The sequence below is a fragment of the Lolium perenne genome, chromosome 1 (genome assembly GCF_019359855.2).
Source record: "Lolium perenne isolate Kyuss_39 chromosome 1, Kyuss_2.0, whole genome shotgun sequence".
NCBI classification, from domain to species: domain Eukaryota; kingdom Viridiplantae; phylum Streptophyta; class Magnoliopsida; order Poales; family Poaceae; genus Lolium; species Lolium perenne.
The window spans coordinates 249,223,266-249,294,987 of record NC_067244.2 but is presented as its reverse complement, the minus strand read 5'-3'; the positions used below and the strand labels follow the sequence as shown (position 1 = coordinate 249,294,987).

At 45.7% G+C, this 71,722-nt stretch overlaps 4 protein-coding genes and 1 pseudogene across 4 annotated transcripts; 2 read left to right on the top strand and 3 right to left on the bottom strand.

Moving 5' to 3' along the window:
* Positions 1-3,829: 3,829 nt before the first annotated feature.
* Positions 3,830-4,967, bottom strand: LOC127327568 (fasciclin-like arabinogalactan protein 6). The gene has a single exon (XM_051354343.2). It carries the CDS (start codon positions 4,898-4,900, stop codon positions 4,067-4,069), a length of 834 nt encoding a protein of 277 aa, XP_051210303.1. The 5' UTR covers positions 4,901-4,967; the 3' UTR covers positions 3,830-4,066.
* A 16,940-nt stretch (positions 4,968-21,907) lies between these two features.
* Positions 21,908-23,021, bottom strand: LOC127327567 (fasciclin-like arabinogalactan protein 9). The gene has a single exon (XM_051354342.2). The coding sequence runs from the start codon at positions 22,837-22,839 to the stop codon at positions 22,096-22,098; it is 744 nt and encodes a 247-aa protein (XP_051210302.1). The 5' UTR covers positions 22,840-23,021; the 3' UTR covers positions 21,908-22,095.
* Positions 23,022-28,147: 5,126 nt separating this feature from the next.
* LOC127327569 (E3 SUMO-protein ligase MMS21) lies at positions 28,148-30,365 on the top strand. The gene is made up of 7 exons (XM_051354344.2): positions 28,148-28,309; positions 28,410-28,481; positions 28,562-28,672; positions 28,760-28,870; positions 29,053-29,192; positions 29,796-29,878; positions 29,955-30,365. The coding sequence occupies exons 1-7, from the start codon at positions 28,238-28,240 to the stop codon at positions 30,125-30,127; spliced, it is 762 nt and encodes a 253-aa protein (XP_051210304.1). The 5' UTR covers positions 28,148-28,237; the 3' UTR covers positions 30,128-30,365.
* A 791-nt stretch (positions 30,366-31,156) lies between these two features.
* Positions 31,157-35,816, top strand: LOC127327566 (uncharacterized; annotated as a pseudogene).
* A 612-nt stretch (positions 35,817-36,428) lies between these two features.
* On the bottom strand, positions 36,429-42,393 carry LOC127327565 (auxin response factor 15). The gene is given in 11 exon segments (XM_051354341.2): positions 36,429-36,733; positions 36,736-36,775; positions 36,853-37,694; positions 37,784-37,937; positions 39,181-39,253; positions 39,342-39,461; positions 40,016-40,180; positions 40,258-40,348; positions 41,254-41,338; positions 41,439-41,687; positions 41,790-42,393. Coding segments are annotated over 11 exon segments (2,205 nt in total). The 5' UTR covers positions 42,147-42,393; the 3' UTR covers positions 36,429-36,704.
* Positions 42,394-71,722: the final 29,329 nt, after the last annotated feature.

Genomic DNA, 71,722 nt, shown 5'->3' with positions numbered 1-71,722 from the left:
AGTAGTGTTCGGCCACATCCGGGACCTGGTTTGTTTGTTTTTTCTTTTCCACGAAAATGGGGTGCCTACCTTCTTTTTTTAGTGCTGGTGAACGGGAGTGATGTTGTACACCGACCAGTGCGGTGCTCGCACAGCACCGCACACCGCGTGAGGTGGCTTGCTGGGCCGCGGCCCAACAGCATCAGGTAACTGATTTTTCTTTTTCTTTTTTTTCTTTTTCTTTTTTCCTTTTCTGTTTTTTGTAGAATGTGAATACTTTTGGAAAATAAAAAATTCTAAATTCTGAACATTTTTAACATGGAACAATTTTTAAAACTGAACGTTTTTTTAAATTTGAACAATTTTTTAAAATAGTTTTTTAATTAATTTCAAAAATTCTTCGAAATTTTAGTTTTGTTCAAAGTTCAAAATTTGTTCAAGATTAAAAATTTGTTCAAATTTTAAAAATTGTGTAAGATTAAAAATTTGTTCTAAGCTACGCGCGACCGTGGCGTGTAGTACCCTCGCCGGCGGCAGTGTCGGCCTCGTCGAGGTCTCTCTTCGCCACCGGGCGACGATGGATGAAGCGTTGTGTGTGACCGTGTTCGGCTTCGGCCAGCACAAGGTACGACAACAACAATGGCAAGCTTGATGCGCCTCTTCGGCCTTTGTTGCCTCGAGGTACGGGATGTGCTATGCACCGAGCTAGTCGGTGCCAGTTGACTCACCGCACACCCCAGGTGGGAGTACTGGGCCAGCCTAGTAACTTTTCTCTCCTTTTGTTCTTTTTTCTTCTGCTGTTTCATTTATGTTTTGCTGAATATGAACAAATTTTGAATCTAAATTTTCTAAAAACTTAAACAAATTTTGAATCTGATTTTTTTTCGAATTTCAATATTTTCGCATTTGAAATATTTTAAAACGATTTCAAATTTGAATGGTCTTCAAATTTAAACAGTTTTCAAATTTGAACAATTTCAGATTTGAACGGTTTTCAAATTTTGAACATTTTTGAGTTTAAAAATTTTGTTTATATTTTCGCATTTGAAAATATTTTGAACAGATTTCAAATTTGAACGGTTTTCAGATTTGAATGGTTTTCAAATTTGAACATTTTTGAATTTAAACATTTTCTCAATTTAAATAATTTTTAAAAATTAAATTTTTGAATCTAAAAAAAAATACAAAACAGAAAACAAAAATAGAAAAATAGAAAAAAGAACGAGAAAAGAGAAAAGAAAAGGAAACCCGAACTAGTACAGGCTAAACAGAAACAAATGGGCCTGGCCCAAAACCGACTTGGTCGGTGTATAGGTTTTGCCCGAGGTACGGCGCCATTTTTTTTCCAAGTTCGTGTATTTTGGAGTGAAACCGTACTTGAGCCGAGTTTCAGTGGTGGCAGCCCGTATATAGTTAGGCCTCTTCTATTTCTCTTTTCTCTGGCCTGCATGTGCAGCCCAGGGTACCTCTAGAAAAAATTTACTGGTCAACGGGCCCAATAACGTTTCAGGCGTCTATTGATTCACGGTTGACATGATTCTTCTTCTTTTTTGCGTAGAACCAGTAATCTGTTTTAGTGAAGTGTCTCTTAGCACATACTGTTAGATACTTCAGTGGATTTTCCTCATATGGATTACAATTCATATGATCTGTTCCGAATACATATTATTTTCTTTCAGAAAACTCTATGGTTCATGTTTTAAGAGCTACATTCTATGAAACATGTGATAAGAGCCCTCAATTTCCTTCACAATGCATTCACATGTTGATGAACATGGGCTAAGCCCTTATCTTGTTTTTTTGTTTCCTTTGAGCAGTCCAATACAATCTCTCTATCCCTGCAATAACTGGTCTCCTCTGAAGTTTCGGTGTTATTTCCTCTAAACTACCCAATTCAACAATTTAAGTAATCGTTTTGTTGTTTCTAGTTAAGGTGACTGAGAACAACGATTCTTAGGTCGAGCAACGAGTGAGATATAAGTATTTTTAAGTAAAGAGACAAATACCTTTTTCAAATATCTACATTTTGAAATCGTTATCTATTATGCTTCTAGCATTTTCATAAAAGGTTTTAGAGGGAAGGCGAAAGCCGTCCAAAAAAGGAACTTAGGGAACAATTGGTATGAATTTTTTTCCCCAGATTGCCATTAACTCGTTTTGTGACTTCGGTACTGAAGTGCCTCTCAGCACATACTTGAGATGATTCAATGGATTTTTCTTCTTATGGATTATAATGCATATGATATATATTCCTAATTCCTGTGATGTATTCTTACATATACATTATGGTTTCATGTGATAAGAGCTGCATTCAAGAAATTATGTGATAAGAGCTATCAACTTCATTCAAAGTGCATTCACACTCTCTTGAGTCGATAAACATGGGCTAGATACTCAAGTCAAATAGGTTCTCTCTATCTCTCCAGTAGATGTTTTTTTTCTTAAGTTTTTCTGTTACTTCCCTTGAATTATCCACATAAATTACTTAAAGAATCGGTTTTTGTTGATTGTAAGGTGACATAGAACAACGATTCATAACCCGAGCTTGAGAACCATTGATGGGCCAACCTAAGGCCCCTCCACCCGGGATTACCGACGGCGCCGCAGCTTGCGTTACGAGCGACACCAAGTTTCTCTATATAAAAAAGGGCATCTTAGTAATGTTTGCCGAGGCTTCAAAACGTTTATAGTCAGACACCAAAAGCATCCTATGGAATAAACTTTAGATGCGTGCAAATACAAATGAGACGAAAAAGATCTACATCAGACAACAAAGAACGGCAATTTAGACATAATTATTTCTAGGTCAACCGAGAGATATGATTTTCATCTATCTACATTTTGAAATCCTTACCTATTTGTGCTTCCCGCATTCTCCCAAATGGCCTTGCCGCAATTAGAATACCGTTACTGCAATTTCCAGGGCGTCAGCGCCGCCGAACGAATTACTATTTCAGAGAACACTGGACATGCATGCAGCTTGCATATTCCAATCTGCCAAAAACTTGATTCGGTCCATGACTAGGATCACATGCTTGGACCAAGGAGGCCGAAGAGGCCACAGAGTTTTATGTCCAGGACACGACACGAGCAACGACGCGCCAGATCCAGAGAGAGAGCTGGTAGGTAGCTTCCATGTGAGGCAAGCCAGAGCGAAAAAGGATCAAGATGCCATGCCCCCTTTCAAATTTCCAGCGGATGTGCTGTACCTATTGGTTTTCTTTTGTAAACAAGACGGTTCCGGTGTACCTTACAGCTACAATAATGCATCATCGCTGGACCTGAATGGCTGATCGAAGAGGTTTTTGCTGAAACTGATGCCCTGTATTTCAGATTTTCAGAAGACAATCACTGAATGACTGAAGCTCCTGGTTGCTTTGTTTGATTTTCTGCTTCTATGTAAACCAAACTGGCGATGACTACAATCTATGGACTCGCGAAACAGCAGAGGTGTTGGTGCTTGGTATTTATCTATTTATCACTGGTACGGTGGAGATGCCGATCTATGGTACGAGTACAACGGTACAATGTCGTTTTGAACTGAAATGGACACTGCATCGCGAGCTGCAGAAAAAAGAAAGAAGATGCTAGCAGCAAATGCGTGGCCAACGACAACGGGACAGACATCGCTGGCATCCAAGATCTACCGTGCGTCCTCTCTGCTCTGCCAGACACCGACCCACGCTCGATGTTTCAGATCTGCCAGCGCCACCCTGCTTTCCGTATTCCATCAGGGGATGTGGGAAACAACCCGCATTGTCCCTTGTTCTTGCAAGAACGCATCAGATCTTAAAGTGCAGCCAGATCCAGATCGTAGGAAAAGTGGAAATGTGATGCTAGAATCCGATAGTAAATGAATTCAAGAAGCACTAGTATAACACATAAATTACAGGATACAAATCGACAAGAATTCATCAGAGCAAGAAGATTTTCAAGAAAAAAGAAAAGAAGAAGAAAGAATAAAGCCGATGGACATACACATCACAGTGTTGTTGGTACAAGCATCAATGTTCTTGGTATACACCACACTAACTCAATGCAAGAATGACACCACCACCTTCCCATTCCCACCGATGCGATCTTCTTCTCAGAAGGCGCCGCCGAGAACCGCGGCGGCGAGGACGCCGAGCGCGGCGACCCACCTGCCGGTGAGTGAGGAGGCGGCGTTCTTGGTGTCGTCGGCGGTGGAGTCGGCATCCTCGGCTTCGGGCGCCTCGGCGATCCCGGCGGACTTCTTCTTCTTCTTGGGCTTGGACTTGGTTGGCGCGGGGGCGGGCGCCGGCGCCGGGGTGGGCGGCTGGGGCCCGAAGAGCTCGTAGGGCAGCGGCACCTTGTCGACGGAGTAGATGGAGAGCGGGAAGTCCTTGCTGACCACGCTGTTGAGCAGCATGTTGTTGCCCTTGACGCCGGTGGAGACGTTGACGTTGTTGCCGGAGGGCTTGATGGCGTACTTGTAGGGGCCGGTGTGGCCGGAGGCCTGGGTGTTCACCTTGTCCTTGATGTTGCCGAGCATGGAGAGGGAGTAGAACCGGGGCAGCACGCAGTAGAGCATCATCTGGATCTGGTCCTGGCTGGAGAGCCCGTTGAGGGTGCCGGCCTTGAGCGAGTCGAAGGCGTCGTCGGTGGGCGCGAAGATGGTGAGACCGTTGTAGCTGTCCGTCAGCTGGGCCTTGAGCTGCGTGTCCACGCGGGTCTGCTCCAGGAGGTCGCAGAACTTGGTGAACCCGCCGGCCTTCTTCAGGATCGCGATAGGGTCTGTCGGCGGCTTCCCGTCGGCGGTTGCCGCGCCGGGAGCGTCGGCAGCCGGTGCGGCAGGCGCCGGCTTCGCCTTGGCAGGAGCGACCGCCTTCTGCGCCGCGGCCATTGCCGACACTGTTGCCAGGAGGAAGGCCACGAGCAGGATCCGCGACGCCGACGCCATTGCGGTGGGTGGTGGTGAGGAGGAGCTAGCTGGGATCTGAGAGTGAGCGCGCCCTCGTGGTCTGTGTTTAATAGACTTATAGTAGCGGTGGGTGGCGACGAGATTAGTGAGTGTTTCAGTTTGTGTATCAGAGCTGAGCTGTAGCGGGGCTCGAGCACCGTGGAAATTCCTGTGTGCTACTTAATCTGACAGCAACTTTCTCTCGTATTTACGCGTGCGCGATGTGATTTACCAACTACCTGAACATGAATTACTAAGATTTTTCTAAAATAGTACATTAGAAGAAATTTAGAACAGCAATATCATGCTGCTCACTCAAAATTTACAGATTTTTATATAACCAAAATTTATTTGGTTCCATCATAGGAAAACAAAGGATTATGAAAAGGAGGTTTGAGTTGATTTAAGGTTTCTATGAATTTGCACAAACGATTTTTTAGGAATTTTCTTTATAAGAATCAAATCTACAGGTGAAATAAACACCATAGTATTTTTTTTAAGAACAAGACACAACATAGGTAAAATTATATGGATCTTAGTCCTCCAAAATTCATGTACAAATCCTTTAAATCAAAGAGGCCCTTAATGGAACCAACTGCAATCTTGTAAAACTTGAGTTGGTTTACGATGAGAAACCAACTATACTACAAAATTATAAAATGAGGGTTAGTTTTCGTTAAAAAAGTGTGGGATACACATTTTATATTTGCTTCTGTAATCCACCAACCGTGCAAATTTATAGCAATTTCACATCACTAGCTCATCACATAATGTTAGCAATAAGACATACACATTAAAAGTTTTATAAGTCAAGATTAAATGCAACAATGTTGTAAACAATCACAACTAAAGATGATAACCGACTTGACAACCTTGTGGACATATCATCGCCAATATATGTCCCTCGTGTAACTGGATTGATCAATATCTCTTTTATTGCCTTCGTTTGGCACAAAACGGATCTCTCCATCTGGATAGACCACCGATGCTCATATACCCCTTGTGCACCTTCCATGCTCAGAGGCAGAGACTCTTAAGAACTCGTCTACCTCATCTCTTTTGATGTCCTCGTCATTTTGGAAAGAAGCCCTATTTTTTGACATTATCCACACTCCTATACACTTCATGTGGCCAGACTTTTCATTGGTAAAGATTTCCAAGAAGTTGTCTACCATGTATGTTTTGATGCCGAGCACCTTACGCTTGACTTTGAATCTGAGATTGTTTCCTGCACGATTTTGAGGTTACCTTTTCTTCTATCCATAGGTAGTTACTACTAATATTCTTAAGAAAAAAATTATGTAATGAAAGTTTTAAAATTCATCTAAACAGTTGTAACCAATTCATATAAACAATTTAAACAATTCATCTAGCCAATAATCTAAAAAACATCAGAACTACTTTTACTTAGATAAACCAGTCATCTAAACTATTGTTAAGTGATGGACTAACTTAATATTATAGTTAAAAGATTCTAAGTAGTCATAAATAAACAAATGAAAGAAACAAATATCAACTTTCCTTTCATACTTCGGATGGTGTGATGCTGCATAGAAATAGTTTATATGCAATGTTTTTCGAAGTTGAAAGAGAATGGAGCCCTCGTGTGTGGTTTTGGTAAATAATTATAATCTCTATGGACTAATTTTGCATTGAGCTATATTTGAAAGATTCGTCCATAGAAAATGCTCGAACCTTATGTTGGCTTGAAGGTTGAAAGAAGAAGATTGAGTGAGCTCTCACGTATACCTTAAAGACATCAGTATAATGGAGAAAAGGAAGTATTTGTCAAGGGAGCCTCTCTAGTATGTAACTGGATCATATCGTTCATACAGAGCTCAAATCTTTGCATCTTTGGTGTCATATTTCTTCGTTCTCATTTGGCTTTTTCCACGTCAGATTTTAGAGCTTGAGATTATTTTCTTGAAAATATAAATTTCATAAAAATGATTTTGTATGAACACTTGTTACTTTTTTATATTTGGGGTTTTGTCTGTTCTTCTTTTATAGAGAGGCCAAACATTTCCTCTTGTGGTTTTATCCTCCTTATTTTGGCTATAACTTTCTTTCATATTATTGTGGAGATCAATATTATCTTCAGTAGAGCCAAAGTTCATCGAAATCGGAATCTGGATGATATTGTACTTTTGATTTCAGTTAAATCTGCCTTTTACAATCTGAATTTTTTGAGGACTTTAGTCAGGAAATTCTGGTGTGCTTAGGGTGGCAATTACAATGTGAACATTTTTTTTTGGCATGAAGATTCTAGTGTTTTTACTCAGTTGCGCCCGGGTGGTGCGACTCACAGTTGTCAATCAAGAAATTTGGCTATGGAGCAAAAAAAATTGGGATAAAATGGTTGTGACTCACCTTGAAGCTCAATCTTGATGGTGTAAAGCATCATGGTGGTTCTTGTGAGCCTCCAATTAAGTCCTGAAGATTAGCACAAGCTTGTTGTGACCACCCTCAAGGACCCCGTTGTTGATCGTAGCATCTTCGTGCGAGAGGACTGATACGTCTCCGACGTATCGATAATTTCTTATGTTCCATGCCACATTATTGATGTTATCTACATGTTTTATGCACACTTTATGTCATATTCGTGCATTTTCTGGAACTAACCTATTAACAAGATGCCGAAGTGCCAGTTCCTGTTTTCTGCTGTTTTTGGTTTCAGAAATCCTAGTAAAGAAATATTCTCGGAATTGGACGAAATCAACGCCCAGGTTCCTATTTTGCCCGGAAGCATCCAGAACACACGAGAACCGCCAGAGAGGGGGCACAGGCCCACCAAACCCTAGGCCGGCGCGGCCAGGGGGGGCCCGCACCCCCCTATGGTGTGGCCACCCTGTCAGCCCTCCTGCGTCGCCTCTTCGCCTATTTAAAGCCTCCGTCACGAAAACCCTGATACGATCGACGAAACCCACAGAAACCTTCCAGAGCCGCCGCCATCGCGAAGCCAAGATCTGGGGGACAGGAGTCTCTGTTCCGGCACGCCGCCGGAACGGGGAAGTGCCCCCGGAAGGCTTCTCCATCGACACCGCTGCCATCTCCACCGCCATCTTCATCACCGCTGCTGCTCCCATGAGGAGGGAGTAGTTCTCCATCGAGGCTCGGGGCTGTACCGGTAGCTATGTGGTTCATCTCTCTCCTATGTACTTCAATACAATAATCTCATGAGCTGCCTTACATGATTGAGATTCATATGATGATGCTTGTAATCTAGATGTCGTTATGCTAGTCAAGTGAATTTTACTTATGTGATCTCCGGAGACTCCTTGTCCCACGTGTGTAAAGGTGACAGTGTGTGCACCGTGTGGGTCTCTTAGGCTATATTTCACAGAATACTTATTCACTGTTATGAATGGCATAGTGAAGTGCTTATTTATATCCCTTTATGATTGCAATGTATTTTGTATCACAATTTATCTATGTGCTAATCTAGCAATGTTATTAAAGTAGTTTTATTCCTCCTGCACGGTGTAATGGTGACAGTGTGTGCATCCGTGTTAGTACTTGGTTTATGCTATGATTATGATCTCTTGTAGATTATGAAGTTAACTATTGCTATGATAGTATTGATGTGTATTATTCCTCCTACATAGCATGAAGGTGACAGTGTGCATGCTATGCTAGTACTTGGTTTAGTCGAATTGATCTTTCATGCACTCTAAGGTTATTTAAATATGAACATTGAATTGTGGAGCTTGTTAACTCCGGCATTGAGGGTTCATGTAATCCTACGCAATGTGTTCATCATCCAACAAGAGTGTAGAGTATGCATTTATCTATTCTGTTATGTGATCAATGTTGAGAGTGTCCACTAGCGAAAGTCTAATCCCTAGGCCTTGTTCCTAAATACTGCTATCGCTGCTTGTTTACTATTTTACTGCGTTACTACTGCTGCAATACTACCACCATCAACTACACGCCAGCAAGCTATTTTCTGGCACCGTTGCTATTGCTCATACTTATTCATACCACCTGTATTTCACTATCTCTTCGCCGAACTAGTACACCTATTAGGTGTGTTGGGGACACAAGAGACTTCTTGCTTTGTGGTTGCATGGTTGCATGAGAGGGATATCTTTGACCTCTTCCTCCCTGAGTTCGATAAACCTTGGGTGATCCACTTAAGGGAAAACTTGCTGCTGTTCTACAAACCTCTGCTCTTGGAGGCCCAACACTGTCTACAGGAAAAGGAGGGGGCGTAGACATCAAGCTATTTTCTGGCGCCGTTGCCGAGGAGGAAAGGTAAAAGGTACTCACACTCCGGATCTCGGCTACTAAGCTATTTTCGCTGTTGTAAGTACTCGAAGCTATTTCCTTTAGATCCTGCAATTGCATCTTTTTGTTTCTTGTTTACACTAGTTTGGCATAATGGACAAGAATGATCTTCTTATTCTATTTCCTGATTTAAAACATGGATTGTTTGATGCGAAAATTAAAAAACCTATGGAATCTTATTTGCATGCTGGTAGTAATATTAGTATGAACGCTTTGAACACCATTGTTGATAATAATATAGAAAGTTCTAAGCTTGGGGAAGCTGGTTTTCATGATCTTTTTATTCCCCCAAGCATTGAGGAGAAAATTTACTTTGATGATACTTTGCCTCCTATTTATGATAATGATATTGGTCTTTTAGTACCGCTTGTTATGGAGGATAAATTTGATTATGATTACAATATGCCTCCTATATTTGATAATGAGAATAATAATGATAGCTACTTTGTTGAATTTGCTCCCACTACAATTAATAAGAATGATTATGCTTATGTGGAGAGTAATAATTTTATGCATGAGACTCATGATAAGAATGCTTTATGTGATAGTTATATTGTTGAGTTTGTTCATGATGCCTCTGAAAATTATTATGAGAGAGGAAAATATGGTTGTAGAAATTTTCATGTTACTAAAACACCTCTCTATATGCTGAAATTTTTGAAGCTACACTTGTTTTATCTTCCTATGCTTGTTACTTTGCTCTTCATGAACTTGTTTATTTACAAGATTCCTATGCATAGGAAGCATGTTAGGCTTAAAATGTGTTATGGATTTGCCTCTTGATGCTCTCTTTTGCTTCAAATACTATTTCTTGCAAGTGCATCATTAAAACTGCTGAGCCCATCTTAATGGCTATAAAGAAAGAACTTCTTGGGAGATAACCCATGTGTTTATTTTGCTACAGTACTTTGTTTTTATTTTGTGTCTTGGAAGTTGTTTACTACTGTAGCAACCTCTCCTTATCTTAGTTTTGTGTTTTGTTGTGCCAAGTAAAGTCTTTGATAGTAAAGTGAATACTAGATTTGGATTACTGCACAGAAACAGATTTCTTGCTGTCACGAATCTGGGCCTAATTCTTTGTAGGTAACTCATAAAATTATGCCAATTTACGTGAGTGATCCTCAGATATGTACGCAACTTTCATTCAATTTGGGCATTTTCATCTGAGCAAGTCTGGTGCCATTTTAAAATTCGTCTTTACGGACTGTTCTATTTTGACAGATTCTGCCTTTTATTTCGCATTGCCTCTTTTGCTGTGTTGGATGGATTTCTTTGTTCCATTACCTTCCAGTAGCTTTGAGCAATGTCCAGAAGTGTTAAGAATGATTGTGTCACCTCTGAACATGTGAATTTTTACTATGCACTAACCCTCTAATGAGTTTGTTTCGAGTTTGGTGTGAAGGAAGTTTTCAAGGGTCAAGAGAGGAGGATGATATACTATGATCAAGAAGAGTGAAAGCTCTAAGCTTGGAGATGCCCCGGTGGTTCACCCCTGCATATATCAAGAAGACTCAAGCGTCTAAGCTTGGGGATGCCCAAGGCATCCCCTTCTTCATCGACAAATTATCAGGTTCCTTCTCTTGAAACTATATTTTTATTCGGTCACATCTTATGTACTTTACTTGGAGCGTCTGTATGTTTCTTATTTTTGTTTTTGTTTGAATAAATGCTTGTGTGGGAGAGAGACACGCTTCGCTGTAGCATATGGACAAGTATGTCCTTAGTTTCTACTCATAGTATTCATGGCGAAGTTTCTTCTTCGTTAAATTGTTATATGGTTGGAATTGGAAAATGATACATGTAGTAATTGGTATGATGTCTTGAATAACTTGATATTTGACAATTGTGGTGCTCATTTTTAAGCTCTTGCATCATATACTTTGTACCTATTAATGAAGAAATACATAGAGCTTGCTAAAATTTGGTTTACATAATTGGTCTCTCTAAGGTCTAGATAATTTCTAGTAAAGAGTTTGAACAACAAGGAAGACGGTGTAGAGTCTTATAATGTTTACAATATGTCTTTTATGTGAGTTTTGCTGCACCGGTTCATCCTTGTGTTTGTTTCAAACAACCTTGCTAGCCTAAACCTTGTATCGAGAGGGAATACTTCTCATGCATCCAAATCCTTAAGCCAAACAACACTATGCCATTTGTGTCCACCATACCTACCTACTACATGGTATTTCCTGCCATTTCAAAGTAAATTGCTTGAGTGCTACCTTTAAACAATTCAAAATTTATCACCTCTGATTTGTGTCAATGTTTTATAGCTCATGAGGAAGTATGTGATGTTTATCTTTCAATCTTGTTGGGCAACTTTCACCAATGGACTAGTGGCTTCATCCGCTTATCCAATAATTTTGCAAAAAGAGCTGGCAATGGGATTCCCAGTCCCAAATTAATTAACAAAAATAGACACTCCTCCATGGTATGTGATTGTTGGACGGCACCCGAAGGATTCGGTTAGCCATGGCTTGTGTAAACAAAGGTTGGGAGGAGTGTCATCATAATAAAACTAAAATAAAAAGGCACTCCTTCATGGTATGAGATTGTTGGCAGGCACCCGAGTATTCGGTTAGCCATGGTTTGTGAAAGAAAGGTTGGAAGGAGTGCCACCCAAAAATAAAATAAAATGGGAGCCGATGTTTGAAGGTTTGTCTGGCAAGGGGGTTAGAGTACCCGCTACCATTCGTTGACAACAACATACACCTCTCAAAACTTTATTTTTATGCTCTCTTTATGTTTTCAAAATCAAAGCTCTAGCACAAATATAGCAATCGATGCTTTCCTCTTCGAAGGACCATTCTTTTACTTTTATTGTTGAGTCAGTTCACCTATTTCTCTCCACCTCAAGAAGCAAACACTTGTGTGAACTTTGCATTGATTCTTACATATTTGCATATTGCATTTGTTATATTGCTTTGCATTGACAATATCCATGAGATATACATGTTATAAGTTGAAAGCAACCGCTGAAACTTCATCTTCCTTTGTGTTGCTTCAATGCTTTTACTATGAATTATTGCTTTATGAGTTAACTCTTATGCAAGACTTATTGATGCTTGTCTTGAAATTACTATTCATGAAAAGTCTTTGCTTTATGATTCAGTTGTTTACTCATGTCATTACCATTGTTTTGATCGCTGCATTCATTACATATGTTTACAATATGATCAAGTTTATGATAGCATGTCACTTCAGAAATTATCTTTGTTATCGTTTTACCTGCTCGGGACGAGCAGAACTAAGCTTGGGGATGCTGATACGTCTCCGGTGTATCGATAATTTCTTATGTTCCATGCCACATTATTGATGTTATCTACATGTTTTATGCACACTTTATGTCATATTCGTGCATTTTCTGGAACTAACCTATTAACAAGATGCCGAAGTGTCAGTTCCTGTTTTCTGCTGTTTTTGGTTTCAGAAATCCTAGTAAAGAAATATTCTCGGAATTGGACGAAATCAACGCTCACGTTCCTATTTTGCCCGGAAGCATCCAGAACACACGAGAACCGCCAGAGAGGGGGCACAGGCCCACCAAACCCTAGGCCGGCGCGGCCAGGGGGGGCCCGCGCCCCCCTATGGTGTGGCCACCCTGTCAGCCCTCCTGCGCCGCCTCTTCGCCTATTTAAAGCCTCCGTCACGAAAACCCTGATACGATCGACGAAACCCACAGAAACCTTCCAGAGCCGCCGCCATCGCGAAGCCAAGATCTGGGGGACAGGAGTCTCTGTTCCGGCACGCCGCCGGAACGGGGAAGTGCCCCCGGAAGGCTTCTCCATCGACACCGCTGCCATCTCCACCGCCATCTTCATCACCGCTGCTGCTCCCATGAGGAGGGAGTAGTTCTCCATCGAGGCTCGGGGCTGTACCGGTAGCTATGTGGTTCATCTCTCTCCTATGTACTTCAATACAATAATCTCATGAGCTGCCTTACATGATTGAGATTCATATGACGATGCTTGTAATCTAGATGTCGTTATGCTAGTCAAGTGAATTTTACTTATGTGATCTCCGGAGACTCCTTGTCCCACGTGTGTAAAGGTGACAGTGTGTGCACCGTGTGGGTCTCTTAGGCTATATTTCACAGAATACTTATTCACTGTTATGAATGGCATAGTGAAGTGCTTATTTATATCCCTTTATGATTGCAATGTATTTTGTATCACAATTTATCTATGTGCTACTCTAGCAATGTTATTAAAGTAGTTTTATTCTTCCTGCACGGTGTAATGGTGACAGTGTGTGCATCCGTGTTAGTACTTGGTTTATGCTATGATTATGATCTCTTGTAGATTATGAAGTTAACTATTGCTATGATAGTATTGATGTGTATTATTCCTCCTACATAGCATGAAGGTGACAGTGTGCATGCTATGCTAGTACTTGGTTTAGTCGAATTGATCTTTCATGCACTCTAAGGTTATTTAAATATGAATATTGAATTGTGGAGCTTGTTAACTCCGGCATTGAGGGTTCGTGTAATCCTACGCAATGTGTTCATCATCCAACAAGAGTGTAGAGTATGCATTTATCTATTCTGTTATGTGATCAATGTTGAGAGTGTCCACTAGCGAAAGTCTAATCCCTAGGCCTTGTTCCTAAATACTGCTATCGCTGCTTGTTTCTTGTTTCTTTGCGTTACTCTTTTTGCAATACTACCACCATCAACTACACGCCAGCAAGCTATTTTCTGGCACCGTTGCTATTGCTCATACTTATTCATACCACCTGTATTTCACTATCTCTTCGCGGAACTAGTACACCTATTAGGTGTGTTGGGGACACAAGAGACTTCTTGCTTTGTGGTTGCAGGGTTGCATGAGAGGAATATCTTTGACCTCTTCCTCCCTGAGTTCGATAAACCTTGGGTGATCCACTTAAGGAAAAACTTGCTGCTGTTCTACAAACCTCTGCTCTTGGAGGCCCAACACTGTCTACAGGAAAAGGAGGGGGCGTAGACATCAAGGACAAGGAGAATATGGTTAGCCATAGTGGCATTTCGGGAGCATTGTGCATGTGCACCGCTCCAATAAAGATTTAGCTTCCCCTAGGAAGTGAACCTCATGATACATCATCGTCTCTATGTGCGTTGGTTATTTCTATACATGAGCCACTTTACTTATGTATTTACGTTAGTTATACGCTTCGTGCTTGAAGTTATATAGTATCTTGCTATCACCTTGTTGCCAATCTTGTTTAGCATAAGTTGCTGATATACATAGTTGATAGTATTTTTTAAGTTTTGTGCTTGATAAATGAAAACTTAGTTTTGTTTTCGTATTTGTTTAAATTGCATATTCACCCCCTCCCCCCATCTCCTCTCGGTGGCATCTTGTAATGTCGTGCTCTGTCCTAGGAGTTCGTTTGGGTATGTTGGACATGCAACACTCTTGGTATAATCCTTGAGTCCACGGGGGTTATACCTTTTTCGAAATGGAGGATGAGACCACTAGGCTCTACATCAAAAAGATGCATGCTATTGTTTTTATAAATTATTATTGAACAAAGGTCTGATAAAGAAGCAAACGTAAAAATGGCCAAACCACCCCACAACATTTACAAACCCGACAATAGGTGAAAATCATGCTATCAGGGCCTTATGATTTGAAAACACGAAAATCCCCCATCAAATAGGAACCGGGGACATCGCATACCCGAGACATCCTCTAGATGAAACGGGAGCGCTCATTTGGTGTAGCAAACTCAACACCTCATGCACACACTACAGAAGCCGTCCACACCGTGAAACCACTGAACCATCTTCAGAGCATGGATCCGCATAAACCCTCAGCAGTCCTGCGGCACCAGACAGCGCATCCGCCCTGCGCATTCATCATCTCGCGTCCACCGCCAAGACCAGCCAACGAGGGGATCATACCTGATGGCATCTTGTGGGGTTCCTTCATTCCCCTCCTTTGAGCCGTCGTCCTTGCTGCTGGTCTAGACGGATCTTCCCCGATCGAGGCTTTGTGACATTTTTGTTTCGAGGGTTTCTAGCCGAGGGTTCACGACCTACCTGAACCTGAAGCGGATGCGAATCTGAACTGTGTTTTTGCATTACTCCAGGTAAACTTCACTGGGTTCTCATGCGTCTATCTCATCTCGGCCTACCTTTTGTTTGTTTTACCTGGTGGCTGCATGCGATGCATGTGGCGGTGAATCCAGGCAGCATCCTGCAGGTTCCGACGACGTTGATGCTTCACCTCCCCAAGCACAAACAGGATTGCTGAATACGTTATAACAATCCTGCATGGTTCCTAATGTATTTTATCACGCCATTTTCGTCGGTCGGCCGGGCGTGACCTGTATGTCCGACCCGAAAAAGTGCGTGCATGACAGTTGGTCATGTACATATAATACAGCCATATGTAAGCTGGTGGCACAGATGATTGCGGTAGAAGAAGGAATATTTGGGCAGAGTTTGTTGTGAAGAGAAAACAATCAACGGTAGCCAGCGTCGGTTGATTCTCGGAGTGCATGTAGTATTTGCTAGCTGGTCGCACCGACAGTATGTGTAGAGTCGTGGTTGGCTCTACTGCGATCCGGCTGTCCACGTCGAAGTCGAACCGTCGGCCCGGCGACAGCGCCCGCCCAACGTCCGCCGCGACGACGTGAAGGAAACTCGATGGCTTGCGAGCTCCGTCCGTCCGTGGCTGCCTAGCTCGTCCCATTTTTTATCGGTCGCGCGTACCTGTGTGTGAAATTGGAGTGAGCCGTGATTGGGATCCGCTAGCTGTAGTATATTTGGAGAAAATGTATAAAGAAAAAACGTAGTTGGATGACACGCCTGCCGACGCAAGTATACGCGGCAGCAGTCGCCGACCGACGAACAGAAGGGAGGGAGGAAAGAGAGGAGGTATCGCGGCGACGGCGACGGCGTACCTGACCCGGGAACGACGTCCGATCCTCCGTGCACGCGGACCAAATGTCCAACGCGATATCTTCACGGGCACGTACACACAGCACGACAGCACGGCACCAAAACCCGGTATTACTTAGGGCATCTATTTCAGACATAAATTGTGTCCGTTTTGCTCCGCTTTGATCGGACCATGTACGTTGAAATGGCTAGTTTTCAGCGCGCCTGCATTTGGATCAGGGTTTGAAAATTAAATAAAAAAGACTAGAAATTAAAACCTAGCTAACTAGGACACCAACCATGCATGCCCGCCGCCTCCTCCTCCTCGTCTACGAGATCGATGAAGACCGGAGGGGGCGGCCAGTATAGAGTCGGCTGTTGCACCGGCGGCGGTGGTGTTGGTGCGGGATGAGGTGGTGGCGGCCGTGTAGGTGCGGGAGGAGATGGCGGCGTGCGCCTCGGTGCGCCCAGGAGTCACCGGCCTCCCTTGAGCCATCACGAACTCCCGTAGCTGGACGGCAAGGCCATTCCACTGGACTATCTGGACGTGATCTCTCTAGGCGATGGCCATTTAATGGCCTCCTCCTCCGTGAGGTCCACCGGCTGGAGGTCTGATGGATGGACATCCTCGTTCACACCGCCGCCTAGAGCAGTTGCGTTGTCAAAGAGGGTGTCATCGTCCTCCTCGTCGTCTTGGCCTTCGTCTTTGTCCTCCTCATCGTCGTCGAGGTTGACTTTGTGTTCTCGGTTGACGTAGTCCATGTCGCCAAGGTAACCCGCTCGACGGCACGAGTGGAACTCCTAGGTACCGAATGTGACTTAGTTGTAGGAGTTGAGGGAGCAAACAGGATCATCGCGCACATTCGACGACAGGATGAATCAGCGACAACAGATCTCGTCACGGCAGCCGCCGTGCGGCACCGTGTGCCGAGTTGAGATACCAGCCGGCCGATAGGCTCACATCCTGCCAAGGCACCGATCGGCTCTCATCATAGATCCGGCCCGCATAGTCTACCGGGGTGGCGCTCCCGCGCCTTCTTCCTGCTGCCACGAGACAAGCCGGCCTCGTGGTCGTGTTTCCTCTTGCGGAAAGACCACCACTTGCATGCCCCTGGCGCTCGTGTTCGATGGATTTAAACGTGGGCAATGGCAGTTGCGTTGGCTATTGACGAAGGTTTGACCATAACGTTCGCGATTTGCTAACCTTAGAAGGGTTGGGGTGCTGCCTCGCCTTCAATGTCTGACGTGTATGCCCATGCGCCACTCGCGCCGGCACTGGTGCATGGAAGGCGAGGTAGCGACATTAACGCAACGTAGAAAGTTGTAGCGACATTGTTCGCGTGCAGAAAGTGAAGCGGCGCGGTATTTGGCAGGCAGACCCAACAGAAAAGGGCGTGAACGCATGCGTAGACTGCGTCGTATCCGCGCCAACGCATTCCGAACCTAAATTTAAACCACGAATGCGTCGGCACGAATAAACCGGTCAGTTTACCTCGACCCGCTAGGCTATCCATATAGATGGAAATGGTCACTATATCTCTATGTGCGTCGGGCGCGCTCTTTGGAGATGCCCCTACGTAGCCACATTCTACGCGATCAAACACGACGACAGGACCTTGCCAGCTCGAAATCGACAAAAAGAAATATACCCGTAAGTGTCCCGCGTCATCTCCATGTACGCTTAATCCGAGTATATGTGCATCATATATTTTTTCGCTACGTACGTACCTTCAGAGAGTACGGCGCAAATACGCCAATAAAAAGTACGCGTTCTTACACTCGCATGTGACTGGTGCATACGTATACGTATCGTTCATGGGAGACCCCGTCTTGAGGCGCAAATCTGGATCGCGGAGAAGGTTTCGTGAAGAAAGTCGGTGAGAGACTGACGGAGCAAAGCACCCGTTGCCGCTTGGGCGAAAACAAATGGTTTTCCCCAGCGCAGCCATCAGCCATGCACAAGCTTTCCAATTAGCGACAGCGATTGACCACCGAAACCTGGCTGGCACTGGCAATGGCAATGGAGGCACCACATGCCGTCCCTGTCTTTCAATCACATCATCTCTCACCTCCACTAGGCACTAGTAGCTTCGTGTCTCTCTACACTCGCACTCTACAGTCTACACTACCCCACCAAACCTCTCGTGGTCTCGTGATATTCATCCACCTACGCGAATCAAACATGCAACGGGACTGACATGGGCATGGGCAGCCCGGCCCAGCAAACCTGGGTCGGGTCAGGTTGGGCTATGCCATCGGGCCAGACTCAACCCTTTGCAAATGGGTAGACTGCTTTCCCTATAAAAAAAAATTACACTGCTTTGGATTGGATTAACTAATGAGAAACTACAACTCAACTCTTAAAACCAAGAATTACAATTTAACTTCCGACTTTAAGAATCAGAAAAATATTACGTCCTTGACGCTTAAAGTGGAAATCCCATAAATATTAATTTAAGATGTTTATTATCTGAGGGTAAGCAACAAAATTGTAAATCCCGAGTGCTTTTTTATGTTGCTCTTTTTGAACTGTTTGTAATATTGTAGGCTTTAATAAGGATTAGACCTTTCAACCTTTTGTATGCTAATAATTGGATCCACGAGTAGTATGATTGAGCGCATGTTTAAAAAATTGGTCGATTCAACGATTAATTAGAATTAATCACTACTCAGCGGGTTGGGGTTTAGCATTTTACTCATTTATCGGCCAATTAACTAATTTATTGGCTGATTTCCCTATTAATCACTAATCATCAGTCGCCCGAGTTGACATGGATAAGTGATTAGGGTTAGGGGAAGCAAGTGTGCTTTTGGACTATGGGTGCAAACACTTGTTAAACGATTTGGCCGGCGGTTTAGAAACAATATTAGTGATGCATAAGTTCTTTTTAATCCTTCTTTTGTGTGATGGAACACCATTGTATACTTTTATGTAAACGTCATAGAAATCTTGCGAAATGTGTGCATCAATCGATGTAGTGGCAGGGGCTACAAATCCTGTTTTTAGGAAAAGAATGATTTACAATGAAACTTGTTAAAAACATCTTCTCGGTTGTATCAACCTCTGCAAGACAAAATATTGCCAAGGGTTCAATAAATTATTCCAGAGCGGAGAAATCCTAATTAGTTCCGGGCCAAAACATTACGAGACCCAAGACACGTAACAGGCGATTGGATCTCGGACACCTGCCTCCTGTCGGCACCGCTGCTGGTCGCCTCGTCTCTGTGGCCTTTGGGCCATGGAGGCGTGGTGGATCTTGGCCCTCGTCGGTGGGAGGGCTCCGTCCCCTATTTTTAGGGCTTCGTTCTTCTTTTTGAGGGTCAAGATTTGTAGGGGCGGCGCTCAGGTGGTGGTGGCGGCGTCTCGTGCAATAAGGACACCCCAGCTTCAATCCCAACTCGGCGGCAACATCGAGAGGCTTATGGAAGTGGTGTGGACTTCGAGGATTTCGTTTCGCTGTGGGGATCTTGGGGATCTTCGGATCGTCAAGGAGCTTCATCGCAGTTCTTCCTTCTTCTTCGTCTATGGGACGGATGTGGTCTTTTTGACCCGTTCGGCGACTTCCTGTCCGCAACCAACAACGTCAGGCCGACTCATGGATGAGCGGCAGCGGCGGCGCACCGTCGACACGATCTAGAGGTTGAAGATGAAGGGCTTCTCAAGGATCTCGCTGTAATTTTCGTGTTTCTTGTGGTGGTTTGTACTGTTCGTTGTTTCTTTTAATGCCAGAGTCCTATTCAAAAGTATTGGAAGTAATGATCGATGAACATACTTGGCCTTAGGATGATCCCCAAAAAGTGTAGACCATCAAACCACAAGATATTTGCAGGAATGCAAGAGGGAGACTCAAACTCCACAAAAGATCATAATCAACAAAAGCAACATGAAACATTAACATAAACTCACAAGATTTGCATGCTATGCTTTGTGAGAACATAAACCTATTCAGGTTCGCGGCTTGGAAAATCACACCACATAGGGGAATAGCAAGAGGACATATATTCTCAACGACATCACTTACTCAGCCTGAGTGTTGCAGATAAGGACCAACAAATTCATATAGTTAACAAGTATCGATATACCTAACAGGACCCGTGACCCTCCCCCATTCCCCACATCGTCATGCGACAATATAGCTAGAGAGCAAGCTCACACTTGTAAGAATTCTCAACAAACGTAAGAGGACCCACGATCCCCTCTCACCCATTCCCAACCTTCGCGACAATATGGTAGCTAGAGAGCAAACTCATACGCAAAGATTACTCGACGGACCTAACAAGACACATGCTCCCCACTCCCACTTTCCTCACACCTTCGTGCAACAATATGGCAGCCGGAGGTGAGGGGAACTACCCTGGTGGTGGCTGCACTCCCTGGCGCAGCTTTACGCTCATATTATGACTCAAAAGTCTCTCGGATGACATATAAGATTTTGGTATTATTATTTTGAATTTAGTTGATCTCTAACTTTGTTTTCCTCATTTTAGGAATAGTTGATCATCATTTTGAGGAAATATGTAACACTCCGACCACCCCGGAGTTAAGCATGTTAGTCTTTAGGATCTATAGATTGGCTCCCACAAACAAACACTACTTTTTCTTGCACATTTTTCCTCACTCGTGCACACCCAAGAAGAAATTCCTAGTTGATCTTGGCCGATCAGTCCTATTAAGCCTTAGGCTAGGATGTCACAAAATCTCATTGCACACCGGCAAAGCATCCTAAGGAAAAAACTGGGTTACGGCCCTCCAAACCCGGGACACCAAAAGTTTTTTCTACCTTTATATCTCCAAAACTTATCTCTATAACACCCTATTTGACCCTCCTTCAGTGCATTGGACCGTCTAACTATTTTGTTCAAGCTTCGTCGCTCTACACGCATTCAAATTTATTGCGAGGTCACCCCTTTTTGTTTGCTCATAGAGCTCATCGGCATTTACACTTCTACTATTTAAAGTATTTAATTGCTCATTAGAATTAATATTTGAATTTACTGATTATCAGTTATACTATTAGTTCTACAAGTTGTGAATGATCTTGAGGCCTGGCTGCGTTGGCCCGTGATAGAATCCACTAGTCAGCCAGCTGAGGATCCAACTAGCCATTCAAGAAAAGATCCATACGTAGCCCATCTGTTAAAACAAAACCCATGGAAGAAAGGAGCTTGATTCGGGACAGGCTGTTTTTGCACCCGGGTGCATATGCACTCTTTATTTAAAATGCATACTAAACATATTTACAAATGCCAAAAATATAAATAAAAATGTCTCGCGTGTACCTTAACATGTTACATTCTCATAGTGTTGTTTCAGCAAAAATCGATATGTTTTATGCCTGTGTAAAAAAGATAAAAATTTTATGCTAAAATAGTCTATTTCTAGAAGCATTGTTTATCTTTTTTACGCACGATACAAAAATTGTCGGTTTTATGTGAACTCTCTATCTGCCTCTGGGATGATAAATGCTCAGATAGATCTAGTCAGCTTCTGACACCAAGCTCCTCGAAAAGCGGCCCTTATCTCTAAAGAATACGCATATCAACACAAAGCTAGTGAAGCCAAAAATCTTGTTTCCTGTTACTACAGTCATTGTTCCAAGATCTAGTTGCAGGAGTATTTCATTTTCACCAACAAAATCATTCCGTGTATGAAGAATTTGACACTCCATCACTTTATATATAATGAATGATGACATATAACTTATATGTTATTGGTCAAACTATTTGTTAAGTTTCTTCATCTAAATGTGTGGTTGGGTTGTAGTATAAAAAAACGGATGGAGTAACTTAATTACGTTTGACTAGATGTACTAAGCTGGACCGAGCAAATACAGAATTTAGATACTCAAGAGTGAATCACATTTTGCCCAATCTTTCTTTCTGGATGAATAGACAAAACCACGAAAAGGAGAGAAAGAAACAGGAGGAAGAATGTGAAAGGAAAAAAAGAAAAAGAAACACAGTAACAATAACTAGACAGTAGTACACTCTTCGAATCCGCGCACATGAACATGCACGTGACAGTGTCGAGTCACTCATCCTACAAGAGGCAGGCGGCGGCCACCACGGCGGCCAAGCTCCACCCGGCGCCGACAGCGGCGGCGGCACCGGCAGGTGGGGCCTCCTCCTCCTCCGCTCCCGCGGGCGCGGCGACACCCCCCTTGGTCGTCGACGGCTTCTTCCCTGGCGCCGGCGGCGAGGACGCTGGCGGCTTGGGCCCGAACAGGTCGTACGGCAGAAGCACCTTGTCGATGGAGTAGACGGCGAGCGGCCTGGTGGCCCTGAGCGCGGAGCCGAGCACGGTGCTGACGAGCCCGGTGGAGACGTTGACGTTGCTGTTGCTGGTGGCGGTGACGTTGACGGTGTAAGGCCCGTCGGCGCCGGAGGCCTGGGTGCGGACGGGGTTGGAGGCGGTCTCGAAGGACTCCATGGAGTAGAAGGTGGGCAGGATGTGCGCCTGCACGAGCGAGACCTGCTCCTGCTGCGTGAGCGAGTTGAGGGTGCCGGCCTTGAGGCTGTCGAAGGCGTTGTCGGTGGGCGCGAAGACCGTGAACCCCGTGTCGGAGCCGTTGGCCTGGGCGTTGAGCTGCGTGTCCTGCTGCGTCGACTTCATCAGCCGCATGAACTTGGTGTACTGCCCGCCCTTCTCCAGCACCGCCGTCACGTTCGGGGCTGCCGGCGCCGCCGCCTCCGGAGCCGGGGCCGCCTTCTGGCACAGCGCCGCCGGTAGCAGAGCCACCAGCGCCACTGCTGCCAGCAGGATGGCAGATCTCTTGGCGGCCATTGCTGCTGGCTTGCTCCGAGTAGATCGAGCTAGAGTGGAGTGGAGTTGTGGCTGGGATGGAGACGGTGGCGTTGGTGGGGTGGTATATAACGGTAGATGGGTTTGGGTTTTGGACCTGCGTGAGGTGAGATGGGAACCAGTCTGGCAGGTTAGTGTTGACCGTCTGATATGGCTACCGACACGATGGTGGTGGAGCGCATGGATTGGGGGAGAAGACGGTCGATTTAAATGGCAAGTTGGCCGTGCGATCCCCATCGATTCTTTCTCTCCTTCTTCAAAGTACAGCTACGGCACCGTTGGAGATGCAGATCGGCTCTATTTGAGATTTCAGATAAGTTAAGTACACATGCCAGACACCTAACTAAAAAAAGTACGCAGGCCAGATCAGCCTCAAAGCCTTCCTTCTCTTTCGAAAGAGAAAATAAGAATTTCTTCAGATAAGTGGCGCTTGAATCTCGTTCGCTGCAACGGGGTTACAGGTACAGCCTTGCATCGAGCTGTGGCGCGTGATGGGCAGCACAGGTTTTTGTTTTGGAACTGTCAATCTGGCCGTGACACAATGGCTGAATGGCATGTGCAGAAATGTTCTCGGTGAGAAGGCAGCGAACTGGTTTTCAGGGTTCTTGTTCTCCCTGTAACACTGAATTACGAACACATGGGTCCGCTGCAAGATCCATCAGAAACGCCAGGTAAAAGATGCTCCTCCACTCCAGCCCTTATGTTAAACATTTCCTCCTCTCTTTACTCCAATTCTCCGAATGGTTTGCACGATTTCAAATTTCGAAAGGACATAGAAGTGGAGAACACATCAGCACAATAGGAGTGCCATGAAGACAGACTTGGTGCTGGACCAGCAACTCCCTTCGATCTACCGACAAAAACATGTGTGTATATCTGGGTTAGTGGGTCTGCAGAACGGTGAAGCTAGGGTATAGAGCCATGGGGCAGCTGTAGAGGAGGAGCCCAGGTGCTTCCACTGAAAAAGAAAATACTGTATACAAGAAGCAGCAGCAAAGGGCGGCGATCGATCGGCATTGAAATTGTCTGCCGTGATGAGCATATAATTGCTTGAACAGGATAGAGCTGTACTCAGCTACCGCTTCCCAACTTTTTTTTTTCGATATGGGAGCGATGCCCCGGCCTCTGCATCAAGCGATGCACACAGCCATTCGCTTCCCAACTTGGCCGTGGCTAGCTTATCTTGCTCAATCACCACCACGATGATTTGATTCGCTTCATGGCTGCTGCTGAATCGCGAGGGCAATTGACTACAGAATCTCTCCAGCTAAAGAAAATTTTGATCCAGCGAGCCACACCTCATCATCCTTCAGAAAATCATTAAGAGTAGGTCAAGTAATCAGGTACGCACACTTTGTGCTACTGCTTCATACGTTTTTGCGGGGAAAAACCCTCCCGTGCCGCTCCCCACCCGAGCGGCGGCGGAGGCCCCAAACGTCGCAACCCCAGCCGCCCCCTCATCCCCCGCCCCTCAGGCCGCCGCTCCTACCGACTCTGTTGGCGGTGGCAGCGCGCCTCCCGTCGAAGAACGAAGGGATGGAGAGGGCTTTGCGGCTTCATGGGAGGCGGTGGGGCGCATGCTGAGGATGCCGGGCGGCACGGCCACAGTGGCCATGGCCTGATGCACTTCATTGGTCGACGTTGAGGAGTGGGCGAAGCGTGGTGGCCATCGCCTCCGGCGGTGATTCGGCGGTGGCGGCATTTTGGGCCAGATTTGAGCCCTCTTGAGCCCAATCGGCGCAGGAACCATGGCTTCGGCCAACCCATCGTCGATGCTCCGTGCCGCCTTATTATTCTCCGGTGATCCGTCAGGGTAGACTTGCGGCGCGGGGGTTGCTGCTCTCGCAAACATGTGTGGTGGTCCTAGGGTTCCTCTCGCGCCAAGACGAAGATCTGCTTGATAATGTCCTTCTGTATTTGGCTGAAGTGTGGAATTTCGTAAGGCTCCGCCGACGAATATAACAATGCACCTTATGGAGTTTGCTGGATCGGGTGGTATTCCGTTGTGCACGCCGAGCTTTTATTCCGACCGTTTGATTCTAGAGGGAGCGGCGCGAAGCTCTGTTCTATTTTGCCATTAGATGATTTTTTGCTCCGTGGTGAAATCAAAGGCGGAGAATATTATGAAGGCAAGATTAAAAGACTAACGATGGAGGCTCAAGTCTCTGCAATGTTGAGGGACTTGCTTGTTATTCTGGGTTCGGCGGCAGCAGTATGCAAATAAGGGCGACATTACAAGTAAAGTTCAGAGTCTTACCTTTTAGAGTGAAAATCTAAGATCTGATCTTAATTGGTTGTGTCTGGCAATGACCTTGTTGAAGGCATTGTTTTGAGAGTGAGAACTATTTCAGGATAAAACCTAAGATCTTTTGATCAGAGGACGATGGTGCACTATTTCCTTCTTTAAGATGTCATTTTTAGAGAGACTGGAGTTCAGATGTTGTCTTAGTGGTGGATTTACTGTTGTTGCTAGGGATGTAATAAGGTAGTGGAACTTTTATTTTCTTAATTTTTCTTTTTCCTGTCTGGCATCCGTACTATCATTAGGGTATTGTTTTGTTACATAGGCTGAATATAATTAGTATATTCCGATATTAATTACCGAAAATAGTACTCAGGTGATTCGTGTAGTCGATCACCCAGAGGTTCGATTCTAGCTCCGTTAGTTCCACAAGAGCTCCAAGACTTGCAAAGTAGAATGTGGTGGACTTCGCTTCTCGCAAGATCCCTCCTTGAGCCGCGTGAAGTTAACTAATTGACCGTGCGATCTCGCAAGCACACACAGGCAAGTGATTCTGTTACTGAATATGAGCAGACTAAACAATCAGAGTCACTCAGTCAGAGGGAGATTGTATACGACAACAACGGAGAGTAGCCGTTACGTTATTGAAACAGGAGCGTGGTTCCCAGCGAGATTTACATGGGAAATAGGAGCATTCCACCGATCCACGGGACGGGAGAAAATATTTATGATCCAGTTAACGGTCACCGATGAATGAACTGCAACAGCAGCATCTGATTCTCGGCGAGAGGCAGTTGACCCTCGTGATCGTCACATGCTGCTGAGCGGGCGGCGGCTTGCTCTGTCTCTGGCATCCAAAGTTGCGTTAGATATTGATAGAAATATGAGTACACCATTATGGTCAATTTCCCGTCCTTCTCTCCGGCCTACATTGTGGATTTGCTGGTGGGGTTACTCCCTCCGGTTACAAATAAGTAAATATGCATCATCCATGTCCGGCCACACCATCTTTGTCAAATCCGTTATTGCTCCTCAAGCCACATATTTTTCTTTGGTCGGCAAAAGACACCGCCACCAGGGCCAAATGTAAAGTTAATTGGGAGACGATGTGCCACCCTAAGAAATGCCGGGGCTTGGGTGTGATGAATTTGGACAAGTTTGCAATGGCTCTTCGTCTACGATAGCCTTGGCTGGAGCGGAAGGACCTCGATTTTTTTTGGATGGGTTCCGGTAAACCATGCTCTGCGGAGGACATGGACATCTTCTTTGCCACCACCAATATCATGGTTGGAAATGGGAGTAAGACAATATTTTGGGAGGCCCCATGGCTTGAGGGTAGGAAGCCAAAAGATTTCACGATTCACGCCAGTCTTCTCTATTTCAAAAAGGAAAGCTTGGAAGGTAAACCAAGCTATGAAAGACAATGCTTGGGTGAGCAAAGTGGATTTGGGAAAAATTTCTCCTTGGAGCACCTCAAAAAATTTGTGGATCTTTATGTTCGTTTGCAAGACGTGCAACTCATGATAACACGGAAGATGGCATTGTTTGGAAGCTCAAAGCTAATGGGCAATATTCAGCCAAATCGGCGTATGAGGTGCAATTCATGTGATCAATTGTCTCCATCATGTACAAGACGGTGTGGAGGGCTTGGGACCCTCCTACAAAAACAGAATCACGTGGCTTCTAATGCAAAATATAACATTGACAACGGACCATTTACAAAAATGAGTTGGCCTATTTGTAGTCCATGTCCTTTGTGCACGAAAGAAACAAAGTTGGTTGGCCACTTTTTCATGAATTGCCACTTCATCAAACGCTTATGGCAAGGTATCAAAGATTGGTCAGGCGTTCCCAATATACAATCGAATCAATGTACAGGTTTATCTATCAAGAATTGGCCGAGCATGATGCCAACCCCATTACCAACTGCAAGACCATGGCTTCCCTTTGCTTGCTTGTCACTTGGAAAGTTTGGAATGAAAAGAGCATGCACCACCACTTGTAATCCTCGACAAAATAAAGAAGGAAGCCTGCTTGTGCATGATGGCGAGCGCGAAGCGTTTGGGTGAAATAATGCTGAGAGAGTGTGGTTTTGTATTTTATTTCTCCGGACTATCTTGTCAAAACACTTCTCTTTAATTAATAGATTGATGCAAAAAAATTGCCTCCATTTTTTTAAAAAAAAGCAACACTACTCCGCTCCGTAATGTAGTATGTTTCCGGAAAGAATTAGCTTTCCAAAACATACAATATTTGGGAGCGGATATAATGCCTCCTTTCTATACTAATTGTCCCGTTGCCTTTTCTAGATATAAATATATCATAAGCAAAGTTGCGACACTTAACTTAGGACAGAGGGAATACTCAAGTGATTTTCTTTAGATTTCATCAAACTTAAGTAAAAAAGAGTAGCACCATATTTGAAATCATATCGATATATTATGAAACAATTTTTTGAAACCGATCAACTGATACAAATTTAATGCCGTTCAGAAGCTCCTCTCCCGACCCCATGCATCGGGCGGCCGCTGGGCCGCATGAGGCGGCCACTAGCCGCCAACCCTCAACCGCGTCTCTCGTTTTCCTGCATCCGCCGCATCCGGCACCGTCGTTGGGCAAAGTCTTTGTGGCGTGGTGGCTAACCTTGGCGGGCTTCCCAAGATCTCAAGCATCGGTGCCCCCACTCTGATCTCCAACGGTGGTGGCGGGCAACGATTGTCAGTGGGCTTCGGTGGTGGATCCGCAGGTGATGGGGCTGGCCGGAGGCGGCGGTTGGTGCAATTGATCTGGGACCTTGCTCGTGGCGACCTTCTCCCAACCCTGATGTAGTTTTAAAATAGACATTTTCCTAGAAAAAAATAGTTCTCCGACTAGCAAGGAAAATTTCCAGAAAATAATCCATGGTTAATTTGGGCTAGCCTCACAAAGAAGTACTGTATCAAAGTCCTCTACGAACTACTCAACTTTTTAGCCCATGGGCTTTGTAATCATGCCCCAGTTCACAAATATAGTAGCCAAGCTTCGATTTGTCCACTCTCCTCGCAGATTATCCTTCCTTCCTCCTGTAAAGGAAAAAAAAAACAGTTTCCCTCCATTCCCAGCAGAGGAAAAAACGAAAATCGCGGGTTTTCGCCGGAGATGTCGTCGGCGGCCGCGAGGCTCACCGCCGCTGCCGACAACGCCTCGTCGGAGGCTCAATCCCTCGTCGTGGTAAGAACTCCCATCTCCCCGCCTCTCTATCCACCACCAACGCCCCTCCGATTCCAACCCGCAAAACCCTAACCCCTCGTAAAAATCCCCAAATCCGCAGGACATGCGCAAGGCGCTCACCTGCATGAGGTCCCTCGCCGTCGACTACGAGAGGGCCGGCAAGGACGACAAGGCAGGCCGCCGCTCCGCATTAGCCCCACGGGAGCCCCAATCTCGAAACCCCTAACTCCCGAACCGCGTTTTTTTTTTCAGGTGAAGCAGCTCGAGGAAGAGGTGCTGGACCTGATGTCGTCGTACGAGGAGTGCGCGCACCTCGCCGAGGCGGTGAGGGAGGTGCCTGGGGCTTACCAGCCGTCTGATCAGGTGCGGCCGTGATGCTTCTGTACTGGAGTGTCCGAGTTTCTGCAATTTGTGCTAATTGTTTGTTTCGGCGTGGCTTTTGGTTCACAGACGACTGATTTCAAAAAACTAATCGAGGCGGAGGTTAACAAGGTCAAGGGGACCTCGCGGGTGTCGGGCGACACCCAGCGGCTCCTAAGGCAGTTCAAGGAGGCTGTTTGGGTATGTGCTACAGATATTTTTATTGATGATTGTTGAGAAGATTATTTACAATTAAGTGCTGCTGCCTATTTTAGATGCATTTGCTAGATGCTCAGCTTACTGCCGAAAGAGGTGCAAAAATAACAATTAAACTTCGATAATAATGCATGATCATTTGTGTACCTTTGTTCTCTCTTCTGCAGGATGTTCACCATGCAGGTCAACCGATGCCTGGTGACGAACAAGAGGACCTTGTTATGACTAGCACCCAGAACGGCATCCTAAATACCAATTGCCCCTTAACTATGAAGCCTATAATTGAGGTGGCAAATCCAGTTCGCAGGTAAGCATTCAGTGCTCCGTTTTCTATTGCAACCCTATGAAATTGGTGTTAGCTATGAACGTGAAAGGTTGAAGCTCTAGCCACACTTCGGTATCCATTTCTTATTGTGTTTTCTACCAGATAATACCTACTCGCAAGTTTCTTTAGCATGGCATCATGTTCTGAAGAATATCCATTCACATTTTGTTTTAAGCCTGCAGAAGTCGAGTAAAGTTTCGAGACACAATTCAATATCCCACCATTGTATTCCTATTTGTATTTTGCTTCTCCTTTTAGTCTAATGGAAGTAATCAGGATTTAGTTACTCTTGTGTTTGATGAACATAATATATACAAAAATCATTCGGATTTGTTTCCCTGTTGTGCTTCTGTCTATGATCTGCATGGCATAAGAAAATATTTTTCTCTCTGTTTAACAAACTGTAATTCTGAATGGAACAATAAGCATTGCTTTCGATCAAACCAGTCATTGTTTATTTTGATTTCTTTGCTCAGTGAAGGGGTGTTATCAATGGACGCAAAACGCTAGAAATTGCACCCAGCTAAAATATTTGCAAATGTTTGTCCAAATACAAACATCGTGATGTTTCCTTTCCCTCTGCAGCTTGGACTGCAGGCACATCTATGACAAGATTCCAATCCTAGACTACATCAGAAGGAGCAAAGGTTTGAAGTGCCCTGTTGCAGGTATGCTGCACTTGCTCTCTGCACCCTTGCTCTTTCTTTTCACAAGGTCCCTGCTTCAGTTTATCTGTTCAACCAGGTTGCCCGAAGGACTTAAGCGTTGCGAAGCTCGTCTGTGATGACTACCTCCGTATGGAAATCGAAGAGCTGCGCTCATCGGGCGGTGGTGCTACAAAGCCTACAGACGTAGAGGACGTCTTGGACGACGATGAGGATCTAATGGATGACGGCGAGGATGGCGATAACCAGTGATCGGCATCTAGAAAAAATGATGGTGTGCATGTTCGGTAGTCTGTCTGTAGGATGATAGTTGTTGGTTCTGATCAGGGGGCAACATTGTGGACCATCACTGCAGCTGGGTGGGTGCTGCTCTTTGGCTCGTTCGGTCTCGTTGTGTGTGCTCTGTAGGAATGTGGTTTCTCTGACAGTCAACTTAACTAACGTATCAAGCTTAAGCTACATGGAGTACATCGAAGGATTATTATTGTTCTGTGCCGCTTTGCATCAGTCTCACTGTTCTTTTGATACTATACAAAGGCTTTGTTTTTGTTCACATTTTTGGGGGAAGTCAAGTGATGCTCTACAACAAATTGTTACTCTCTCCTTACTAGTTTCTTTGGGCATCTCCAACAGCTTGTTGCCCGCGATTGACAAACAAAATATAACATCCACACAATTTTAATAAATCGATGTGCCCAAGCTCCTGTTTATAATTTGTGAAGTGTTTTATAGTGCATTAGATTGTAGGTAATAGGAATGTTCTTGAAAACAATAGGGATAGTTCTTATGTTCAAGATACTTTCAAAAGCGAATCAACATTGTTTCAATGTGTTTGGAAGAAACAATCATACAACATCACGGTGGTTCGCCATGTTCTAGACCACGTCGCAATGTTTCTTTGTGCGTATGTTTCAAATAAGTATTCAAACTTCAAATTACCAGTCTTGTCAGGATTTGTCATGTTGTACGGTGCGTCATTGTGTTCTAACGCGCTTCAAACTTGCATCTTGCACATCACAAGGAACAAAGAGAAACAGAGAGGTAGGCAGTGCGAAACAAACAGAAAAATATGCCATCTCGGCAGTAATAATTTAGAATCAATCTTAAAGATTTCGGTTTTTTGCTTCACCTAAGTGAAAGTGCCGATCATTCTAAACCATGCTGACGAAGCAATGTACTGTACTAGAAATCTTTACCCCGTCTAAACTTGTCAGTTAATCATTTGCCGCATAAACACGCCATAGTCAGTAGTACAGTACTTTACTCCCTCCAAAAAGAAAAGAAAAAAACAGTTTCCCTCCATTCCCTCGCCGGAGGGAGGAAAAAAAACAGAGAAATCGCGGAGTTTGCCGGAGATGTGGGCGGCGGCGGCGAGGCGCGCTACCGCTGCGGACAACGCCTCGGCGGAGGCTCAATTCCTCGTCGGCGTAAGAACCCCTATCTCCATGCATCTCCCCCCACTGCAGATTCCATCCGGGAAAACCCTAACTCTGTAAAAATCCCAAACCCGCAGGACATGCGCAATGCCCTCATCTCCATGAGGTCTCTCGCTGTCGAATTCGAGAGGTCCGAGCAAGGCCGACCAAGGCACACGACCGCACAAGACCCCCAAATCTGGCCTCGCCTCGAAACCACTAACCCGTGTGAATTTTCTCTAGGTGAAGCGGCTCGAGGAAGAGTGCTGGAGCTCATGGCTTCGTACGACGAGCTCCTACGGCAGTTCAGAGAGGCTGTTTCCTGTTTGGGTATGTGCTACAAAGGTTTTCATTGATGATTGTTGAGAACATCATTTACAATTTTGTTTTGCTACCTATTTCGGATGCATTTTTGCTAGATGCTCAGCAGCTCAGTCACTATTCGAAAGAGGCTCACAAGTTATACTGTATTGACTTCCATGATGCCTGCTGGTGCTGCTTTGCATCAGTCTCCTATCTTTTACCTTCAAAATCACCTTACTGTTGATAGTCCCAGCAGTACCTTTGGGTTTTGCACTAACGCGCTGAAATTGCCTTGCTATCAAGGTCAGAAAAGCTAGATTGCACACGTACAAAACCAGTGGAATCTTTACATGTAGAACTAGAAGTCTTGCAAAAATGCAGTCTATGGGTAAGAATCCTCGTCGTAATGATGATTAATTCTCCACCGAAGTCTTGTGGGTGTGTGCTACTGCTATCACAAAAAACTTTACTGATTAATTTGTCCACAAATGCTGTTTTGTTTGACTTCAAAATCAAGCTGGTTGACCCTGGAGCCTGCACCCTTCAGAAAGCCCGTTTATATGTGCGCGGTGTGCGCCTAGATCCCCTTGTTAAAGCAAAGTATATTGTCTTCTCGGTGGCACAGCTAGCTCAATGGCCACCGCCTCATCGTCTGCCCTCGTTTCAGTACTGGTCATAATGCTAGTGCTAGTACTGCCGACTGACATCTCGGCTACCTCTTTGTCTCAGGCCGAGGGCAACGGCAGCGACACGGATCTCGCCGCGCTTCTGGCTTTCAAAGCCCAGCTCGCCGACCCTCACGGCATCCTCTAGGGCAACTGGACCACGGGCACATCATTCTGCCACTGGGCCGGCATCTCGTGCAGCCGTCGCAGGCAGCGTGTCATGGCGTTGCGTCTAGCGAGGGTGCCTCTCTACGGGTCCCTTGTGCCTCAGCTCGGTAACCTCTCTTTCCTCTCCTTCCTACAACTCACCGACACAAACCTCACCGGATCGATCCAAGATGAGTTAGGAAGGCTGCGTCGCCTCAAGTTCCTTAACCTTGCCTTCAATGCTCTGTCAGGCAGCATCCCTCCTAGCATAGGAAACCTCACAAGCCTTCAACTTCTTGTCCTACAATGTAACCATCTTTCTGGTTCAATCCCGTTGGAGTTGCAAAACCTGCACAATCTTGCCAGGGTAGGACTCTACCTGAATTACCTCAGTGGTTCCATACCGACCGATCTGTTCAACAATACTCCTTTGTTAACTTACCTGGACATCGGCAACAACAGCCTGTCTGGGCCAATTCCACATTGTATTGCCTCTTTGCCAGTGCTCGAGTACCTTGACCTACAAGCCAATCATCTTGTTGGCATGGTGCCCCCGCCCATCTTTAACATGTCTCGACTATATGCTATATTTCTTGGTGGCAACAACTTAATTGGTTATATCCCTGGCAATGGAAGTTTTAGCCTCCCAGCGCTACAATATTTTTCCATCCAACAAAACAATTTCACAGGCCAGATTCCAGCGGCTTTCTCATCTTGTCGCCACCTCAGAGTTCTCGCCCTGCCTGATAACTCTTTCGAGGGTGTTGTACCCACATGGTTGAGAAAATTGAATCATCTTAGTTTCCTTTCCTTGGGAGGAAATAACCTTTTTGGTACAATCCCAGCTGTCCTTGCCAACCTCACTTTGCTAAATATCCTAGACCTCTACTCCAGTGGGCTGACAGGACCCATTCCGGCAGCATTAGGATGGCTGTCCCAATTGTCGGTGTTGCATCTATCGCAGAACAAACTAACAGGACACATCCCTGCTTCTCTAGGTAACTTGTCTGAGCTAACTGTCCTAATACTGGGCTCAAACATGTTGGTTGGATCGTTACCTCCAACAGTTGGTAACATAAACTCTCTCATAGAACTTGATCTTTCAAGTAACCATCTGCACGGGGATCTCAGCTTCTTATCCTTGTTTTCTAATTTCAGAATGCTCAAGTGGCTAGACATCTCATTGAATAACTTCACCGGGCTTCTCCCTCCCTGTGTAGGGAATCTATCAAGTCAGCTACAAATTTTCTTTGCGAATGGGAACAAGTTAGTTGGCGAATTTCCCGCTATGATTTCAAATTTAACTGGTCTTGTTTTGCTAGATCTCTCTGAAAACCAGCTGCATGGTGCAATTCCCGAACCATTCCGTTGCAGAATCTCCTAGTTGTTAACCTCAGAGAAAACATCTTGTCCGGACCCATCACAACACATGTTACATTTCTAGAGAATCTAGAACAATTGGACCTCAGCCACAATAATTTCTCTGGGTCCATACCAGAGGGCTTGGGCAACCTTACACACTTAGAACACTTGATACTATCTGGTAACCAGTTATCATCCACTATACCACCAAGTCTATTTCATCTTGATGGGCTCCTCGAGCTAGATTTGTCTCAAAACCTTTTGAACGGCTCATTACCAGTTGATATAGGCCATCTGAAACATATTGACACCATCGATCTCTCTATCAACCATTTGGTTGGCAGTCTCCCAGAGTCGATTGGACAACTTCAAATGCTAACATTCTTGAACCTATCACACAATTTATTCAATGATTCAATCCCAGAATCTTTTGTCAAGTTAATCAGCCTGCAAACTTTGGACCTGTCCCATAACATCATTTCTGGAACCATCCCCAAATATCTTGCCAACTTTACCATCCTGCAAAGCTTGAACCTCTCTTTCAATAATCTTCATGGTCCCGTACCCGAAGGAGGTGTCTTCTCAAACATTAGCATGCAATCTTTGATGGGGAACTCACATCTTTGCGGTGCTTCACGTTTCGGATTTTTGATGTGCCCAAGTAGCACCTCCCAAAGGAACAATGGCCACATGCTGAAAGTATTGTTCCCTATTATCATCATTGTTATTGGATCAATAGCCTTCGGTGCTTACATGGTGATGAGAAAGAAATTTAAGCAGCAACAATTGGAGATAGTTTCTGCTGGCACACTAGACTTGCATCAGTTGATCTCTTACCATGAGCTCGTCTGTGCCACGGATAATTTTAGCAACAGGAACTTGTTAGGGTCAGGAAGCTTCGGAAAAGTTTTTAAGGGCCAGCTACACAATGGTGAGGTGGTTGCATAAAAGTTCTTGACATGCTGTTGGAACCAGCCATTAGAAGTTTTGATGCTGAGTGTGGTGTGTTGCGCATGGCGCGGCACCGCAACTTGATAAGGATACTCAACACCTGCACCAACCTGGACTTCAGGGCACTAGTGTTGCCGTACATGCAAAATGGCAACTTAGAAATGCTCCTACATGACTCTCAAGGCACAAATCACTTGGGGTTCCTTGAGAGGCTACGTGTCATGCTCGATTTGTCCATGGCAATGGAATATCTACACCATGAGAATCATGAGGTGGTCTTGCACTGCGATCTAAAGCCGAGCAACGTGCTGTTTGATGAGGACATGACGGCCCATGTAGCAGACTTTGGCATCGCAAGATTGTTACTAGGTGATGATAGCTTCATGATTAATGCGAGCATGCAAGGCACTGTTGGATACATGGCACAAGGTATGTAACTAGAACACAAATTAATTTGTTATGATTGATCAAACCAGGCTCTCATTTTCTGTCTTTGGATTCCATGAGCAGAGTACGGTTCCTTTGGAAAAGCATCGAGAAAAAGCGACGTGTTCAGCTATGGGATCATGCTTCTTGAAGTCTTCACTGGAAGGAGACCCACAGATGCATTTTTTGTTGGAGATATAAGTCTTAGGCAGTGGGTTGTTGAGGCATTCCCTTCAGAGCTTGTCCGTGTTGTAGATGACCAGCTACTGCAAGGTTCTACTAGCATCAACTCAGAAGGCTTTCTTGTGCCGCTATTCGAGCTGGGTTTGCTCTGCTCCAGCTACTCGCCCGACCAAAGGATGACGATGAGTGATGTGGCCGTAAGGTTGAACAAGATCATGGTGGCGTGTACCGAAGCAAAGACAGCGGCACGGAGTACCGCCCCGTGATGCAATTGCCCTTGTTTGATTCAATTGCAGTGGCATGGAGCACTGCCGGTTGAGTGAATTATTGCTACAATATTTCCATCTATGCATGGATATGTATGTTCTTCTGCAATTTTTCGATAAAAGTCGCTTTATTACTTAAAAGTTTCAAGCATTACAATTAGAAGATCGTCTCCTGCTGAAGTAAACAAGTGGAGTACGTCTTATTTGTTTGTGCTTGTAATGATTTCTGCTGAAGTAAGCAGTTATGGCGTGAATGTTTTCCAGTTTTTGCACTCCATTGTAGAGTGAATTCACACGATGATCAAACTGCCTAAAAGCTACGGAGTAGCAACAAAATTGCAAAATGCTGGAGAGCGAACCTCTGGCGTAACGATAAATGCTTTCTTTTCTTAGCCTGGAAACAGGTTCTGAAGTTATGTGATCTGTGCTATGAATGCTGCCATGTAACGACATTAGTCGATGATAAAATGCAAAGGAAACATTCGTGATGTTATGACTGAGCCAGCTTATGGCGTGATAATGCTCATGAAGTCGGTGCGCGCACTGACTCTGCAATCATATTGCTCTTTCAATCTGAGACTAGTTAAGTTCAGCTCAACTATTTCAAGCTGAACTGTGATGCTTTTTCTACTTAATCTAAACCATCCGTAGTCACTCCTTGCTATAATATAGTGCTAGATGTTGATAATTTCCTTTCTTATATGCATTACATTTGGGCAAGGAGGGAGTATCGAACTTTCTAAAACCATTTGTCTTGCTCGGTTTCAGTTGGTCGTTTTCCGTGCCATAGAGAGAATGCATACACAAGAAGTTAAGAACTGATAAACGGGAGACAGGAGCAACCATGCCATGGCCAACTAGCATACGAATTATAGGAGAACCAGCTAGACAGGCCTGTCATAGCATACATGTTATACATAACACAGGTAGTTTCAGGTTTCCAGCAGCCACAAACACTGCTGACAGTGGCCAACTAAGGTACTAGACTCCACCAACAACTAACAAGATACAAGTTCGACTGGAATGGTCAGAGCAGAGGCTTTTCTGCTCTCAAGAATCACCAACACTACCATAATTTCCCTTCACCTCCAGACGACTTTCAAATTCGGCTCTAGTAACAGATTGTCATATCCACTGTTGGACGTCGATCGCCCTGCCAACAACAGGCCTTTGCTCATGAACCTGAAGAAATGAATGTTAGTTAGCAAAGCAGTTCACCATAGGAGGGCACAAGAGTTTGCAAAGCATAAAGCACTTACAGTAGCACAGCTGTTGCCGAGGGATTTTGGCACTTGTTGCTTCAAGGACTGCATTGGAGATGGAAAGTTGGCATCGCCACAACCAATTCCATCCCTTGCTCGAACCTTCTCAGCCAGAGAGATACCAAATATTTTGCAACTGTTAGGTGCAACATCCCTGTTGTCTGGTGGGGTGTGCAGCTTCTCCGCTGTAACATGACCATCAATCACTTCTCCTGGAAAAAGATGAGGCTGGAGCGACAATGCTTGCCCTGCCCTTCCAACACCTTCAGCAGAGACAAACCTAGCATGTCGATCGCCCTCATTCTTATCCAGGTGCCCAAGCCCAAATTCAAACTGAGAGACATTTGAATTAGCCTGCTGAAACATTAGGACAGAAGGTGGTGACATCGATGATTGAGACTGCAGCACTGGTGCTGGTGGCCCAAAAGGAAAACCATGCTGTTGTGAATGCCAATTATTCGCCACGGCAGGTGTATAAGGACCATCTTGTTGATGAAAACCGCTGCTTCTCATACGCGGATCGACCATACTTCCTCGGTAAGGACGGAAAACTTCTTGACCTTGCAAGACCTTTTGGAATCTCTGAGACTCCCCAAAGCCAGAGCAATGGTAGGGAACTCCAAGTGGTGTTCTGACACCGTGTCTTGTAATCCCTAGGACATTGTTACTCACACCATTGGAGCAACTTCGCTCATCAATGTACTGCAAGTTTCTTGCTTCACGTGGCTGTGAAGTAGCAACAGCAGTACCATCATGAGCTTTATAACCCAATAATTCTTGACCTTGCAAGACCTTGCGGAATTGTGCAGACTCCGCAAAATCAGGGCAACCACCTCCATCTTGGAAAAGGAAAAAAGATTATTTAGCAGGGCATATACAAGAGAATAATTTAGGTACCAATCGTTTTTAACTATGATAAAAGACATACTTGGACCCATGTATTCTGGATGGGGATGACAATGTTTCAGTCGCTTTGAAGTTGGTGTCGCCAGGTGGGATCCTGAAGCTGAACTGGTCAGCTCAATCTCCCAAGGAGATACCCTGTTTGGTCGACGGAACTCAGCATCATCATCCCACCTTACCTGTGAAGATGGGAATATGTTAATAAAACATATCTAGCATCCCATTTATGCAAAAGGCTCTTAACTCTTACGGATGCTGCTTGCCCCGATTTTCCTTTATTTCACTGATAATGGAACTTGGTTCATGGTTGGGATTGCATGGAAAAAAGATGCGAAGGCCCTTAATGAATGAACTCAACAGCACCATATGGTGGAAAAAAAAACGTAACTTTTGCCTTAAAATTCATGGCTACATGTTCCACGATAATTACTTTAGAGTCAAATATAAACTAAGAAGAAAACTTGCATCAACATTTAGTGTATCTAAGATCGTTTTCAAAATGTAAAATTCTGAAATGTTAGATAGCTTTCTGGATATTACAGTTGTCAGTGTGGAAGAGAATAATAAGAGATTGTAACTACCAAAATAAGACTAAGAAATCCTGCATAACCTTTTTCGTTTCGTTAATTAAATGAGTACAAATTGTAAGAGTATTTTGACTTCTGAGATCCCCAACAATATCTTAATGTTTTACAAAATAATGCCAATACATTTCATAAGAGGCCAATTTGGATTTTTAATATAAAAATCGACAGATATTTACTAATTATTAACCGCTAAATAAAATTAGTCACATGTCAAAAAAGAAGTCAGCTTCACAATAGCGTATTTAAAAAAAATCAGCATGTCACATGCATGCTTGGTTGTTAGTTAAACACTGTCTAAATAGCAAAAAGAGTTCAAGAGCAAGAGGAGTTCAAGGCAGCAACATAAATAGACAAAGCAAACACCGCAATGCACTAGTGAAAATAATGGATAAATCAGCACAGTGCAAAGTGCACACTTAGTTCTATTCATTAAAACATACATTACAACAGGTGTCTGCATTCGACCAAACTGAGTAGGTATTCAGCTCACACTCACATTCATTACAACATTTTTTATTACTATTTTCTACTCAAGTAATTTATGTTTTCGTTTAGAAGCAAGGTAAAACCTGGGGAAGAAAAAAATCAATTTGTCCTGTCAGGAATTCTGAACATAAAATGTATATTATTTAACTACCTGTCATCAGAATAACAGGGAGAAATTATGTTATGTTTTTGCGTCAAGTGTCTACCGGTTGTGGTCTGGTTTAGCTTGTTCCACCTTTTAATTATATGGGGGTCAATTTGACATCTAACTTGGTTACAGTGCAAGATAGAAAGTTTTTACTGAAAACCAACATATACTGTGAATGATCTACTGTGAGAAAAGGCATACCATCAAACATTTCCACTTTGAACCACGCCACATAGGGTCTGCATCACCAGTTCCAGTAATTATCCCTGTGTACCTGTAGGATAACCTCATGCAAATTAGAAATACAGTATTTCATTTCAAGATAATGTGAGTTATTAATAAAACAGTTGCAGCAGACAAACCTTCTTTCAGCAGCATCTTCACTTTCATATCTCATTTTGAACCTCAATCCAACCGAAAATGGTTGACTGAAGCTTTTTGTGAACTTCCAATAGGGCACAATGAACTCAGATTGACTTAACCTGTCAGTATTTGTAAGAAACAACCAACATCAGAACCTGCTACATTGCATTAAGAAAAGTAGGACTAGGCAACTAGCAGCATCAAGTATATCGGTATCTACAATTCTACCTTATCGATTTAGCATTACAAATACAGGAATTTACAGGTCAAAGTACGAAAGAAAAACATTAAGGTGACCATGCTGTTCAACAATTACACAAAACAGCTCCCAAAACAAGTTCAAAATTAACTGTCAAGAGCTCTTAAGTAGCCAAGAACACATCCTGAGTTTGTAACTTCAAATGTCAGAAAGAACACTAAAATGGCCAAGAAAACATGTAATGCAACGTACTATTGGGTCAGCATTACAAAACAATACAGCCAAATTATAAATACTGTTTTCAGTTAAGACCCACATGAGTCCCTAAATACAAAAAGTTCTAGCACAACTGTAAATTTCTGCATACACCAGACTTCTTCTGAAACCACAACGATCGTATTTTTCTACAACTGAAGTTTACCGAATATTAACAATGTAAGACATTCATAAAACAACCATTACGCTCATTGTTACCTGGGGTTGTAGTAGATGTTGAAGATGCCCTTTGTAGCCACAGCATGCGCCACATTAGCTAGTGAACCAAGGTTGGAACACTGGCTATAAAGCGCTGGGAAAGCAGATCCATTTTTAAGCTGAACCGCCCGGCGAACTCCCAGTCTCAGTTCCCCATCATCACCCCTAAAACCCAATGAACAATAATGAGGAAGGAGCAGAAACATTATGTGACAATTGTAGGCATGATCCTACTAGCCTACCTCAAAAATAGGACAGCATCCCCAGAGACGAGCTTCTTCTTGTTGACAAACGCACTCCATCCAGTGGTTAAAAGGTGCCTGCGCGGCTGGCCTGTATGACATTCAGTCAGATGTGGATGTATCAGCAACTAAGGAGCACTTAACATGTTGGGGTAGGCCTATACATTCCTTATAAAACGGGACCAGACCTCCACACAAAAAAAGTTGTCTAGGAAATGAACAATACACAGCTATCATTTCTAGCAAGTACTAGTACTATTAGCAAAGCTACCACACACCAAAGCTATTGAGGACATATGGTACAACACAAGAAAGGGAGTTAAGGGAATGCTAAGAATAAAAATGAACACAAACGCTTGGGAAACAATCATGAGCAAGGATCACGCAAAGCTCAGGTGGATATTCCGAAAGGACAAGCGAGCAAAGCGTAAACACAACTCCAGGTCCTCAAAGAGCAAAGATGATGGGAGGCTGTATTTCCTGTTTGCGGGTGCTTACTAGAACCAGAAATGCTGGTCCTCAGTGAACAAACAAAAACATCAATGCGTCATTACTCGATCTAACTTAACGAAATGATTCAAGTCAGCTCATATGGATATTCAAAAAGGACAAGTCCTCAACGAGCGGAATGCTTGATAAGCAACAACCAGGGGAAAAAAAAGGACAAGTCCTCAAAGAGCAAAGATGATGCAAGTTTTATTCTCAAGTTTTCACAGCTCAGCAGGAACCAGGAGTGGCTGGTCGTTGGTGAAGAAGCAGAAAATCAATGCATCGGTACTGCAACCCAACTCGGTTGAAACGGTTCAGCCCCGTTGCTGCGTCGGCAGCAGCAACAGCAGGACGGACCGGGAAGGATTAATGCACTGTACAGAAAGACTGGATGAAGAACTTGGGAATGTAGTAGTAGATGCACAACGGATAGAACAGCGAGCCATCGAAAGGAGGTGGTAGAAATCCTCAGGGGAATGCGTTTGTTGAGCTGAAGTAGTAGAGTACCTCTGTAGATGTGGCGGAACTTCCACTGGGTGCCGTGCAGATCCTTGGCGACGAGCTCCTGCGACGGGCGCTGCTGGCTGTAATCCTGCGAGACCAAACCAAACAGTTTCAGTAAAGCGCCTGAAGACAGTACAGTGGGCGCTAGAGACACGAATCGCTGGAGCAGCTTGGCAAATGTTGCGCACCAGAGGCGGGAAGCAGTCCTCGGCGGCGCGGCGCGGCACGGAGAAGCCGCCGTGGGTGCTGGTGTCGGAGGCGGTGAGCGTCTTGCAGAACATGTGCGGCATCCTTGCGACCCGCTGCTTGCCGGCCTCCTCGCCGTCGTCGCCGCCGCCGCCCGCGTCCTCCGCGGCGTCGCGCATCCGTCGCAGCGCCTCGTCGGTCTCCGGGAGGAGCGCGAGCTGCGCGTACACCTCGTCCGTGGACGCGTCCGCCTGCGCAAACCAACCAAGCAGAAGATCAGTGACAGAGCAGACAAGCAGCAGACACATTGAAGCTCAGAGGCAGCGAATCGGCGCGCGCGCGCGCGCACGCACGTGGAGGGAGACGTCGACGACGCGGCAGAAGACGTGCGGCGGCACGGCTGCGGCGGCGGCGGGTGCGGGAGGGGAGGCGGCGTCGGCGAGGTGGTCGAGGTGGCCCTGCGGGAGGTAGACGACGACGGCCCCCTTGCGCGGCGTGGGCGCGACGGGGCCCGCGCAGGCGTGCCAGAGCTCGAGGCACACCCCGGCGCGGTGGGGCTGCGGCGGCGGAGGCGTGGCCGCGGAGCTGGCCTGGCTGTGGTGGGAGAGGGAGAGGGAGTGGGAGTGGGAGTGGGAGGAGCAGTCGGGTCCGGCGAGCGCGGACGACTCCTCCTCGTCCTCCTCCACCGTGTTGAGGTCGATCCCGGCCATGGCGCAGCAGCAGCGGCAGGAACGACGGAGCAGACCAACGGAGAGCTAGCGCGCGCGGAGCACGAGGATCGATGGATGGAAGTGAAAAATGAAGCGGGTGGGAGAGGAGAGTCCGTCCGGGGCTCGGGTGGGGTGGCTATGGAGGGAGCTGTGTGGGAGTGGACATGGCCATGAATGGGGGTTATGGAGGTGCCGGGGACTAGTAGTAGCCAAAAGGGGAAGCGGCCAAGGCCACTGCAAGCAACGGCTGGCTGCTCTGTGTCTGTGTGAGAGGGAGGGAGAGAGCAGTAGAAATCAATACTTCTATTTCTGCTCGCCGCTCGGCTCGCTGGCGATATTTTCTTCTATCGCTCGGAAAAGGAGGGATTAAAGAAAGCAGAAAGGTGAAAAGGAGAGCGGAAGAGGCGGGAGGCGGGAGGCGGGCGAGCAGAGCTTGGTGGGGGCTGCTGCGGCAGGGAAGCATGTAGTAGTCACATACTCCACCCCCAGTAGAGTAGACCGTATCGTAGACTGTGCACTGGAGGAGTACAACTGGCAATGGTGAAAATTGCACAGCTCAAACGGCAACTACTCTACCGTAGGACTTGCGAATGATGTAGTAGTTCTAGCGTAGCGCTTTTTAGTCTCCCAGAGCCTTTTTTTTTCTGAACAAGAGGCTTTTCTCTGAACAAGAGGTTCTCGTGTAAAACCATGTCCACCCTAAAATCCATACATCTCCAAAAAAAACATAGATGTGCAACACCGATACGTATATTTTTGGATTTACTACAAGATGATAGCTCCTCCGTTCCTAGACATAACCCATATACACAGTGGTATTTCAAATCCAAAATATAAGGCGTATGTATTGCGTTGCACCACTTGTACGGAGAATATTGTTAGGGTTTTGATTATTTGCATCACCACAGTGCTTTACAGCATCCGTTGGAGCACATTTTTTTTGAGCCTAGATGATTTAAAAGTTTGGTTTTTGGGCACCTCATCTATTTTATTTCGTCAAACATGTTTCATATTATGGGCAGAAACTGTCATTCGATTGGAAATTCAAATGAATGGCTTGGTGTGTGAAGTCAATTACTGCCCTAACCGCGTCATTTCTCCGGTAAACATTTCGTTCCACAAATCCGTGTGCCATCCAAACTTGATTTTTTTTTGCAAAATCGCCCAGTTATTTTTAGAAATACCCAGTGATGCAAAGCACAAACTTGCGATATTTTTGGCAAAAATTTAGAAAAAGAGCATGTGCTAAACAAGATTGCTTTAAATGAGCTAGTAGTTTTTTTTTTCATTTCTACCGACGACCAAACATGCGTATTTTGTTCATTAAACTGTGCATACACAGATAAGACTCAAATATGCATGCCATGAGAGAATAAAAATAGTGCCTTTATTCTTCATCATCACCCGGAGCAAATGCATGTGAGAGCATAAACAAGCCCCAACACCCTCCCAGTAAATTACGTCAGTTGGATGATTGCTTCGATTTCAAAGTTTATTTCCATTAGTAAAAAAAAGTTAGTGTATGCTTGTGAAATCACATATCATGAACTGTTGGCAAACCGATCACAAGCAGATGTAGGAAATGTCCACATTGGCGTTTAGTTACTCTCATATTCACTTCAAATAGTAAAACCCTAGATTATCAAATTGTCTCCACCTGGCAAAATCAAAATCATCTTCCTCTGGCTAGCCAACGCCCCATACCCTCCATGGCCGCGTGAGGCTTTTTGTTTACTAGGAGACCCCTCAGAAACACTTTCTCTCGCAACCTATAGCTTGATGCTCTCCATAGCCTCGGCGAAACCCTTCCCAATCTGTTCAGTGACAAACTGACAATGGGTCACTCTGACTAGAAAATAACTTGCGGGTATATATTCATGTTTATTAATAGAGAGTATTTTTTAGGTTGCCTTTAAAGAAAGGCAATCAAAGGGCTTGCTCATGGTTATTTATTTGCCAGAGCAAAATTGAGTATCCGCGTATTTTAGTTGCAACATCGATTTAGACATAGCTAGGTTTCACACATGGAAATAGCAATGGCCTTATTTGTGCTATGATGCAGTAGTAGATTCAGAAATAACCAAAACTATGAGACACTGCCCTAGCATTTTTAGCTTAGCAGAATTGAACACCTACTACGTACTACATTTGTGTGTCTCAAAACTACCACCTGACATTAGAACTCTACACGCCGAGGAGTACATCACATCGTTGTCTGTTGTCTCCCCGCAATACGCGCTCTGCACCTTAATTTTGCCACCGTCACCAGCACGTACCAGTGCAGGAGTAGGAGCGACTCAAGTAGCTAGTAGGGGTGCGTGCGCACGCTGAACGGTACTGTGAGGAGCAAATGCCCCCGGGAGCAAAAACAATGTCCTCATGTTATGTTTCGTAACATTCTTTGGCCTTGTTATCTGGTAGAAAAGGGGAAAAAAAGTTAATTTGGTTTTGCGGTGAAAATAGGATGTACTCACTCGGTTTAGATTATAAGGACAAAGAACTTTTTAAAATTATTACTACATCTATTTCGATGAAGAAGACGCACACCCGTATTAAGATGATATTTCACCAAAACATTGAGCAATCAAATCTTGATTATATCATACTCCCTCCGCTTCAGTTTATTAGTCCTACGCATGTCTTAGATTGTTAATTTGATCAACTTAATGTAAGATATATATTATCAAAAATATACCACTAAAAACTTTAGTTTTTATACTTTCTACTTGTACATTTTTTGTGTTATACAATTTAAATTATATAGATCACATTGACAACCTAGGTACACGTGCAGGAATAGTAAACTGAAATAGAGGAAATATGTAATTAGTATTATTGGATTCGTATTTAAAAAAACTTTGTAACGATATTAGTTTTATACCTAATTTTTTTAATATTCAAAGTAATTTTTAATCAAAAGAATATACGCAAAACGAAGGCATCTTATTGATTGGAATGGAGGGAGTATGAATTATAAGGCATATCTCATTTATTTTCCACTCCCCTTTAATTTATTTATTTTTCTCTCTCTCTTCTCTCATGCATGTGGAACTACGTATTGGTGAATGCAATAATTAATGAGGTGAATTATGCATTTTCTTACCGTTTCCGAGTTGCCTCTCTATCCTTAGACTAGTCACAATGTTAGTACTAGTTTATGATACCACTTCTACAATACATAGTATCATGAGTTGGTATCATAGTTCCTTCGTATTTAATATTTTATCGAATCTCAATGCAAATTTATGCACATGAGGCTCAATGCAAACTTAAGCACATGATGTATTTTGCATTAATTTTTTTTAGTTCAAAGTGCTATGATATGGTACAAACTATCTCCCTACGATACTTCATCCGTCCTTAAATAATTGTACTATTTTGCATTAATTTTTTTAGTTCAAAGTGCTATGATAAGGTACATGCCTTAAGTCAACCTTTATCAACTTTGACCAATTTATTTGAAAAAATAGCAGCATTTATGACACTAAATTAATATTGTTAGATTCATCTTAACATGTAGTTCGATAATATGGCAATTTGATGTCACATAAGTTACTATTTTTGCATAGAAATTTAGTTAAATATTTCAAAATGTTTAACTTCTAAAAAATGAAAACGTACACTTATTCGCGAGAGGGAGTACCACCCTCACGTCTCTTTTCATTAATTATTGTGCCACTTCCAAAATATGACATGCATGATACTATGTCTAGTCTTATAATAACAAACAGATGGAGTATTTCCTATGAATAAGGCGCACATGTATTTAAGGCAAACTTCAATCGAATAAATTGGATAATAATATCTTAAATATATTATACAAAGCTGATATGTGCCAAAAACAAGGAATTAATTTGTGATATTTTCAATAAATGAAGAGAAAGAGCATGTTTTATCTTAAATTTTTGTCCGAAAGGAAAGATTTGGTTGTTTGTGCTAAACAAAACTGCTTCAGGTGAGGTAGTTTTTGTTCAATTTTACCTAGAGCGAAGCATAGGCCTTTTGTTCATTAAACTATGCATACACAGACTTAAACCTGCATGTACGGAGTGGTAGAGTAAGATAATAAAAATAGTGCCCTTATTCTTCGTCGTGACAAGTAGGAGATGCTTTGGGGAGCTAAAACAAGGCCCCCCTTGGAGCAAATTACTTCAGTTGGACGATTAGCTTGCTTTGGTTTCACAATTACTAAAAAAATAGGATGTTCTCAATACTAATTTTATTAGTTTATACTCCATCCTTACCAGGGCATAAGGCGTAATATTTTTTTCCAAAATTTCATCAGAGCTTAGGGCATCTCCAACCGGCCGACCCATCCCGCGCCCGCGCGTCCGGATGGGTCGAGCCGGACAAAAACGCGGCCCAGCGGGGGGACGCACCGCAAAAGCGGACGGCCGCGGCGTCCGGAACGACGCAAACCCGGCCCAAATCTGGGCCGGGTTTGCGTGGCCGCGGAAGGCTGGTCGCTCGCGACCGCCCCTTGTCCGCCCTGGCCCGCGTGTCATAGACATAAACATTTGTTTTCATTTAGAAGAACCTACTACATTTTTTTTTAACTACTACTTCTATCCTACTACGTACGGGGCCGGCGGCCTCGCCGGCGGCTCCTCGCCGGCTCGCCGTCGGGGCCGTGGATTTCACTCGACGCGGGCGGCCTGTACGCGTGAGGATTCCACTCCAGCTCACGAGCTGGGTGGTGCGGCGGCAGCGGCTGCGGCGGCCGCGGAGAATTTCATCCTCCTCCTTTCCGTCCACGCGCCTCGGGCGCGCTCGCGCTCCGCCTCCTGCTGCGGCATCATCCGCTTCCCGCATAGCTCCGGCTCTGCGCAGGCCGCGCGTTCCACGGTGTGCGCGCCTCCCGAGGCGGACGCGGCCGGCGGCACAGGCTTCGTGGTTCCCCGAGCGCCGGCGCATGCGCTCTTGCCGGCCGCGCTCCGCCGACGCAGCAGCCTCTCCCGGCGCGCCGCTCGGCGAGGGCATCTCGGACGAGGTGACGGGCTGCTCGCATAGCGAGCAGTGGTTCTTCGCCCGAGGAGGTCGCCCTGTCGGCGGCGGCCGGCCCGGCAGTGGCCTCGTGCTCCTTCGTCACGCGCGTGAGGTCGGCGAGACGTTCCTCGATGGCGACGTTGATGTTCGTCGCCGCGAGGTCCTCCTCGTCGACGGACTCCTCCGCGGCGGCCGCCCCTCCTCCGCGGCCTCGTACCCGGCCCGTCCGCGGTCTCGTGCCATCCGTCCGTGGCCGCCTCCACCATCTCCGCATCCCCTTCCTTCGCCGCCGCCGCCTCTGCCGCGACGCGGAGCGCCTCGTCGTCGGCGACCCACCGCGAGTCCGCGCGCTCCTCCTCCTCCGTCCGCGGGAACCTGGCCCGGGCGGCGAGGGAGAGCTTGGCCCACGTGGTCTGCTGGGTGCGCAGCATGGCGCCGGAGAAGGTGGAGGGGGAGAGAACGGTGATGCGGTGTGTGTGAGACCGGCTCCGTCTCTGAGAGCCGGCGGGCTGGCGGGACACGTGGGCGCGAGCGCGCGCCAATGGCGTTTTCGCGCGCGCGGGAACCTTGGTGCGCGCGGGATCTTTCCCGCGCGTTCCATTGCCCACCATGGCTGTCCCGTCGAGGCCTGCCATGGCGTAGCGCCGCGCAACGAAGACGAACCATGTGGCGTCTCTTTGGGTCGCCGCGTTGGGCGCCGCGTGCGACCCAAACGGACACGCGGACGCGGGGCGCTGTCCGCGTGTCCGGGCGGCCACGCAAACGGCCCAAAACGGACGGCCCAGCGCGTCCGTTTGGGTCGGCCGGTTGGAGATGCCCTTAAGGCGTAGGTTGCATGCTGGTTGTAGCCTCCCCGAAATACCCTCATCAGATTTAAATGATCCTTAACATTCACGCTGCAGTTACCACTAGTCAGCCCACCAGCCATCCCCTTTTACTGCACTGGATTTAATTCTCCTCAATTCTCTCTCATCTCGCGTGACGTTAATTGGTTGTGCATGCATAAGAATCTCTATAATCAAGGGCATCATTAATCAGGCTCGTGCATGCATTGGAGTCTCCCGAGAGAGAATTAAGGAGGAGGTAGCGCTGCATGCAGGGGCAGGAAAGGAAACCTCCCGATTTTTTCTCTCCTGGCTAACGATGCCTCAACTCTTCTTAATAAGCGTGCAAAAATTTATACGCCTTATACCCTGGTAAGGAGGGAGTACTAGTGAAATCATGAGTCACCACCTGTTGGCAAACCTAGGACGACAAGTGGCCCAAGTAATGTCCATATTGACGTTTAGTTAGACTAATCATAGTGGGGAGTTGTGGTGACCCTGCATACCACTGCATGTTGTAGTATGCCAGTCGTTGATATAACATTCACGAAGTACCAGTCCGCAAATGTTACATCCCTCAGAGTAGTACAACAGAACATAGCAGATCCATAACTCATTCATTTATTATTACAAGCATAACAAACATATCGTCACGGAGCTCCTCTTGAGTCCTAAGAGGTTTACTCCTGGGTTCGAGGCGAACCCAACTTAGCTTACAATATAGCTATCCCATTAAGTTGTACATTTATTCTCGCGAGCAGCTAAGTATTAAGAGTTCGGGCTGCTCGGCTACTACTACTACTCGATGATTCTAGGCTTGATCTCCACCGGAAGCCTCCCCAGTTCCGTAGACTATAAGGTAGTCTACGCCTTCAACACCTCCAGAGAGGTCTGGTTCTTCATAGCCGATGATCTCGGCTCCTTCAGGGTTGTCGTAGTCCTCCTCCAGACGATTCAGACAATCTAAGCATGGGGTTTAAGAGTGGTATGAGTACGAGCGTACTCAACAAGTTCATTATAGAAAAGAGGTGTTTAATGCACTAGCTACGATACCAGACCAGAGAGTCTAATACCAATGCAAGTTTTGATAAACATTTCTTCAAGAGGTTGCTTTTATTTCAAAGAACTATGTCCGTCAGCCTTCACCAGTTTACTAGAACTTCATGGAGCTCCTTTCCAGCCGCGTTCGCAGTTCCATATCCCGGAACAGGGAGTGACCGGTCACAGTTCTTTACACTCTGCAGAGGTGTGTTGCTTTACCCATAAGAGATCTTAACCTTGGTGCCAACCGGGCAGCTTTCCCGTCCACACTTCCTTTGGTGTGAGGCCCGGTATAAGGTCTAGCCAATCATGTTCCTCCGCTACCTCGAACACCCACCCTTTGTTGCATGCCCCGACCCTGGGTCCTCGCCGGTCCCATTATTCCCATAAATTTCAGGGTGGACCCCGACCACGACGACAGTCTGGGATCGAACCAAACTCCTTCGCCGGTAGCTTCAACTCATCATAGACCGCAATACCGTGGGGACTTAAGGCTTCCCCAGCCTACCGCTTGCACTTCGAGCGACAAGTGTCTACGGACTATGCCGTGGGGACTTAAGGCTTCCCCAGCCTACCGCTTGCCCTGACAGATACAAGTGTCTACGGTAAAGCGCATCCGTTGATGAACGAGAGGTGGAAACACTTTTTACTACTCCGTCCCACTCCGGATCTTATGGTTAACACGGATATTACGGCACAAGAATCACTGGACGGCATTTGTTGTTTAATCCTAGATGGATATAAACCCGTGCAATGGAACCTCCACCATATCAACACAATCCATGGTTCCATTGCCCACCACATAGTCATATTCATAGTTATGAAAGTAGTGGTTTTGGTTTTTTATGCAATAGTGATAACCATAATACTTTGCAAGTAATTTGATAGAAATATTCAAATGACATGAGCAAGTGATGAACTTGCCTGAACACTGCAAAGTTTTGCAGTTGGATGGTGTGGACTGACTCTTGTCCCCTTCTGCTGAAAAATAGCATCATTGTCCGATAAGGGCAATGGTTAAAGAAGCAATTATGCATGATTCCAGTTTTAGGGTTTGTTCCCCCCTTCCGATGTCGTCATTATTTCATGTGAGAGGTTAATACTAAGAACAATTTTGGAGATACTTAATTTAGGGTAAAATACAATCTTGAATTATTGTCAAGATATTTTTAAAATCCAATTACATTAATGGACTTATTTTCATTATTGAAAATAATATGTGTGATTTAAGTTATTATTTAAATCATCCAACTAAGACTTATTCTTAATTGTCTTCAAAAATTCTTTTTAGTATTTTATTTAAATAGAGAATTTTATGCTGATCAATTTTCATATTTTTAATTATTTTTTTAGAGCTCTTATCAATTTTCTATTGAATTTCAAAGTTTCTGGTTTAATTGAATTGTGAAAAGACTATAATACCCCTGGGCCCCACCTGTCAGGTGGCCCAACGGGTTGAGTCTAACCCGAGCCGCCCCAACCGGCTCGGTCGGACCCAGACGTGCTCCTCCTCTCTCCTCTTGCGAAACCCTAACCTCTCCCGCGACGCGGTGGTCGCCTGCGCCGTCGCCGCTTTGTTCCGGCCACCTCCGGCCATCGCCGGCGGTGAGATGGGGCGCATCTGCACCGCCTCGTGACGGCGCACCAGATGCGGTGCTCCCCGACGCTTCTGGTGTGATGACGCCGTCGTGGCCTTCGCTGCCGTGGTGCGGGGCGTTGCGGCGCTAGTCGGAGCCTGGCCTGGCCTGGCCAGGTGCTGCCGTGCTTTCGGCACGCGCCGCCGTGGCCGCCATGGTTGCGCCAGTTGTCTGCTCGCTCCAGGTACACGCGCCACCTTTCTCTTTCTCCTGTGCTTGATCTTCCTCCTCCTCCAGTAGCTCTGGCCATGGCTTCCCTCCTCGTGGAGAGGCCTGCCGTGCCATTGCTGCTTCTCTGCTGGCCATGGTTGCTACGCTTGCTTGCTTGTTGTGTGCATACTGCTGGCTCTCTGATCTCTGGCCTTGGCCATGGTTGCTATGGCCATGCCAGGGCTTGCGGTGCTGCTGTGTGCAGCCCTGATATGCTATCTATTCCTTGCTTAATTTCTCCTCTGTGGTCCTGTTCTAGTTTCTATACTTGCCTGACACTCACGTGTATTCGTATATGCTTCAGTAGCTTAATTGAAGTATGCAATTCTTGCAAATTTGCAAGTGCCTGAGCTGCAGTGGCTAGTTCTTGTGCTCAAATTCATGAGCATGCTCATCTGAGCATTGCTGTTGATTTAATGGTATGCTTCTGTGATGAGCACTAAGTGCTTTACTTGTTTATCACGATTAAGGGGTTCATCAAGTCTTTGATGTGCTTCTGGATACAATTATCAATCATCCATTTGATTATCTGTGAAGCAACTGTTGATTATGTGTGACTAATTAATTATCTGGTTCATGCTTTGCTGCTCAGTGATGTTCTAACATGTATTGGCATGTCATAGCAAGTCCTGATGATTATATGATAATTTATTGATTGTGAATTAGTGGGTGCCCCTCTCTGTGACTCACTGGTGCTCATTCAGTGGTATTTGTGCTTCCTACAGACTTAGTCTGGGGTTGCTGGTGCTTGTCCAAGCATCAGTGACTGTGTGCAATGATCCTTGGGATCATCTGCAAGACCCTGTGCAACAGTAGCTTATCTGTTTCATTTATCTGTGTAACTCTGATTGCTTAAAAGGATAAATGATGTGAACTGCCCTGCAGTGATGATCATAACAGTGGATTTGGTAGAGCTAGAGGGATGCCAATCATTTATTGGGGACCCTAGCTCCATTTGAACCCTTCTGGGTAATGATATGCTTTCTGTCTTGATGGTTTTGTGGTTGAGGTGGCCTCAACAGCAATTTGATTGCTGTTCAGGAAGCTCCCACCTTAGTTGGCTTGATGTGTATGGACAAATGCTTTCTGGTTAAACCATATCTGGTTGCCAGTTGCTTTTAATGTTGACAAACATGTATAGACACTTGATTGTCTATCTGTCTGATGGTTTAGCTGGCTATAGGTTGTCAAGTGAACTTGTGTAGCTAGCTAGGGATTAAATCCATGTTGGATTTCTCTGATTGTGTCCCTGTGTGGACACAATCAGTGTTCCCTGGATAATTTCCTACTGGCTTTTTTCTATGTTTGCTTGTACCAAATGGCTAGATAGCCATATGATGACACAACAGTGCTTCCTACCCTTTTGGTGTGCTTGAGATCATGCCTGTGCAATTTATGAACAAAACCATCTGGTTTGTTCATGATGATGTGTATACCTCACTCCAGCACCTAGAATTTGATGTTGGTGTAGAGGTTTTGCTTCTGGTGGTTTGTTTAGCTTGCCCTGCTCCTCCTTGTGAGCTTGATGCTTCTTGGTTATTTGCTGTGGTGGTGAAAATGTGTTGAACAGCAGTAGCTGTTCAAGCTGTTCTTGTGTTCTTGTGTTCTTGTGACTTACTCTGTGAGGCTGCTGTCGATGGAATGATCTAGGGTTTACTGTGGCAAGGTTTTATATGCTCCTGGCTTTGCTCTGTTGGTTGACAGCATGGCCTGCAGTTTGTGGTGACTCACTCTGGCCTTGTGTGTTGTTACACATGCATACTGCCTGGTGAGCAGGTTGGCTGTGTGTGTGTCAAGTGCCTTGTACTTGGCTTGGTTCTGGTGGTGAGATGATCAGCTCGGCAGAGCTGATCCATATCTGCTCCATTCTAGTTTTCTTTTAACCTGCCAAGTGGCTTTGCCACTTGGCTTAATCCTTGTTTGGTTTTTTTGTGTGTGTGTGCAGGGATCAAGAAGATACTCAAGATGAACTCAAGATCCTGAAGATTCCAATGTAGTTTAGGCCATTTAGATACCTTGTAATTTTCCTTTTTCTTTTCTTTTTCTATCTTTGTCCAATTTTTGTAATGTGTTGTATAATTCCATTTATTTCAATTTTGAATATTGTAATTGACAATGTATCATGTGTGATTATCAATAAAGCTCAAATTTCCTTAATGAGCTTTATATATTTATTGTATTATTTATAATCTTGGTTGATGATAATTGTCTCAAATTTGAATTATGTGATATCCATTTGGTGTTTGAATTTGAAATTCAAATTCAAATTTGGTTTGAATACATTCAAACACTTAACTTATAATTCAATCATGCAACTTAAGGTTGGAATGCAAACTCTCCCCTCTCTTCTCAAAACCCTAGTTTGGTTGAATAAGTAACAGGTTTGTCGCACTCTCGAAACCCTAACCCTGTAAGGTGTCGAGAGAGAAACTTGTCCCCCTTCGATGCAGTTTTTGTTTAAAAGCGCGAAATTTCCCCGTAAATTACAATGCAATGCACATCCCTTTCTAAAATCTACCCCTCGATCGTCACTAAACCTGGGACATTACAGCCTTTCCCCCTTAAAGAAAACTTCGTCCCGAAGTTGTGGTTGTAATACCTGAAGAGTTCGGGGTATGTTTTCCTCAGGTCTTCCTCTTTTTCCCAGGTGGCTTCCCTCTCGGGATGATGCTTCCATTGTATCTTGCAATACTTTATAGCTCGATTCCTGAGTTGTTTCCAGTTTTCCTCGAGAATCTTCGCGGGCTTCTCGATGTATGTCAAATCTGGTTGTAACTCAAGCTCTTCATGTGATACTGGCTCATCTGGGGTCTTTAAGCACTTTCTGAGTTGCGACACATGAAATACGTTGTGAACCTGAGATAACTTTCCCGGTAGTTCCAATTCGAAGGCTAACCCTCGGTTTTGACTCAGAATCTTGAAAGGTCCTATGTACCTAGGACTTAACTTTCCTTTTACTCCAAACCTCTGAAGTCCTTTCATCGGGCTCACCTTAAGATATACCATGTCTCCAACTCGTGGCTCCCATGTTCTTCTCTTCTGATCTGCGTAACTTTTCTGTCGGCTTTGGGCTATCTTGAGCCTATCTCTGATAATGTCAATTATTTGTTGCTTTTCCTTGACATAATCAGGGTTGAACTCTTTGCTTGCTCCGGCTTCATACCAACATATGGGTGATCTACACTTTCTTCCATACAGAGCTTCGAACGGTGCCATCTTGATGCTGCTTTGATAGCTGTTATTGTATGAAAACTCTGCTAGTGGCAAGTGCTCCTCCCATGATCCTCCGAAGTCTAGGACGCAAGCCCTAAGCATATCCTCTAAAATCTGATTAGTTCTCTCCGTTTGTCCACCTGTCTGAGGATGATAGGCGGTACTATAATCCAACTTGGATCCTAAGGCTTCGTGTAATTGCTTCAAAAATGCTGACGTGAACACGGATCCTCGATCCGACACGATCTTCTTGGGCACTCCATGTTTACTCACGATCTCTTTGATGTAAAGATCGATGAGTTTCTCTCCTTTATCTTGCTGATTTACCGCTAAGAAGTGTGCACTCTTCGTCAACCGGTCCACGATTACCCATATCATGTCCTTCTTTTTATTGGTCATGGGTAGTCCGGTGATGAAATCCATTCCTATCTCCTCCCATTTCCATTCTGGGATTGGCAAAGGTTGTAACTTTCCTGCCGGACTCTGATGTTCAGCCTTCACTCTTTGGCAGGTATGGCATTCCGCCACGTATTGTGCTATTTCTCTCTTCATGTTGTTCCACCAGAATAGCTCCTTCAGATTCATGTACATCTTTGTACTTCCCGGATGTATGGAGTATGGTGTTTGATGAGCTTCCCGGAGTATTACTTCTTTGATTTCAGCAATATCCGGAACACAAATCCTCTTCTGGAACCATAATGATCCAGATTCTCCTCGGTGGAATTCTGATTGTCTACCCTCATCTATCCTTCTCATCTCCTCTACGATGAATGGATCATCCAATTGACCCATCATTATCTCATTCTTGAGGTTAACATTTAGCTCATCGGCTACTTGTAAAGCCGATAGTCCTTCATGAGCTTCCTTCTCCCAAAGTTGTATTTGGGCTTGACTTATTTCCTTCCTCAACTCTGGTGATAACTCTTGTTCTACTCCTCCAGTGCTCTTCCTACTCAGGGCATCTGCTACAACATTAGCCTTTCCTGGAGTATAATTGATGGTCAAATCGTAATCCTTGATTAGTTCTAGCCATCTTTTCTGTCTCATATTGAGTTCCTTTGGAGTAAAGAAGTATTTGAGACTCTTATGATCCGTATAGAGCTCACACTTGGCTTCATAAAGAAAATGTCTCCATGTTTTGAGTGCAAATACAACTGCTGCTAGCTCTAGGTCATGTGTTGGATAGTTCACTTCATGAGGTCTGAGTTGCCTTGATCCATAAGATATTACTTTTCGATCTTGCATAAGTACACAACCCAATCCATGTTTGGATGCGTCACAGTACACGGTGTAATCCTTGCCAACTTCAGGAACTGCTAACACCGGTGTTGTGGTGAGTTTCTCTTTCAGAGTTTGAAAACTCTTCTCACACTCCTCTGACCATACGAATGGTGTGTTCTTCCTTAACAGCTTCGTCATTGGTCCTGCTATCTTGGAGAATCCTTCAATGAATCTCCGATAATATCCTGCCATTCCTAGGAATCCTCGAATTTCCTTGACAGTCTTGGGTGCTTCCCATTCTAAAACTGCTGCTACCTTGCTCGGGTTAACAGCTATTCCATCCTTGCTAATGACATGACCAAGAAATTCCACTTGATCTAGCCAAAATTCACACTTGCTGAACTTGGCATAGAGTTGATGTTCTCTCAGTGTTTGTAATACTAACCTCAAATGTTCAGCATGTTCGGCTTTGTCTTTGGAATAGATCAAGATATCATCAATGAATACGATGACAAACTTGTCTAGATATGGTATGAAGATCTTATTCATAAGATTCATGAAGATTGCTGGGGCATTGGTTAATCCAAAAGGTACTACAAGGTATTCATGATGTCCATACCTTGAGACAAAGGCTGTTTTCGGAACGTCTTCCTTTTTGATCTTTATCTGGTGATAACCGGATCTTAGATCAATCTTGGAAAAGACTCCCGCGCCTCTAACCTGATCAAATAGATCTTGTATTCTTGGAAGTGGGTACTTGTTCTTGATTGTGACGTTGTTCAAATTCATGTAATCTCCGCACATCCTTCTACCTCCATCTCTTTTATCTACGAAGATCACAGGTGATCCCCATGGTGAAACACTCTCCTGTATAAATCCTTTATGTTCCAAGTCATCCAATTGCTCCTTGAGCTCTTTCAACTCCTTAGGCCCCATCTTATATGGTGCTTTAGCAATTGGAGCTGTTCCTGGAATTAGGTCGATAGTAAATTATATCTCCCTATCAGGTGGCATTCCAGGCAATTCCTGAGGAAACACATCCTGGAATTCATTCACTATAGGTATATCTTCCAACTTCACCTCCTTCATGCTGTTCAACTGTAGCTCAACTTCAATCTGTGTATGTTTGTCGCCTTGGTAGATCATTCTACTTCCATCAGGGCTTTTCAAAGACACCGTCTTATTCACACAGTCGATCAATGCTCCATTAGCTTCCAACCAGTTCATACCAAGAATGACATCAATGTCCTTCATCGGTAAAATGAACAGGTCTGCGTCAAATGCGCACTTATTGATCATGATGACTTGTCCTTGTTTGGTATGGGTTACTACTATCGTTCCCCCCGCAGAAAGTATGGTTATGGGTGTATCTAACTTAGTGCAACTAATCCCATGTTTGGTGATGAATTGTTGAGAAATGAATGATGTAGTTGCACCAGTATCAAAAAGTACTTTGCCAGGATGAGTGAGTATCTGGAGCGTACCTATCACCGCCTGATCGGAGTTGACCACCTCCTCCAGACTGGTGCAGTTCAGCTTGCCGAAGGGCTTCTTATTCTTCCAGTTCCCTCCGGTGTTTCCTCCTCGATTTCCTCCTCCTCCTGACTGACCTCCTCCACTATTTTTCTTGGGGCAGTCCTTCAGCATGTGCCCCTCCTGACGACAACTAAAGCATATTATCCTTGGCTTTCTACAGTCCTTGGCAAAATGCCCTGGAAGTCCACAGCTTCGACAGACCATTGGATTGGCAGTCTGGAAAGCTTGGTTCCTCCTACTACCGTAGTAGTTGCTATTGTTGTTGTTGTTGTTGTATCTTGGCTTGAAACTCAAGCTGGTATTGGGCTTGTTACTAACAAACCTCTTAGGCTCAAACTTGGCTTTTTTCCTTTTCTCCTCCTGCAGTTGTTTGAAATCATCTTCCAGAGTGATGGCAGCATCCACCAACTCTTGAAACTCCGTTGCTCTCATCATACGGAGCTGTACCTTGAACTGGGGACTTAACCCCCTCAGAAACCTTTTCTTCTTCTTCTTCTCCTCGGTGTTGACTTCTTCAACAGCATACCGGGACAGCTTTGAGAATTCCCTGACATAGGTCAGGATGGCCTTGTCCTTCTGCTCGAGACTTTCAAATTCTCGACGCTTCAGTTCCACAATACTTTCAGGGACATTGGATTCCCTGAACTTCCTTGCAAACTCCTCCCAGGTGAATACCTTTCCCGCCGGGTAAACGGCTACAATGTTATCCCACCATGATGCGGCGGGTCCACACAGCAGATGTGTAGCATAACGGACCTTCTCCTGGTCGTTACAACCAACGGTATTGAGCTTTCGCTCGGTGTCCATAAGCCAATCTTCCGCGTCCATTGGCTCGGGCGCGTATGCGAAAGATATAGGCTTGGTGTTTTGGAAGTCTGCTAAGGTGACTCCCTGATTCTCGGGTCTCTCTACCCGGTTCTGTTGCAGCAATTCTTGGAAGAATTTGTTCTGCTGCTCCAACGTTACACGTTGTCTTTCCTCCACCAGCTGCATGTACTGAACAAAATTCCGCTGCGTCATGGGTGGTGGTGGTGGTGGAAATTGATTTCTGGCTGCTTCGTCAGCCTCTTCCTTCTGTTTCGCCTCGCGCTCTATGCGCTGCGCGTCACTTTCCTCACCCGTCGATCCCGACATATCCCCCTAGTTCTGCAACACAAGATGATACTCATAATTACTCCATGCGCAAGTTTTCTTAGCTCAACTTTGTGCACAGAACTAGTCACGCAATGGAAATCAAGAAGCAAATCCAAATCATACAAAACATATACCATGTATTTACATACTTAAGTGGTCTTATTACAATACTCAAGTCAATGTGAGTATGCAAACTCACTTATTAAAGTATATATACAAATTTCTACAAATATTACACACTACGATACACGTGGTACTTGTATATCGTAGTCTCGCCTCCCTTGGTGGTCTCTATGCGTGCTTCACTCCCGGTACATTCCAGGCTTCCATCCAGTCGAACGCGTAGTCCTCCTGACGGATTCTGGAACATAGGGTCTTCCCGTTGGCTGGTAATCGGAATCCGAAGATGATCCCAGGGAGAAATCTGTGGTCATAAACTGATTATTCAGGGCATCATAATCCACCCATCGGGTGTACTCCCCGATGACTCCACCATAGGTATTCCCACCATCAGTATCCGACTCAATCAGTATCGGATACTCTTCATAGTCTCCCCTATTGTACTGATCGTACTGAGGCTGGTTTGTGGCATCTTCTTCCATCTCGAAATTACCTCTCACTGGATTGCCAGAGTTTCCTGTGTCTGACCCCCAACGCCAACCTGTTGAGTTCTCTATAGGAGTCTCGGAACGCTGATGGTTCCCAGATTCCTCTCCACCCTCATATCCCTTATAGGAGCTACTAGGATAGTACCTAGGTGTAATGGGTGTGGTTTGCTGTTCGGGATGATCAATACTAATGTAATCACCAGCTGAATAAACTGGTGTGTGTACCTCATCCACCACTGGTTCCTTCCCTTTCGCCTCCTCTTTGGGTTCCGTGAACTCTTCCAGCATTGTATCAATTGCTCCCGACAGATGTCGGTTCAACTGAGAGAACAACGATAATAGGTTACGGCTGTTGTCCATGTATTTTGTGGCTTCTGCTCGTTTGCGTTTTGCATACTTGAAGTGATTAAGCATAGGGTTATCTTCCTCCTCTAGATGTGGAATGTGGCTAAACTCGGAACCAATAAGCTCTTTCGTCTTATGTTCCCTGATATCAGTAATGGCTCTCATAACTGCAATATGGTAGGCTGTGTTAATAGTTCTGGCTTCCCCTGCTGGCATTACTATGCTCAACCCTAGGGATTCAGGAAGTCTAAGTCCCACCCTACACTTGGCCAATACTGGTCCGTCGTAGAACCAGTATTTCTTTACTTGGATCTGGGGATCACACCCAAATTCAAGTAACATGGCACGAAGTATATCTGCGAGTCCTCCTTCATATTCACTCAGTGTGGAATCCAACACCTTCACGTTTCGTCCGGGACGTGAACTTGCCATGTTGGCTGTAGAAATAGAAAGATTATATAAGATTAGTAATAATGCATCATAATGGAGATAATAAAGAATTTTCGCACTAAAAGATATGATTGTTTTATTCTCAAGTGAATATACACCATATTTTTAGAGAATTCTTTACTAATCCTATTTGACTCCTAACGTTTTGTCCCATTTACTAGGTTCCAACCTAAGGTCAAAGCTTTTGCTCTGATACCAACTGTGGTGACCCTGCATACCACTGCATGTTGTAGTATGCCAGTCGTTGATATAACATTCACGAAGTACCAGTCCGCAAATGTTACATCCCTCAGAGTAGTACAACAGAACATAGCAGGTCCATAACTCATTCATTTATTATTACAAGCATAACAAACATATCGTCACGGAGCTCCTCTTGAGTCCTAAGAGGTTTACTCCTGGGTTCGAGGCGAACCCAACTTAGCTTACAATATAGCTATCCCATTAAGTTGTACATTTATTCTCGCGAGCAGCTAAGTATTAAGAGTTCGGGCTGCTCGGCTACTACTACTACTCGATGATTCTAGGCTTGATCTCCACCAGAAACCTCCCCGGTTCCGTAGACTATAAGGTAGTCTACGCCTTCAACACCTCCAGAGAGGTCTGGTTCTTCATAGCCGATGATCTCGGCTCCTTCAGGGTTGTCGTAGTCCTCCTCCAGACGATTCAGACAATCTAAGCATGGGGTTTAAAAGTGGTATGAGTACGAGCGTACTCAACAAGTTCATTATAGAAAAGAGGTGTTTAATGCACTAGCTACGATACCAGACCAGAGAGTCTAATACCAATGCAAGTTTTGATAAACATTTCTTCAAGAGGTTGCTTTTATTTCAAAGAACTATGTCCGTCAGCCTTCACCGGTTTACTAGAACTTCATGGAGCTCCTTTCCTGGCTGCTGTCATAGCCTCCATATCCCGAACGAGGAGTGACAGTCTCGATTCTTTACACTCTGCAGAGGTGTGTTGCTTTACCCATAAGAGATCTTAACCTTGGTGCCAACCGGGCAGCTTTCCCGTCCACACTTCCTTTGGTGTGAGGCCCGGTATAAGGTCTAGCCAATCATGTTCCTCCGCTACCTCGAACACCCACCCTTTGTTGCATGCCCCGACCCTGGGTCCTCGCCGGTCCCATTATTCCCATAAATTTCAGGGTGGACCCCGACCACGACGACGATGCAGGATCGAACCAAACTCCTTCGCCGGTAGCTGCAACCCATCATAGACCGCAATACCGTGGGGACTTAAGGCTTCCCCAGCCTACCGCTTGCACTTCGAGCGACAAGTGTCTACGGACTATGCCGTGGGGACTTAAGGCTTCCCCAGCCTACCGCTTGCCCTGACAGATACAAGTGTCTACGGTAAAGCGCATCCGTTGATGAACGAGAGGTGGCAACACTTTTGACTACTCCGTCCCACTCCGGATCTTATGGTTAACACGGATATTACGGCACAAGAATCACTGGACGACATTTGTTGTTTAATCCTAGATGGATATAAACCCGTGCAATGGAACCTCCACCATATCAACACAATCCATGGTTCCATTGCCCACCACATAGTCATATTCATAGTTATGAAAGTAGTGGTTTTGGTTTTTTATGCAATAGTGATAACCATAATACTTTGCAAGTAATTTGATAGAAATATTCAAATGACATGAGCAAGTGATGAACTTTCCTGAACACTGCAAAGTTTTGCAGTTGGATGGTGTGGACTGACTCTTGTCCCCTTTTGCTGAAAAATAGCATCATTGTCCGATAAGGGCAATGGTTAAAGAAGCAATTATGCATGATTCCAGTTTTAGGGTTTGTTCCCCCTTCCGATGTCGTCATTATTTCATGTGAGAGGTTAATACTAAGAAAAATTTTGGAGATACTTAATTTAGGGTAAAATACAATCTTGAATTATTGTCAAGATGTTTTTAAAATCCAATTACATTAATGGACTTATTTTCATTATTGAAAATAATATGTGTGATTTAAGTTATTATTTAAATCATCCAACTAAGACTTATTCTTAATTGTCTTCAAAAATTCTTTTTAGTATTTTATTTAAATAGAGAATTTTATGCTGATCAATTTTCATATTTTTAATTATTTTTTTAGAGCTCTTATCAATTTTCTATTGAATTTCAAAGTTTCTGGTTTAATTGAATTGTGAAAAGACTATAATACCCCTGGGCCCCACCTGTCAGGTGGCCCAACGGGTTGAGTCTAACCCAAGCCGCCCCAACCGGCTCGGTCGGACCCAGACGTGCTCCTCCTCTCTCCTCTTGCGAAACCCTAACCTCTCCCGCAACGCGGTGGTCCCCTGCGCCGTCGCCGCTTTGTTCCGGCCACCTCCGGCCATCGCCGGCGGTGAGATGGGGCGCATCTGCACCGCCTCGTGACGGCGCACCAGATCTACGGCGTCGATCTGGTCCTTGCCGCCCCCTTCGCCGGCCCCCATCGCGTTCGCCCGCTCGGTGATGCGGTGCTCCCCGACGCTTCTGGTGTGATGACGCCGCCGTGGCCTTCGCCGCCGTGGTGCGGGGCGTTGCGGCGCTAGTCGGAGCCTGGCCTGGCCTGGCCAGGTGCTGTCGTGCTTTCGGCACGCGCCGCCGTGGCCGCCATGGTTGCGCCAGTTGTCTGCTCGCTCCAGGTACACGCGCCACCTTTCTCTTTCTCCTGTGCTTGATCTTCCTCCTCCTCCAGTAGCTCTGGCCATGGCCTCCCTCCTCGTGGAGAGGCCTGCCGTGCCATTGCTGCTGCTCTGCTGGCCATGGTTGCTACGCTTGCTTGCTTGTTGTGTGCATACTGCTGGCTCTCTGATCTCTGGCCTTGGCCATGGTTGCTATGGCCATGCCAGGGCTTGCGGTGCTGCTGTGTGCAGCCCTGATATGCTATCTATTCCTTGCTTAATTTCTCCTCTGTGGTCCTGTTCTAGTTTCTATACTTGCCTGACACTCACGTGTATTCGTATATGCTTCAGTAGCTTAATTGAAGTATGCAATTCTTGCAAATTTGCAAGTGCCTGAGCTGCAGTGGCTAGTTCTTGTGCTCAAATTCATGAGCATGCTCATCTGAGCATTGCTATTGATTTAATGGTATGCTTCTGTGATGAGCACTAAGTGCTTTACTTGTTTATCACGATTCAGGGGTTCATCAAGTCTTTGATGTGCTTCTGGATACAATTATCAATCATCCATTTGATTATCTGTGAAGCAGCTGTTGATTATGTGTGACTAATTAATTATCTGGTTCATGCTTTGCTGCTCAGTGATGTTCTAACATGTATTGGCATGTCATAGCAAGTCCTGATGATTATATGATAATTTATTGATTGTGAATTAGTGGGTGCCCCTCTCTGTGACTCACTGGTGCTCATTCAGTGGTATTTGTGCTTCCTACAGACTTAGTCTGGGGTTGCTGGTGCTTGTCCAAGCATCAGTGACTGTGTGCAATGATCCTTGGGATCATCTGCAAGACCCTGTGCAACAGTAGCTTATCTGTTTCATTTATCTGTGTAACTCTGATTGCTTAAAAGGATAAATGATGTGAACTGCCCTGCAGTGATGATCATAACAGTGGATTTGGTAGAGCTAGAGGGATGCCAATCATTTATTGGGGACCCTAGCTCCATTTGAACCCTTCTGGGTAATGATATGCTTTCTGTCTTGATGGTTTTGTGGTTGAGGTGGCCTCAACAGCAATTTGATTGCTGTTCAGGAAGCTCCCACCTTAGTTGGCTTGATGTGTATGGACAAATGCTTTCTGGTTAAACCATATCTGGTTGCCAGTTGCTTTTAATGTTGACAAACATGTATAGACACTTGATTGTCTATCTGTCTGATGGTTTAGCTGGCTATAGGTTGTCAAGTGAACTTGTGTAGCTAGCTAGGGATTAAATCCATGTTGGATTTCTCTGATTGTGTCCCTGTGTGGACACAATCAGTGTTCCCTGGATAATTTCCTACTGGCTTTTTTCTATGTTTGCTTGTACCAAATGGCTAGATAGCCATATGATGACACAACAGTGCTTCCTACCCTTTTGGTGTGCTTGAGATCATGCCTGTGCAATTTATGAACAAAACCATCTGGTTTGTTCATGATGATGTGTATACCTCACTCCAGCTCCTAGAATTTGATGTTGGTGTAGAGGTTTTGCTTCTGGTGGTTTGTTTAGCTTGCCCTGCTCCTCCTTGTGAGCTTGATGCTTCTTGGTTATTTGTTGTGGTGGTGAAAATGTGTTGAACAGCAGTAGCTGTTCAAGCTGTTCTTGTGTTCTTGTGTTCTTGTGACTTACTCTGTGAGGCTGCTGTCGATGGAATGATCTAGGGTTTACCGTGGCAAGGTTTTATATGCTCCTGGCTTTGCTCTGTTGGTCGACAACATGGCCTGCAGTTTGTGGTGACTCACTCTGGCCTTGTGTGTTGTTACACATGCATCTTGCACAGTGAGCAAAGTTGGTTTGTGTGTGTGTCAAGTGCCTTGTACTTGGCTTGGTTCTCAGTGGTGAGATGATCAGCTCGGCAGAGCTGATCCATATCTGCTCCATTCTAGTTTTCTTTTAACCTGCCAAGTGGCTTTGCCACTTGGCTTAATCCTTGTTTGGTTTTTTTGTGTGTGTGTGCAGGGATCAAGAAGATACTCAAGATGAACTCAAGATCCTGAAGATTCCAATGTAGTTTAGGTCATTTAGATACCTTGTAATTTTCCTTTTTCTTTTCTTTTTCTATCTTTGTCCAATTTTTGTAATGTGTTGTATAATTCCATTTATTTCAATTTTGAATATTGTAATTGACAATGTATCATGTGTGATTATCAATAAATCTCAAATTTCCTTAATGAGCTTTATATATTTATTGTATTATTTATAATTTTGGTTGATGATAATTGTCTCAAATTTGAATTATGTGATATCCATTTGGTGGTTGAATTTGAAATTCAAATTCAAATTTGGTTTGAATACATTCAAACACTTAACTTATAATTCAATCATGCAACTTAAGGTTGGAATGCAAACTCTCCCCTCTCTTCTCAAAACCCTAGTTTGGTTGAATAAGGAACAGGTTTGTTGCACTCTCGAAACCCTAACCCTGTAAGGTGTCGAGAGAGAAACTTGTCCCCCTTCGATGCAGTTTTTGTTTAAAAGCGCGAAATTTCCCCGTAAATTACAATGCAATGCACATCCCTTTCTAAAATCTACCCCTCGATCGTCACTAAACCTGGGACATTACAGGAGTAACATAGAGTAGTAACATGGCATGTTACAGTTACATATATGTGTGCATGTTACATTTATTAGATTATAGACACATCTTATCTTGAGAAGTGTGATGTTATGGTAACATAGCTACTAGTTACCACCTCACTCTCTTTCTTCATTTATTGTCATGACATGTCACCAAAATGCTTTGGGGTGTGTGATGTTACTACCTATGTTACTCCCACTATGAGCAGTCTTACTCTCATATTGTCTTTAAACACGTAAACCCTAGATTCTCAAATCTTCTCCATCCAGCAACCCCAGAAATCATCTTCCGTCGGCTAGCGAACGCCCAAAAAACCATCTTCTTTTGTATACCAGGAACCTCCGAAGATATTTACCCACAACTTAAAGCTTGATGCCCTCCATAGCCTCACCGAACCCTCCCCAAATTTTTCGATGGCGATGGGTTGCGGTAATAATCTACAAGTGTTCATGCTTGTTATTAGAGAGTACTTTATAGCCGCCTTCAAGAAAGTCAATTCTAAGAATATTGTTGTACCCAAAGAAAGCTGTGTATCCCCTTCCCATTTTAGTTGTAGCATACAGTATGTTTAGGCATGGATAGGCTTCAAACTACATGGAAATAGCAATGGTCTTAACTGTGGTACGCAGCATAGATTGAGAAAATACTATTTCGAGACCAAAACTGTGTGACACTCCTCAGTAGCATTTGTAGATTAGCAGAAGTGAACAGCTACCGCATCTGTTTGTCTCAAAACCGCCACCTAAAATTGGAAGAGAACGCTACTCTCGCGCCGAGGAGTCCAACGAACACTAGTATACGTGTCAGTACATCACCTCCTTGTCTGCTGTCTGTCTCTCCCCGCAATACGCGCGCTCCATCTCAATTTTTCCAGCGTCACCAGTACGTGTACCGGTGCCGGTGCAGGAGTAGGAGTAGGAGTAACTCGTCGTAGCAGGTAGGTGTACAGCTGTGCCTGCAGCATGGTACTGACTGTATTTACGCAGAGTACGTACGTATCCGCGCCCACGGAACCCACAGCTGCTGGCGACCACTCGGGCGCCATGCCATGTCGCCGTTCCTGTATTCGCAGCTTCCTGTCTGGGTACAGCTCGTATACTCCGATCGAGTTGGGTATGCGGTGTTGATAAATAGCTGGGGTCAAAATTGAAGCGCATCAAAGGCTGGGAACCGTACCTCCTGCAGCCCGGGCGTCCATTACTCCCGTGTCGATCTCGTAGCTATCCCAGCGGCAAGTGAGCAGGCAACATTAACAAGGGAAGTCTCGTCGTCCGTCGTCGTCCCGCCTGGTTCGTTGCGCTGTTGTTCGCTTGTGTTGTGTGTCCCTCGCGACCGGGGTTAATGTCCGTGCGGTGGCACGCCACCACCGCGCCATTATTGCACCGGTCGGCTGCTCCCGTCTCGTTCTTCGGCTCCTCTCGTGGTCCACCAACGTAACACCGGATTGATCACCGGTCGAGTCGAGATCAAGTCACTTGCAAGTGGTTGATGTGAGATGTGGTCCTCCGATAACCCCCGGGGTTAAGGCGCCGATCCGATTTGTCGCCTCTTTAATTCCGCGTCCGTCCCGTCCCGTTCCGTCTATCTCTTCATCTTTGCCTGGAAATGGCGACGGGTACCGCCCCAAAAGTATGGCCGCCACAACGTTGTTGGCCCGCCGCTACGCTACGTACGCTACTACCAGTACTCCTCTTCTGCCCTGAGAGACCATTTATTGCCCTACTTCCAGGACGCGTCGAGCTTGTCGGGGGGATGCATCGGCATCGGCATCGGCCGCGCTTAATGTAGAGTCCGGCCTAGCGTTGATCTAGTCGCACGTACAGGGTCCGCGTACAGAGTGGGCGAGCTTGATTTTTCGATAAAAGGAATATATTAATATCAAGAAGATATCAATTACACCGAGCCTCTGCAACAACGCACCACCCTAATAGCACTACGGATGCACACAACCAAAAAAAAAAAGGAAAAGAAAACTAAGAAACAAAAGTCCCGCTACAGTATCTCGGGCCTAACAACAGCAGTACAAACACCGCCAAGACAACACCTGAATTACAGACTCTCCAAAAAACGACGCCCAAGAAGAGAACAGTGCTCAAACACCATCGTCGCTCGATCAAAGATCTTAGGTAGATAGTCTCCGCTCTCAAAACAATGCCTCCACCAAGGCCATTGCCAGACACAACTAGTTAAAGCCAGACCTTGAGTTTTAACCCTGAAAGGTAGGACTCTGCGCTTCACCTGTGTTGTCGCCCCCACTTTCATACCGCTGATGTGAAGCCCGAAACACCAAGCCAGTCTCTCAACAGCGCGGAGACTTGAACCTCCCTTAGCTAGTCCTCCCCTCCGGCCTTCATGAAATTCTCTTCTTCCGACTTTCATCATGGATCCATAGTCACTTGATGTCAACACAGAAAAGAACTTCGCGCCGCTCCCTCCAGAACCAATCGGTCGGAATAAAAGCATGGGTGCGCACGACCGAATATCTCCGATCCAGCAAACTCCAGGCAAAACACTGTTACATTCACCGTGGAGCCTTCCGAACTCAACCCTCCGGTCGGATCACGAGTCCGGGCCTCCGGTAGGTCCTCCTCTTCACGCAAGAGAGGCCCTAGGACCGCCGCCTTTATACAGGTCGGACCCCAACGTCGGCGACCATCCCGGGCTGGCCAATCCAGCCCTCCACCGGCGACACCATCGCCGGCTTCCATACTCCTCCATCTCGCCGCCGGATCGCGGTGATAGATCAAAAGATCCACCACCACCAATCGCAGGCCGACCCTCTCCGGCGCAGAAGAGAGCCACCTCCTCCGTCGAACCCAAGGCTGCTGCCCCGGGCGCCCTCGTGACACAGAAGAAGCCCGAGATCGCTTCCACGACCGACTAGAGGCGGGGGGTGGGGGGGAGGGCATGTCGCAGACCGAGGGCCTAGCCGTCGCCCACCACCAGCCCCTGCCGGTGTGCTGTGGATGGAAGCCTACGGGGGGGAGGGGGACCGCAGCGCAAGAGCCGCCGCCGCCCCATCACCATCCGCGCCGGCCGCCGCCGCGAGCGTCGAGGAAGGGAGAGCCCGTCCGCCGTCCCCCACGCCGGCGAGGAAAGGCTCCCGCCGCCGCCACGCCCCGTGGGTCTTTGCCCCGGCGGCGCTACCGGAGGCGGCTGTTAGGGTTGGGGAGGGGTCGGGAGAGGAACAAACAAGACAAAGAACGGCGCTCGAGTGGGCGCTAATGATCGATCGATTTCAACATACTTGGTTTTCAAGCGACATACTCCGATGCGTCCAGGCACTTTTTCTCGGCACCTACGTGTATATAGACCTATAGTACAAATTTGAATTTTTCGGACAAATTCTAAATTTTACTTGAAAAATCTAGGCTGGTATATATGGAGCGGTATTTTTTTTAGAGAGAACAAGCGAAGAAAACCTTGGTGTGTACCGTCGTCGACGCAGACATCGGGGAACACAGAATTTTGTGCAGGGCCTATGTGGACGTACCGTGTCCATGGCCAGTTCGTTGGAGATCTGACGCTGCAATTACCAAGTTCCGTGCCGTGCGTCGCGCCTGGAAGCTTAGGCCATGCTTGGGCGCTTAGCCACACTGGTGGATAGATTAAGCTTTAGTTGGCCGGCCGATTAGCGGATCAGAAAACTCGGGTGTACCGGCGGAATAGATGCAAAACCTCCATCTCCGAATAGGAACAAAAAATCAATAGTACGGCAGTACCCATGCCCGGCTGAGGACGACTGCCAAATTTGATGGCGCTGTCGCTACCACGCATCGCTCCGCTACCAGGGCAAAAGGGCAGAGGCCCGGTGTGGTGTCTGTGGAAAGAAAACGACCAAAAGGAGGAGCTCGCAGTCACCGCGCCAGATACACGCCTTCACACGCATACATACAACACCCAGACCCAATGTATACACATTTGTACACAGAGACCATGACGGGGGACACAATCTACAGCGACGTGCGTCCATGGATCATCATGATCTACTAATGGCAGAGCCAGAGAGAGTGCGCATTTAAAAATGCTTGAATAGAAAAGAAATCGTTGTCTAGGAGCTGCTTGCAGCGAAAGCGGTGTAGCTACAGCTGCAACGGGACATAGGAGGGCAAGCAAATAAATTGGCGAGTAAAAAAGGAGCAGGGGCAGGCCGTGCTGGGAGGGGGCTAGCCTAGGAGACTAGGGCTGCACAGCACAGCTATAGCTAGTCGGGAAACTGAAACGGGGGTAGCCCAGCTTTCTCCTCGCTTTTATCGGGCGTGGGGCAGCGTTGCCACTTGCCAGGAAGCAGCCCTCTGCGCTGCACCGCGCGTCCGTGCCTGGGGACCCGGGCGCTCGCCGACCCTCTTCTGTTCAGTTCCATGGATCACGAGCGACTCTGCGGCCGTCACTGCACGCCGGCCGCTGCAATCGTGGTAAATGTGCCGTGCAGTGTTGACGCAGTCGCCACGGACAACCCTGCTGCTGCTGCTTGCTTCACTCCACCGTTGAGAAATGGCGCGTCTCCAACGCCGACCTCTCTCGTATAAAAATTCATTTCATATAAATCTAAGTTATCTCTAACTTAAGTTTTTGCATTTTCGATAGTGAAGGTTTTAGCATTTGTACGATACAGATAGCATTTGTTTTTTGTACTTCTTTATTGAACTATGATGTTTATCTGCACAATGTTGTAGAGCTCTTTATAGTGATTTCAACGAGTCCAAGATCATGAAATTGGATGTCCATGTGTGGAAGTTACGTGTTTTGGGGCATGTTGTTGCGCTGTAGCTAGAGTGGTCCGGTCAAGTGGGACCGACCAGCTCGAACTTGTTCGGCCTCGGTCTCGGTTAAATCCTCGGCACTCAGTAGCCTTCAATACCTTTCCACCGGTATTGTTCTGGCCAGTTCGATTGTCCTCCCGCTGAGTCTGGCCAGCTGGAGTGGTCCTCCTCGGCCAACTAGAGTGGTCCGGCTTAACCGACCAACCAATCCGAACTAGTCGGCCTCAGATCGTGTTAAATTCTTAGCGCATAGTAGCCTTCCTTGATTTTTCGCCGGTATTAATTTGGCTAGTCCAGCAGTCCTACGGCTGAGCTGACCATTCGGGGAAGTGGGAAAAAATGTTCGCCTTTTTCAGCGGTTAGATTTGGGTTGGGGGAGGGGCTATTTAAGGGATCGTCTTCCACAAAGTTTTCTAGATTCTTGAGAGCGTTTTTGAACCCCATTATTGACTCCCTTGAGTTTCGTTTCTTGTTGTTGCCTTGTGAACAATAGTGCCATGAGGGGGTCCTCAAAGCAAGTGTTATTAACGGAAATAGACGACAAGATGCTCGAGTAGGTGCAAGTTGGTGATTTTACGCAGTTTCACGTAATCTCGATGGAGGATCGCTACATCCTTACAAAATTTTTGTATAACACATAAAGTACATGTTAGAATGATATATTCTCTTCTGCCTAAAGGTTGTTCTCTGCCTGGCTTATAAAGGCGCTGGGGTTAGATAGATATAATGAGAGGAGAGAAAAAAGGGAAAATGTGGGGCTAACATGTGGGTCCCACGTCCAACTCGGCTCCTCCTCAACGTGTGCTTCCAAATTAGCACTGAGAAATGCCCCATTGGTCACCCTTTGCTCCTAAAATGCTATTAGACTGGAATCAACTTGACATGACTCCATGCCTCATAACCATTACCCTAACCTAAGCAGTGGTAGTTTTTTTTAATTTACTCAGGACCACCCACTTGAGATCGTCGCCTCTCGCATAGGTCGGCGGGTTTTCACCGTGCATTCGCTGCCAAGCTCTTCCCTCCTTTCCAAGGCGGACGAGCAGTTCATGGTCGCCGGCGACACCAAACATCACCAGCCGTGCGTGCCCAAACCCTACTCCTACGTTGCTGGAGGAGAGCATGAAGGGGGGGGGGGGGTCTACAACTCCGCTGCCGTGCTATCCTTCTTCTCGGACGGGAGATGCCCTAATCCACCCGGGCCATGGTGTCACCGGCTGGCCAATCAGTGTCACCATGTTTGTTGCCGAGCACCGGCTGATCCTCCAACTGTATCAGTGATGGTTTGTTGGCCTACGGAGAGCGGTTCCCGTGTCGTTTGCTTTGCTTTGCCGGTTTGGCCCTGGGCCACGTAGGGCCGCTGGCGTGTGGGGACGGGTCGCCATGGCCCGTCGCCCAGCTGTTCTAAGGGCATCTCCAACGGCGCGACGCATTTCGGACGTCCGTAATGTCCGCGGGCGTCCGTTTGCGTCGCCTGGCGGACGGGGAAATGGTCGTGCGTCCGTTTGCGTCTGGGGTTGGCTCCAGCGGGGCGACGCATTTTGGGCGCAAGCCAAAATTCAAAAAAGATGAAATAGCGTCGACTTTGCACGAAAATACAGCCGCAAATTGAGGGCTGAAAGAAGTTCATCACACTTTGCAGCTCGTACGGCGCAAAGTGGAGCAAAAGGGGCACAACAAGGCCTGAACAACAATAATAAAAAGTCCAAAAGGAGGCCAAGGTGTTGGGCGCATGGCGACGGCGATCAGGCGTCTCGCGCGCGGATTTCGGCGCGCCTCTTCATGAACCATGCCCTGGGGTCGTCGCCGACGCCGCTCAAGTCGGCAAGCATGATCCTTGTGTCTTCTGCACGCAATTTGGCCTCGGCGTCTGCCTTTTTGGCCTCGATGTCCAGCCTTTGGACATCGAGGACCTCCTTGGCGAGATTCTGGTAGATGGGAGCTGCGGCCTCTTTTTCCAGACGCCTCTTCTCGTCCCTAGCAGCCATGGTGGCACGGTTGTCGGCCATTATCTTCTCCATGCTCTGCGTGAACGCAATGGCCTGCACCTCCCGGACAAGATCGGCCTTGGTAGCCTTATGGCCTCATGGACGAGGTGGAAGGGCTGGACGGCCTTGATCGTCGTCTTCACCGTCGAGGTTGATCGCTGTCCCATTCCTCACAGCTTCTTTGTAGGCCGCTGTCGAGGGTACTCCTCGCCAATGCCCTCCGATAGGGGCTTAGGGTTGATGGAATCCTGTAGGCTGACACGAGACGTCGGTTCACAGACAAGCGGGGAGAGCGATTTACCCAGGTTCGGGGCCCTCGATGAGGTAAAACCCTTACGTCCTGCCTGTCTGTTCTTTGATTATGAAGACAATGGGTTACAATAGGGT

Coding starts and splice junctions, on each gene's coding strand:
- LOC127327568 (XM_051354343.2), bottom strand. CDS start 4,900: ATGGCGTCGGCGTCGCGGATCCTGCTCGTGGCCTTCCTCCTGGCAACA.
- LOC127327567 (XM_051354342.2), bottom strand. CDS start 22,839: ATGGCCGCCAAGAGATCTGCCATCCTGCTGGCAGCAGTGGCGCTGGTG.
- LOC127327569 (XM_051354344.2), top strand. CDS start 28,238: ATGTCGTCGGCGGCCGCGAGGCTCACCGCCGCTGCCGACAACGCCTCG. Junction 28,310..28,409: donor AGGCTCAATCCCTCGTCGTG/GTAAGAACTCCC, acceptor CCAAATCCGCAG/GACATGCGCAAGGCGCTCAC. Junction 28,871..29,052: donor AGTTCAAGGAGGCTGTTTGG/GTATGTGCTACA, acceptor TCTCTTCTGCAG/GATGTTCACCATGCAGGTCA.